This window comes from Pterocles gutturalis, unplaced genomic scaffold (genome assembly GCF_000699245.1).
Source record: "Pterocles gutturalis isolate BGI_N339 unplaced genomic scaffold, ASM69924v1 scaffold4083, whole genome shotgun sequence".
NCBI classification, from domain to species: domain Eukaryota; kingdom Metazoa; phylum Chordata; class Aves; order Pterocliformes; family Pteroclidae; genus Pterocles; species Pterocles gutturalis.
The window spans coordinates 795-72,883 of NW_010117790.1; the positions used below are offsets into that span (position 1 = coordinate 795).

Here is a 72,089-nt window from a genome sequence, read left to right on the forward strand (position 1 = left end):
GATATTTTATTGATTTAAATTGTCCCTGAGAGTGTGCAGTGAATTGGGGTAGCTTTATTTAAAGATGCAACAACATGTCCATGTACAGTGCTTCATTTTTTCAGGCATTTATAAAAAACCTCCAATTCATTATTGGGGGGAAAATACAGGCTTCATATTTTGTTGCCCTTATTTAATGTAATGAATACTAAAAATCGACTGGATTCCAGCACACGGTATGTAGATATGTAAAGGGACCTGCAGCATCTCCTGGGCAATCAGTTGAATCTGGAACACTGATTGCACAAATACCAGCTAACTTTGTATTTTATGGTTTATTAGAAAGTGAAAGAAACCTTCTGAGTTATGTTGCTTTTTACTCAAAGGTAAACTGAGAGTAACTCAGTGAAGTCTGGAGAGAGGACAGGAGGCATTTGAAAAGGAGGAGAAGGCTGCTAGTGCAAAAGCATTTCCTAGCAGCAGAGACCGGTTGAGATTTAGGAGATCGTGTGTAGGTTGCCAGCACATAGTTTGATCGTGAATTGTGCCCTTTAGCCCAACAAATATATTGGTGTGCATCTGTAGCAGCAGATCACAGAGTCAGAATCTGATCATTTTACTCCTTCTCTGATGCAAATATTTCAGGGAAGAGGAAAATAGTAAAAGCTGTAGAAGAAAGTTGCTTCCATCACATCAAAGCAAAGCAGCGGCTGTAAGGGGAGCGCTGCTCTCCTCAGTCACACTACCACCCACAGACACCTTCCAAGAGGTTTGGAAGGACTCAGGCTGGTTCAAGTCAAACAAAAAAAAATAACACTTGGTTATCTGGAAATGTTATGGAGGCACCTTGTCGCATTGTCGACAGGGGAAGAAACTGAGTAAAAATTGTCACAGAGCTTGGGGACAGCAGCTTTAAATCATAATTGTTTTTGTTAAAGTTCAAGAACAATGCAAACAAGAATACACCCTTATCGTTAAAAAAAACCCCCACCCTAAGCCTCTGTGTGTAAAAGTAGAAAGAAAACAGCCAAGGCCGTGCTTCCTTATTCTGAATGACATGAGCTAGAGTATTGTGAGGTCATTGCCTGACATCAAATTATTCTGCAAAAGTTTCCAAAATCAGACTTTTTTTTTTTTTTTTTTTTTTTTTTTCCACAGTACCTGTTTTAGCCTAGGGGATGTTGACGATTATTTTCCTTCTAGTTTCAGAGCCCACCATGAAGAGACTCCTGGTGCTTTGTGACTGCCTCTGGGCCTGGAGCCTCCTTCTGAATGCACTGACTGAAAGAAGGTGGGGAGACACTTTTTAATGCACCAACGTATTTTAGGAACCTCTAACATGGTAGCAGAAGACAAATACTGCATGGGCTGCACTACTACTAAGTGTATTGAGGAAAGTTAATCCCTGTTCAAATCCCAGATAAATCTAAGGGAAGACTGAAAGAAAACTACAATTTGTCTGCATAACTTTTTTTTCAATAATGTGAAGAAAAAAAGCAAAAGCTTTCTGAAACAAATTGAGACTAAACTACCTCTTAAACACCTGTGCAATCCTTCCTACTCTTATATAGTGACTGCTCTGAAAGACAAGTTTCTTTGGAGGGAAAAAGAAGTGTAATTAAGTATTTTTAGATCTCATTTAAGTGCTCTTTAGTAACTTTATCATCTCTGCAAGCAGAGGCAAAACTTTCAGTTCTTGGTGGGTCAGGATTGTGTCCTAAGTGTATCACAGACACTTGATCTGCAGCTGTTTTTGCAAATCCGAAGTAGACCTTCCTGGGGAAGGGAGACTGCTTGGGTGAAGAAGTATTTGTAAGCTCAAACCTCATAATAGCTTATGTTTGAAAGGCTATCCTGCACTGAATGATTATGGAATATACGTTGAAATCTAAACATAGCATTAGTATTAAGAACAATTTGTAATCATACGACACCTCATCTAACAACTGCTAGGTTAACTGAAGACAATGAAGCAGTTGGGAGTACACTTGAAGTATTCTCTGCAATTCAAAATTCAGCAAAGGTGTTTAAGAAGACTCACAGATATATTTCTGTATTTTGAAAAATATTAATGTCCTGTCAGTAATGCTACCTAATGACCAAAAAGCAGTAGAAATTTCATATTTTCAGCAGTGATCCCTAGAAGATGTATTTATGCCTTGATGTCCACAGTGTCTCCTGTGCATTTGCAGCTCTAGATAACTTCTGGCTATCTTGAAGATTTTAAATAGAGTGGAGTGGGCAAAGGGGCAAAGGTTCAGCTGCACAAGTGTTTCCTCTAACTAAAAAACATTAAAGAGGGTGATTCACGTTATAATTGGTGTATTGAATAAACATGGCATTTTAGCAGAGATACCTTTATTTTGCTAATATATTAAGAAAGGTGAGATTTAAGTATTCATGAAATAGTTCATCTGGCCTAGCTAGAGCATTTAGTGAAAACATGTTTATTATATAAATATCTGTACATATATGTGTCCTTATATTTATTACATCTATAATGTATGCATGTGCATTCTTAAAGTGGGAATTAAAAGACATTGGACTCGTGTTTAAAAATTATAGGGTATGTCACTATCATAATGACCTGTAGATGGAGTTAGTGCACAGTTTTTATTATACTGTAGTTTAATATGAAAACACAATCGCATACAGTCACTTTTTCCTCAAAATGTACACACCTTACATGAAATATATCTGTTTCTAAAGCCATTTTGTCACAGTAACGTCCCTTACCTTTTCTCCTGGAGTGCTGCTAATCCTGTATGATAAGAAACAATTGATGAATTAGATACAGTGTCTGTGATACAGGAAGACACAGTCTTTCCACATCGTTCTTCTTGTCATAAAAACCAGCATTAGGACTATTATGACATGTGTGTTTTGAATGAAAAATCACGATCCCTCTGGAGTTACAGTGTACTTTATACGTGCGGAAATGCTCACATTCTTCCTGTTGTGAGCGTATGTCAGTTAAAACCAGCCCTAACAGTGCTTTTTACCTCTGATAAAATGGTGGGAAGAACAGGTGAGGGTTCTGACAAATGCGACACCCAGAATGGAAGCGGTGTGTTGTACTGCATCCTTTCTGACTGCGCTGCCACTAGTCCATCTTTCTGACACCCCTTCTGCAAACATGCTCATTTATTTACCACTAACATTTCTGAAGTGTTTTTATCTCCTTCTGCCACCTCAATGCTGATGACCTTCTGCTACCCTTGAGATGTGTATGTACAGCAGCTTGTTTACTGACAATGAGTGTTAATACAAAATTTAATCCAGTGAAAAGTCCTGTGTAGCAATTCTACATGAGGTGTATGAGGAATGATCCTTTGAAAGATAATGTTCACTGGAGACAGCAGGAGAACTTGTTATTTGGTAACATATTGGACACATGAAAGACAAAAATTTTTATGTGTGTGACTTAAATGCAACTGTAGGTATGAAAAACAAATACAAATCAACCTGTTTATTAAGTTAAATTATATGATATGGCTAGAGGAAATTCATAGGTTTTTTTTTAAACTGTCAGAGATTTTGTTTTCTTCATTAGAAACCGGGATTTATATGCATTAAAAACCCCCTGAAAATTGTTCTCTACAAAGTCACGTCCTATTGAAATAAAACAGAAGTTACTAAAATTTCTAGGAGTGCCAGTTCTGAAACTCATTTCAATTTGTAGTGCTACTTATTCAACCCTGTGCTGCAAAATAACTTGGAAGTATTTCCAGAGCACCTATGCTGGGGGTATCTTTCCTCCTTCTCTCGGTATTTGATACAAGTGGAACACATATGTGGGATACGCAATGGATGTTTGACTGATGCCGTTTACAGAAAATAATTTCATAGGTATTTTAATAGAACCAGATCGTTTCATGTAACCGTATATTCGTCATAAGACGGCCTTTGCTGGTTAAAGCAGGAACAACTGGCAGAGCACAGAGACCCGCATATCACTGTAGCCGCAGGGATAACAAGCTGCCCAATGGAAGAACCACTTTTGGGACTAGACCTGATCCTAACAGAAGTCTTTGGCACTGCACTGGGTATCCCGTTCAGTAGCAATGTGTGCGACAAAATGCTATTTTGGAAAGCAGTGTTTTTGCTTTTAGTAATGGTGACTACACATGTTTGTAATGGAAGTCTTCCCAGTAATGAATGAAAAAAATGACTCTGAGTTTGGCTCTAAGACAACTGTAATCTATGATTAAGGGAATCATCTGTCACAGGGTATTTGCTAAAGGTTTCAGATTTGAGAAAAAGGTTGATTCTGATGTCATCTACAGCAGACAGAAACCACTAAGCCCAAGGATTTCATTCTGATTTGTATTGATGGAAGGAAGATTTTGGTCACTGAGTTCAAAGAGCTTAATGTTATCCTTGTTCAAGCAAAATCTGAGGACCTTTGGCTGAATTAGTTATACATTTGGTATCTGTAAACAACGCTTTATAGACATGAGAGATTCCATATCAACAGATGGTTTCTTTACACAACTGTAAGGAAATGTTTGAGGTATTCCCCCAAATCTAATTGCTAAAGGAAAATGGGAAATAAAATAAAGCAAAAATTATATATTGATCTATGAAAATGCACGCTCACTTGATTTACTTCTGTATTCATAAAAAAAACATCTATGTATTTTTTGTTTACTCTTTATTTTAGCATTTATTTTCAGTACTTAAGTGTCAGTTTTCTAAATTATTGTGTCTTTCTTTGTATGCAAACCCTTTAAAACTATTATGAATTAAACACATTATATTTTGCTGACAAATGAACCTTTTACTGAGGAACACGTACTAGAATATTATAACCATTAATGAATAATGAGATAAACATTAAGGAACTGACGTTCTGTTTGCTCACTGTTTATTGGGAGCCACTGGTTTTCTACAATTTTACAAAAAAATGTACAATTTAAGAAGAAAATGTTTAAGTAAAAGAACCCTATAAAGCACTGCAATCTTATTTTACAGAGGAGATTTTCTGACCATAAACCAGTAGAAGGAGGATTAAACAGATTTTGGAATTATTGTTTTGTAAGGTTATTGGTGGATTACTGTTTTTCAGTCTTAACTGTTCTGTTTTTCAGCTATGGACAAGCCTCATCACAAGATGAACTTAAAGACAACACCACAGTATTTACCAGAATATTGGATCGTCTGCTGGATGGTTATGACAACCGTTTGAGACCAGGACTGGGAGGTGTGTTGTAATAATTTTCAAGGTTACATGTTAGATAAAAATCAGTTAAAAGAATGTTATTTTTCCATGCTATGCTTGTTTTAATTATGTTTATATATGCACATAAAATCATGCTGATGTGAAATAACCTTTTTTTCAAAAATGCCATGCCTTCTCTGTCTTTCACATACTTGGTTCTCCCACATTTGTACCCAAAAGAAGAAGAAAATGGTTCACAGTTCAAGAAGACATCTGATTACTTATTAAAACTTTAAATGTATGAAAAATAAAAGATAATAAAATATGACCTGTGACCTGACAAATGGCAAGTTTATGAATCAGGCCTAATTTGCACATCTATCTATGACTATCTTCATAAGAGGATTTGGTTTTAAAAGTGAAAGCATCAATCAACTTTAGTCATAAAAGTCTCAGAGAAGTTCATAACATTTTTTTCTACTTAGGTATGTCCAGATTTGTTTCTGTAATGTTTTGTCTTCACAGCTTGGTAAAAATGTCTTTCTTCTTCTGCTCTTGGTGCTGAATCCAGAAAAAGGTATATAAACGCATAACAATTACAACTTTATAAAAATGTTGTTACAAAGCCTAGTCTATATAAGCATCCCTATGTTTACTCTTTGATTTGTTCCACTGTGACATGACCCCAAAATTGGATCTTAAAAGCTCGTTGCTCACTAATGTGAAAGTTCTAAACACACAAGCACAAATCTGTTCATCCAGTGCATGGAAAGGCTGGGTTTACTGCTTTCAGATGTTTGTTGGTTTTTTGTTGTTTTTTTTTTCCTTTTGGACTGTTCAGGTAAAATAAAACAAAGCAACCTACCCCACAAAGTATAGTTCAACCTGTTTTCATGTAATAGCTCTCAGAAGAACTGCACTATAAGAAGAATAGGGTATTGCATGAAGAATTCCTACACCATCTCCTCCAGGTGAAATGGAAGGCAATTAAGAGTAAGCGTATTCTGTGGTTTGAGGCTATCACCTTGCACCAGTTCTTGAATTAAGAGCCAGCTTCTTCAATGGTTTGACTTCACTGACTTCAGGGGATGGCTAAAGATAAAATTCTGTTTATAAAGTATTAATTAACATGTTTAAAAAAGGCTTGGTCTGTAAGTTTTTGTGTGCAATTTCAGATAATAACAAAGAACAAAAGAAGAATAACTTTTTACTTTTATCTACCAGTAGTTTTGCCTGCCTACTTGTAAACCCTTGGACTAGTGTAGAAATAAATACTCCTTAATCTTTGATTAATTCAACTGTACAGTTCAATCAGCTACTATATCACAGTAAATAAACACATCAGAGAAGGCAATAAATAAATGAAACGCTGTAACCTTGTAGAATCTGGGACATGTCTAGAAGAAAAATCTGAGCATATGATTTCTTATATGAGTATTGTAGCTATTGTGATTTGTTTAACAGTTACTAGAAGAGCAAATAGGAGATGCAGGGAAAGGATTTTCACTCATTCTCTGGATTACAATTTAGAGAATTAAGCACATCAGTATATTATAGTCTTATGTATGTGTTTATATATATATATGTGTTTCTGAAGCCAGACTTCAAGGGCCTGGGAGAGCAGGTCTGCATTCCTCATGAAAGGATCATCCAGTCCGGTTAAAATTTACTCCTGACAGAAAGATTGTTTAGTGTAACTGCTTCTATAAGAGGAAATCAGTATCTTCACAAACTTTAATAGCCATTTGCATCATTATCAGTTAAAAGCAAAAATGAGTGGAGCATGGGCAATATGGGGTGGTGGGAAGGCAGGACTGGAGAGGTTCCTCTAACCAAGGGTTAGAGAAGTTTAAATAATTTTTCCATCCCTCCTTTTTTAAATTGTGTTACATGTTCCTGCCTGTAGCCAAGAACCTAGAATATCACAATTTCCCTGTTGCTCAGTACATTATAGTTTCATGGTGTCAGTTCAGCAGAGTCAATTTAATTTATCTGTTATATTTGTCAGCTTTGAACAGTAGAACTAAGAGTGCCAGGCCTTTTTAAAGAATCCCACATGTAATGAAACTGTGGGCAGTAAAATATTGTTTAAATGCAGTAAGAAGTAGCTTTACCTTTTTGACTGTTGAATAACGCTTTATTCAAAAGACATAATTTATAGATTTTGAAAGCTAGGGACAAACATCTGGGCCAATGTTTTCAGTTCTGGTACCAATTTATAAAAAAGGGCTTGCTCAGGAATTTTGAATTTCACATCTACAAAATCTTCTTGCTGAGGTACCTATGAGCTAAGAACCTGAAGATGACTCAATTTTGAGAGACTTGATTTAGACACCTTGTATAATGGGGAAATGTATTCTGTAGATTCCATACATAAAAATACCCAATGAGAAATCTAAATCAATATATCAAATATAGCACAGTTCTTGGAGTTGGAAGTTCAGTAGCCTTCCATTACAGCATGATCTGTTGCTGGAAATTTTAAAATTCATATGGAAGAGCAGTGGTTTAATTTTTCTTCCCAACATCAGTGATGGGTTCTTATCAAATATTTCAAGCAGAACATGACTTTTAGCTACTCTAAAGAGAAAGTTAAGAAAGCTACCAATGTAACAGCATTTTTAGATATGTAGAATTAGATCTAAAACTCATTCATTCCATACTAGCTGTGATATAGCTATCAGAAAATTTAAGAGACCAGAGACCCTCATTCATGGGTTATGTTGATAAATTTTATGCCGTTAGGCACAATGTAAATCTGTATACCACTGGTTACAATATAGCACACTTCCAACTATCCAAAATTGACCTGTTCTTTCTATGCCTTCTGAGAAAAAATAGATGAAGTAAAACATTGCGCGGTACAGCTACTTTCTTTTACAGAAAGGGGCATATTGCGGAAAACTCTCTGCTTATCCCTGCACAACCTCTCCTTCTATAGAATGGTTTTTCAAATATGTACACCTACAGAAAAGAGAATTCTGTGCATGAACAGAAATAGAAAAGAGAACCAATTTCTCTCTCTCACTTTTGGAAGAAAAGGTAGATGATAGAGTTTCTTCAGTCAGTTTGTTTCTCCTTCCTGTGTTTATGTGTATGTGTGAAGAATTCAGTGACAAAAGGATATGTTTACTGAAAAATTGCAATGAATTGTGAAACGAGCTGGATCTTGATCTTCCCACTTATAGGAATAATTTCCTCCTTTTTGAAATAAACATCATGATATTTCTCCATCCCAAATTTGCAAACTTCCTATTAGTGTGGTGAGCAGTTGCACTGTTTGGTAGAAATATCCTGGTGAGGCAGATGAGGCACCATGAAACCAGGAACAAGCTCCTGGAGAGATCTCATTACAAAGATACACTGTTGGAGCTATATTATATATTTATTGGAAAGCCAGGTTAAAAGGTGGAGCGTTAAGATAATGAAAAATTTAGAGGTGCTGAATTCTGAATCACTCTTTCAGAATGCATGGAATCAGTGCTAGATTAATATTAAGTTTTCCTTTTCCTTTTTTTAGATCTTCTTTTGAGGTATCACTTCAAAAGTAAAAATAATAAACGCATAGGCTCCATAAAGAATATGGGAATTAAAGTTATTATGCACCAGCTAACCCAGTAAGGACATATCTGAAATTAAGCAAGTGGCTCTGAGCATTTTGCTGTTAAACAAAGAAGGAATTATTTCTCATTAACAAGAATATAAAAAAAATTGAGTAGGTGACCCCCCTGGGAAAAATGTTAGTGATTGAATATGCTTGGTAAAAATGGCATTGTGGCTAAAGTTAATCTTATTTTTCTTTAAAAGAAACACACAGCACTAGTTATGCATTGGCACATTTGCACCTCTTATCAATAATTGATATAAATTATGTTATTTAGATATTTGCCTCCTTCATATGTGGGCACAGTCACTTAGTGAGACATTGCTAGGAAATAGCATCTGTTGTACACATCCATAAACATGGACAAATAACTACATTTACAGTTATTTATGCCTGGAAGAGAAAGCTTTCAAAATGAATGTAAAAATGTTCTGAATCATACTAGAGGACACCTATTAACTCTATGAGAGGATAATAATTTACAAAAAGCAAAGAGGAGGGATTGCAGAGAATAACATATTGAAGCTGAAAAAAGAGGAAATTATGTTGGACATTAAGGGTAAAAATAAACAGTGAAGTCATTTAGTTAATAGCATAATTTTCTGTGGGAACTATCTGGATCTTAGAATTACAGGTGATAAAAAATAGGCTAAATAATAAAGATGCTGTTCTCTTTTCAAATACACAACCCTGAACAAAATAAAGGATCAGACACTGGTGGGAAGGAGGCAAATATGTAGGAAAATCCTCCTCAGTGTAAACCACTGTATCTGGAGTGGGACTTTAAAAGAATCTAAAAGCAATGAAAAATTATGGGAAAAAAAAAAACTTCCTTAGATAAATGGATATGCCATTGCCTTTTGTTCGGGGTTGTCTTCATGTGGGGAATAGAGATGAGCCCTGGGATGCCACCAAAGCAGATCTGGAGTGCCACAGTGTAGAGAGAGTGGGCTTGTCCCGGGAAGGTTGGTTGTAGCTGGTGCTGAGATGCATTAACATGAAGTCAGGTGCAGCTACAGATTTTTAAGACTATCAACTTTGCAGTGCACACATCCCATCTCTAAAATGAAAGGACACCATGTGGTCTGTGACCTTTTAACTTGGAAAAATTTTAAGTGTGGTTTATCCCTTTGAGAGGGATTTTGTAGTAGAAAGGTTGTTCAATACAGAACTAAGAAGAACAAGAATGAGTTTGATTAGTCAGATCAGAATCTTCCTAAATGAAATTTGCTTTTATAGTTGGGTCCAATGGCCGTTAGATTGTCCCAAGTAGATTATCAGTATTACTGCAGTATTGAACAGAATTGTACTTGGTTTATGCTATCGGTAAAAGCTATTTTTTGTTCTCTGCTGTGTGATGTTTATCAAAATTGAGTGTGACTGTCCTTAAGTGGAACATTGGTCCATCTCAGGCAATTCATTGCTTCCACAGAGTGCTCAGGAAAATAAACCTGACAGTATAATGTAAATTAGGTTTTAAAATTAAGTTTTATTGAGAACATTATCTATAAATAGATGATAAACTTATCTCTTGGTGATTGAGGTCCCAATGGAAGTTGTTAGATTTAAACTTGTATCTGAGCTAAGTTAAAGTTTAGGGACAATATGGTTTTGGTCTGCATGTGTAATAAAAATTTAGTCAAGTCCGAATGTTTCTACTCTAAATGAAGAGAGTCCTATACAGAATAGCAGTAAGTGAAGAAGGACTCTGTAAAAACTGAAAGGGCTGGTTTTGGTCTGTTTTCCACTCTGTAGGTACCACATTGATGTAAAGGCAACTGTACAAAGCCATAGAAGACCCTAGGGAAATTGGTTTAATACAACAGTAGGGAGGTAGGGAGGATCTGAGCAACTTTGGGCTGTTAATTGGCATGGGGAGAGCTGCCACGATGCTGCACAGCTCTTGGTAAACCCTTCTTAACAGCACAGGCTATAGCTGAGTAATCGCAAGATGGCTCGTTGTTCTCCCTTTTGGTCTCTGCTTTTACTAAAGCAGCAGCACAAAATTCTTATGAGTGTATTTGTTGTGGTTCTTCAATTAAAATACTCACAGGATGCAGCAAGGGTGATTAGTATCCATTAGGTTTTCTAGTAATAATAGCATACACTATACAGGCATCTAAATGCCTTTCATTCAAAACCATAGGAAAGTCTTCTCTATTTTAATATCACGGCACACACTTACACAAGACATGCAGGAGGAACAAGTGCATTACCAGAAAAGATGGAATTAATTTAAACCACCAAACTATGCAATTGAAATAAGCCTTGTGTTCAATTCCCAGCAGGTCAGAAAGGCAGATAGTTAACATATAGTTTCCTATGATAAATAGGCTTATTTCCTGCTGTTTAAATAAATCTGTTTCGTATTTTGTTCTCAGTTTGTAATCCAATCACAATTCTAGCAATAATGAGCTCCCTGGGAGTTTAAATCAAAATATGTATTGTTATTAATTTTGAGAGTTTATGTTAGTCTAGTATCATTAGCAAAACACAGTAGTTGTAAACAGTAAAATTACAGAAGTTCACATTGACTGGTGCTTTCATAGCTCTACGTGGATCACTTCCCCGAGGCTGTGTTCCAGAGTGTCTAGGTGTAGTATCCAGTTGCTATTTTGCTGATCAGTAACTACTTGGACCCCATGGTTGCCTTATAGTAAAACTAGTAAGTCATTAATAATTTCCTTGTTTTTTTTTTTTTTTACTGCAATTACTACATGTTCTACAGATACCCCTCTATTACTTAGCCCTGTTTCATAAGATAGATGTTAGAGCCAAGAGACATAGTTAACATGTCTTTACAACTGATGGATTTATCCTCAGCAGTCCAATCAGCTCCTGACCTGAGCTTGTGTTGTTCAATGACTTCAATTTTCTCCAGTTCTTCGGCATATTGTGAAGGTTTTGAATATAGCTCAGGATTTGAGGTTCCTGAAAAATGCACTCTGAGCACTTGAAGGACAGTTTAAGCCTTCCCATGGTAATCAAGCTGCAAACTGAACATGGTTAACCTTGATTCTAAATATATATCCCAACTGTATGAGTAAACTGTATGTCCTGTGCAGGAGTGACTCACAACTTCTGAAGCTCTTAACAAAGCAGAGTTGAATCATCTAATTAGTAAAACAGTAAACAAAAATTTCAAAACTTCCATATGGCTTTGGAGAAGCTAATCTTTTCCTGCATGTTCATACACAATTTTTCATTGCTCTTGAGAATGAGGTACATATCAAAGAAAAAAAGAAATCTTTTGGTGGTGTGTACAGTGGTTTTATCTGAATTTGAAGAGACCTGGGATTAGATGCTCTGCAAAAGTGTAATTGGCATGAAATAACAGAATCTCTTGGGAGTTCACAAGCTGAATTTTCTATTATTACTTATGACTTATATGCCACTTAAATTGCCTTCAATGTTATGTGGAAATGAATGCCATCACTATTTTCTCTAATTATTTTCACTAATTTTTTCACTCCCTTGGAAAACTTTCATCTTTCTGCCCAAGCCTTTTGTTTCCATTTTGCATCCTCAAAGTGGTTTCCTTAAGCCTCAACCTCTCTACTATGACCATGTCTCCCAGAACTAGAATTCAGGACACCACTACATGGTATGCCACTGATTCAAAGAGCATAGTCAGTGTTTGTGCAAGGTAAATCAGTTAGCTGTATTATATTAAATAGAGGCTCACCCAGCCCTGAGACTCTGAGTTTACACTGCTAAGGGATGAATGCATTGTGCCTGAAGAGGTTCTGGCACTTTTGGTCTCCTAATGACACCAGTGGAAGTGCCTCAGTGGAAAGGAGAGATGGGGAGTTGGGATGAAAGATCTTCAAAAGTCATTGGAGTTTCATTTTTCAAGATGTAAAAGACTAATAAGTTTCATGATGGCATTAGTTTCTCAGTCTTAAGAAAAAGTGATCCAGTAGCTGGAACTTAAAGAATCAATTCAGCAGTGTTTTACTGGATCTTGTGAAATCTCCTCCTTTTTCTGACAGCTCTTTCATACAAGACCACAGCCTCTTGAACTTTAGTGAAAATGATGGGCTGAAGGAGAGAAGACTTTTTTTTCCAAGCCAAGCAATTTCTGGACAACCATATGCTTCTTCCAGTAATAGAAGGTTAAATTCTCACTGTGAACTTCTTTAAGTCCAGAGCCAATTAGATGTCAAGACAGTACTTACATTTCTTTAAGTCAGTAGAAAAGCTTGTAAACGATGATAAGGTCACATTAATTTCAGTGGACAGCCAAGGAGAAAATTTCACCTATCCCGTGCTTTTGTCAATAGTCACTGTAGTTTGAACATACCTCAGTCACAGACACGGAGAACAAAAATATTAGGCAATTCAGCCACATCATAGTATTATACTTTCGGTGATTATGAATAATACACTGGAAATTTCATCCTTTAACTTTTTAAATGAGTCCTGGAGATTACTTTTGCTACCACCTAATTTTTGCATTAACTTGCTAACAGAATACAAATGCCATTCAGTGCATTACTGGAATGACAGATCTAATATTACCTCTTGATTATTGCTGTCTCATAAAAAGGAGATACTTTCCTGTCTCTATATTAAATATTTATATTAAGCTACTTACATTTACATATATTTAGAAGTTGTAGACTTTTTTGAATGAAAGTGAAAAACCCATATGTGCATTGTAGAACACTGATACTCATTAGAACTTTTGCACCAGATACAGAAATGTATATTGTTACTGGCTGCTTAACCTTGATTCCTTATTTTACTTCTCTTCTGCCAAAACTTTCTTGTCAGATGGAACAAATCATATTTAAGCAGTCCAAAGTATTTTGAAATCAGAGGGTTGCCATTAAATTATTATTTTAACCTAATTATTTTACTAAATTTAAATAACTATGCAGTTAGCTACATAGTCTTACAAAAATTTCTGCATTACTTTTGCTTACTATACATGTACAATTTTGCTAGCCTCTTTTCCTTAGTATTACTTTTAATATTGCAGATTTCTGAATTTATTACTTTTTTGAAAGTTATTTGAGAAATGTATCACTCCTTCCACATTTGAAATTTTTACCAAAACCCCACTATAGTGTATAGCACTATAGTAAAGGCATTCAGACTTACGTCACTGTAAATTCTGAAGAACCCCACGCTGGCTTGTATAGCACTATAGTAAAGGTATTCAGACTTACGTCACTGTAAATTCTGAAAGCTGATGGGGTTAGCTCCACTCAACACTGTCTGGATTCATGCCTCCAGGTGGTGTTACTCCCTGCAGCTATATTTAAATCAACAGAGTTATTCTGATATATGCCATCCTGGGTGAAAACTTTGTGATGTGTGGCCTAGAAAACACCAGTACGTTCAGAAGTGACTGGTACTGAGTGTGTGTGTGTAGCGGGGGAGGAGGAGAGGTGGGGGGTTAAGCTTGTGTGGTTCTCAAAGAGACTTTTAACAGTAGATCTGCAGAAGCCAGATGTTTGGCTCTTTCTGGAGATCAGCACCATTTTAGGTGTCTCAGACTCAGCATGTGTGACCGCTAAAATCAGTAGATTCTTCTGAAGTGGCCAAGGGCATTGTGCCGTGGAGCAAATATACATCCTCGAAATCACAGAGAAGGCCAGCTTTATGGAGCAGCATATACATATAATCTGTGTTATGTACATGTTGTAGATTTCTGAATTATTGTTTATACTAATCTATCGTTGACGCTTATAAAACAAATTTGGAAGTTTAAGTGAAACGCTAGTGCCCGTATCAATTTAAAAAGAAATCTAAACCAATTACAAACAATAACATTGACACATAAGCAAAAATTCTAGGAAAGAAGTTTAGCTGGTATTTGTTTGGAGAAGTTTTAACTCTTTTTTGTTTATTGCAGTTAAGGGAAATGCAGCCATTTCTAAAGCATGCCAGTGAAATATCTTTATGTTTTTGTACACCATAGTGTATTCTCTCTCTCTCTGTTTCTTCTCTGTTCCTGTTTCTCAATACAAAATACATAATTCATAATCCCATAATTATTAGAGACCTTTGTTCAGCTTGCCCAGAAACACTGAGTACACAATGAGGCTTTTGAGTACTGTGTAAAATATTCATCACTGTTTATATTGTCAGACGGGAAGATTTATTAGTCAAGGAGTGAAAAGATTTACACAACAGTGGAACTACAGCTGCCCTACTGTGGCATCACAAGTCATGTCTCAAAGTTCTTTGGAAGGACTGCAATAAAAAAATTGTTGCTGACAATATTGACTGTGAAATTACATCTAGAAGCAATAAATTATCAGGACTGTATTGCAGACCAATTTTAGAATGGCTAATCAAAGCCAATAATTTTGCTATTTATTGTGAGAATTGGTAGTGGATAGAACTAATGAAGACTGTTGATAGACACTCACTGTCCTAATTTCCTGCTTCATCAGAGCGTGTAACTGAAGTGAAGACTGACATCTTCGTCACCAGTTTTGGGCCTGTTTCAGACCATGATATGGTAAGTGATGGCCTATATTTCTACAGCATTCATTTTCTCTTGTCTTTTTAATTTGGAAGATGAAAGATCTATGCAATAACTTATTTACTCCTTTTAAGGCTGGGCTTTTTTTTAAACCCTTGATTCCAAAATGCTGTCAGCTTTTATGTGCAGCCACTCCTGGTAGTTGTGACTGCATTTAAGTGCCCTGAAATTAGCAGCCTCAGTGACTTTAATAATGTGTGTTAACAGACCTTACATTTGCTACATAATATATCATGAAATGCATTAGGGTTTGGATCCGTATTCTTCTGAGAATGATTGCTCAGGTCCTTGCTAGCACATCACTGATCCAATTTGCCGAGAAGGATCATCATCTTAAAACGCAATTAACACTTGTGCCTACAGTGTGACATCCCTACAGTCTAACCTGTATTTTTATATTTAAAAGCTACTGATCAATGGGAAGTGACTTTCCTAGATCTTCGCTGCTGAAAGAGAAGAAGATTAATGAGAGAATTAGTGTCACTTCTTTATGGAATGAATATTAAAATCAAATTGCTAGATATCTGCAGGGGGTGGAGAAGTTCAGAAATCTGAATGAAGATGTTGTGAGCCCTGGTCTTAAGAGATATTAAAAATTGTGTAAAAATATGGATAAGGTACTTTAAATTTTGCATATAAATGAGGTTTTCACAAGTAGGGTGCTATTGACAGGGAAAGCCTGGTCTGCAGCTACCAGTACCAGTATCTGATGGATCCTGTGTTAGGATGAACACTGGAAACAGTGAATGTACTTGAGTTGTTCTGTAAGTCAGCTGGCTAAGCTGTTGTTTGCTCTGTTGGTCCAGATTTACCAGAAGACTCCAATAATAAACAAAGGGCCATGGATGCTTTCCTACATGTAGACATAAGTTTAGAATATAACAGTAACTGATAGGCCTGCTGAATTACCTGGGAGTATATAATGTTTGGACTTCAGCATTTACTTATACTTTGTAGTTTCAGGTCGTCTAATTATAAAGTAGAAGGTAAAGCTAATTTGACATTCCTAGGACAAACTGATATTTGTATGGGATTTGGGTTTTAAGGAAGAATAAAATACGTAAGCCAAAAAAATTGATGTTCAGAATTAGGAATAGGTATATTTGAGAAAAAATCATTGACTTCAGCTTTAGTTCAGTATAGCTGAATTACTATAGCATAAACGATCACTACCTACAAAAAACTCCTCAAAAACAATTAAAAACTCGTATCCTGTTGGTGCTTGATTTTCATTTAGCTAAACAGGAGAAAGAATTCATCAGTGTTGTAATAATGTGTGTGACTAAGAAACACACAGGCAGGTAGGTGTTCATATGTTTTGAAAACTAAGGAATTACAGAAAACTATTTAGTATAAAGCTCCTACTTACTTCCCCTAAAAAAGTAATGTGCGTGCAGCCTACTTATACTAACTCTTCTGTTTAAGGAAATAAGTGTGAAATCAGAGAAAGAAAGAGAAAGATCAAATTAAGAGCTTACCAGAATATAAAGTTTATATTAAATTTCCATGTACATTAAGTGCAAAGTCCTCCATGCATACTACAGGTTTGTTGTAGACACCATCATTTGAGGGCTACCCCAGATTTGCTCCAGTGAGCAGATTTACAGTAAGTGTAGACTGGATTGTGGGGTTTGGTCACAGGGAGGCCTCAGGAGCAGCTGTACTGACACACGAGGGAACGACACGCTGCTGTCTGAGCCCAGGACTGATGGCTGGGAACTGGCAAGGAGCTATTCCAGCTGACGCCATGTGTTATGAAACCACAACCACAGTGAGACATCAGCATACCTACACCATCTGTTTGCAGGAATCCGATGAGGCAGTTACATAGATAGTAGGCTGATATATCAGGGAGTACATGGTGTTTCTACCCACTCTCAATACACTCTTTTAGGAGCAGCATAGACATAACCTGTTATTCTATAAAGAGAATGTCTTGGCTGCTTCTTAAACTTGTGAATAAAGTTAAACAGGAGAAAAGCACTTTTTAAAATTAAAAAAAAATCTTTTTTTTGGAAGAACTTTGGAGGTTTTCAGACATGCTCTCTCAGATGGTGGATTAAACTAATCAACAGATAACTGGCTGTTTGCACATGACTCATTTTGGTGAAATTTTTGGTGTATATTATCTGGAATCAGAAACATTTTTAAAATTTACTTTTTTCATAAAGAGAGGTGGTTTCTTTTTCTAGTAAACCTTCATTCCCACTGCTTCTGTACTCTAAGCTCTTCAGGAATAAATTTCTGTCTTACTACCTTTATATACAGCACTCACGTGATACAGACCACAGTGTGGTCTACCCTGTGAGTAAACAGTCTCCAGGGAGAGCTATCAGATGAGTAAATTAGAGAACATTTAAGTCAAAGTGTTATAAATATTGAATACCATACAACTTATTGCCAAAGTGCAGATAGGAATTTTATTTCTTTACCTGCACACTAAGGAATGAAAATTCTCCACTGTGGAGAATTTATTCTGAATTTCATCTTGCTCGTATGTTTGCACATAGACCACTGCTATGGTACATAGTTCAGAGAAAATTGTTCTGTTTTCTTGTTCTGTATGGCATCCTCCTGTCCCTTTCCAGAAGAAAGCCCTAATCAGAGTATCTGATGACTTGATCTTAAAGATCAGTTGCCTGTCAGGATTCATTTGAGGAGAATTATTGTAAAATGTTAAAGTGGGTGGTGACAGCTAAGGAGCTGAGAAATTTCAGCCAAAATTAATTCACCCCGTATGGTGCAATGGCCTGGGATAGCGAAAGATTCAGTCTGTGCCAGGCATGACCTGTCAGCTACTTTTTAATTGAGTTTTATCTTATGCTGTCAGGTCCCTTATCAAATCCCTCAGGCTCTTTGTTCTCTTCCAGAATAAGAACCTTGGGTTCATAGAAAGTGAAGCACCAGACTGTCTTCTCTCAACCTGTACCACCTCCCACTCACCTCCTTTGCAGTTGAAAGAGATAAAAAGGGAATGGCTTGCAAACACACTGAAATGATGTCACCTCTGGGCACGTCTTTTACCTTTCCCATGTGTGTAGAAGGAACTTTTCTTTGAAGCTAGTAAAACATGGAGGAAATTCAATATTATAATGTCATCTCCTGCATTTTAAACCTGCTCCTCTCTTACTCTGCTGTACACCTGGGACAAGATTTCGCACACAGTTCCACCTAAGGCCCCAGCCCAGCAAAATTCTGAAGCAAGTTCCTGTTGCTTTGTTAAAAAGAATTCATTAATTTCATAGTGAGTGTTGGTTATTTTGATTCTCCCCATGTATACTGAATCAGCCACTGCATCTCTTCCCCATTGGCCCAGTCCCTGCATAACCAAACCATAGTTCTTGGTCCAAAGCTGTCCTTGGTTTGTGCTCTCTGTAGTCCAGTGAGCCATTCCACATCTCATAAATCAGACCACATAATTCTAGTGAACTGTGACCTTTTTGCAGGTTGACTGCATGTTTACGCTGATGAGACACTTAGAACAAAAGGCTCTAGTAAGACCCTGCCTCACCAGGATTGTTTTTTTCCAAGAGACATATTCTTCTTGTGCTACACATACTTGCTACCCATCCACAGCTTCTACAGTTTTATGGAAGGTGAAAGAAAAGTGAGAAAGGAGTGAATTATTTTGTTTCCACTATATTATATCCCAAATCCTTGTCTAAGTTTTGGTGTACTGTTCTCCCTAGCATTTATTCTGTTGAATGCAGTGATGATATTGTAACTGTTTAATAACCAGCTTCAGGTACGTTGTAAGTAATATAGAGAATAAATGTTCTGATAATTACTAATTTCATTAATAGTCATCTTGCTTCTAGGGAACGGTAAGAATATACTTTTCAAGTTCTCCTATTGCAACATATGGTGTCATAAGCGTTTCCAATTTTTTCTGAATTGATATAGGAATACACCATAGATGTATTTTTCCGACAAAGCTGGAAAGATGAGAGATTAAAATTCAAAGGACCTATGACTGTTCTCCGGTTAAATAATTTAATGGCCAGTAAAATTTGGACACCTGATACCTTCTTCCACAATGGAAAGAAGTCAGTGGCTCATAACATGACGATGCCAAATAAACTATTACGAATTACAGAGGATGGGACATTGCTATACACAATGAGGTGAGCTCTGAAATATTAGATCCTTCATTTAGTTTGACAATTTAACTGGTTAAAGCATCGTATTTTCCAAACAGGAAATAGGTGCCTTTTTGAGCATTATTTGACTCCTAGTAACTAATTATTTTCACAATAGGCCATGGAATGATGGACTGAGGCATTTGCAGTCTTTACTTCTTTCTCTATGTGCTGTGCTACCTTTACACTCCTTGGATGCGTCTTAATTTTAAAAAGGTTTCTATAGTACTTTAGGGTACCTTCCAGTAGGAAGAATACCTTAATTCAGAGTTGCTTTCAAGGTTACCATTAGCACAGTATAATAGAGCCTGAAAGTTTAATGTAATCTAGACTACTAGATCTTGTCCAAGAGTCTTTAATCTTTGGATCCTATAGAAAGATTGTAAGAACTAGCAGATGCACACTGAATTGATTCATTGCCCATTCTTCATATTTCTTGTGCTTGGGAATACAGAGCATGACAGCCTGGAAATAGACATTTCTTATTCATAACAAGAAAAACAATTCGCTAAACCATTTGGAAAGTCAGGAGAAAATATTTTTGTGCTGGCACAACTTTTACTGAAAATATATTATTTTTCTTCATGGATAACTGAACTTTAGCTATCCAGTTATCAGCAGAGGAGTTAAATAAATCCTTTTGAAATAACAATGATATACAGTCAGGGAACCATTCTGGATTAAAAGACTCCAAATTAAATATTGAATAAAAATGGTATGTTGTCTCTAGAGAGCTACATATCCCCCATTTATGTCTCCCATGGAATCAAACAAGGTATAAAATGATTCTGTTGACTCAAGATGGAGAGCTTAGTATGTAGGTGAACACTGAGGTTGATTTTCACAATTTTAAAGATGTTTTTAAAAGCAGTAGTTGGAGAAAACAAAAGTCTCCAGGCTTTTAGGAGCCTGTCAAATATGTTCAATTTATTCTGCAAAATAGTTCAAGACTGCCTAGGCTAGGGTAGAATCTGCTTGGCTGGTAGTTACACAAGTCCAGGTCAATTTTTTCTTGTCTTCCTAAATGCTTGGCTGTTGGGGATTTAATCCACAAGAACACTATCTTGGCAGCACATTGTTCACATGTCTCTTTTTTTGACTATAACCGTTTCTATTTGCTCACCTTTGCAAGTGCCTTAACACAATCTTCTGCCTAATATTCAAGTATTATTGTTCCTTGCTTGCTGATGTGGGGTATGTGACTGTTTCTAGTTTATTTAATCTCTTTTACTGAGAAACATATTTGTACCCAAGCTGATAGCAATAAAATTATTTCAGCAAATGTCTGAGCACCCAGAGTGGGCCAATTTAATGATGGCAGCAAGGAAGCAATTTCATTTTCTAATAGATTTTAATCCTCACACCAAGTTGGAAGCCTGAGCGTGTCTCTGCTGTACAGTGAAACACCGCAGAGGGGCAGAGCCAGAGGCACTGCTGTGTCTGCACATGCCTGTCAGCACCCCCCGCCAGACAATTCATGTCCTGTTCTACCTGCTAATTAATCACATAACAGATATTGTGCTATACTTATTCTATGTGTCTTAACAGAAGTCCATTTGCTATTTCTATGAAACTAGAATAAATGTGTCCTTTTGCTCATTAATCCATTATAGATTGACTGTGAGAGCAGAATGTCCAATGCATTTAGAAGACTTTCCTATGGATGCACATGCTTGCCCCTTGAAATTTGGAAGCTGTAAGTTTATTTTAAATTGAGGTTTCTCCCTTTTTAGGCCACTTTACAAAAGTCTTTTGGAACTAAGAAAACCTCATGGTTTAATATTGTGTACTGTTCACTATTTTGCAGGGTTGTATTTTTGTTCTTACATTTAACATAATGAATCTTTCCTATGCATCTTAAATATCCTCCAATGTTTATGCCTGGATATTCACAAAAGAGAAAAATGACAATGCTCTAAACATCTGGAAAAGTAGTTTGTCACATACAAAATGTTGTTAATCTTACAGTTCCTTTATTTTGTTAAGACCCAAAATCGACGTTAGAGAAAAGTAATACAGACCATGGATAACTGAATTGGTTTAGGTGGAAACAATTCTACCATAGTCTTGGGACATTTAGAACAAAATTTTACTTAAGATTATAAAATACTCATATTACAATTATGCAACAATTTCTGGAAGTGAAAAATCTCACAAATCTCCAAATAGAGACCTACACTTGTGTCATTTATAAACTTAGAGTAGAGAACATACTGGACAAAACATAATGTAATTGAAATCGGTGTGCTAACTGCCAAAGCTTCCTGCAAGTTGAGAATTTACCCCCAAACTTTAATTTTAATAGTAACCAACCTGACACTGATACTTTCAAACTTAGCTAAACAAAATATTTTTTAAAAATTAAATAAAGCTCCCCTTCAACTCTTTAAGTTAAAAAAAAAAAAAAAAAGTGAAGAGCTATTTTGCTCTGGTTGGTTCAACACAAACAAGGAAGACAAAAATGTGTGGAAGATGTAATAGTGTACAAATTGTTTCCTCAATGGCTATTTTTTTCTAGTAGAAATGGGTCGTTTCACTGATAACAGGTACTTAGTGGCTTGATTTATTTTAGAAGTCAACAAACAGAACACCCAATTCATTCTTCACAGGTTACCAGAAAGGCGGATAATTTACTTTAGGCTGAATAGCTCTATATTTACCATGAGAAATGACCGGTGTTTTGTCTTTAAAGAGCTACTAGCCTCCTAGATAAGATTTAGAGAACAAAAAACTCATACAAACTTGCAGTAAAACTGACAAGAATAGTTTACTTCTTGAATATTAAGTTTTCTTACAGCACTTACAATAAATCTTTCCAAATCTCCTGGGAAACAGAAGGGGGTGGGGGGAGCTTACTCCAGCTAATAACAGGGCAAATAGCTGCAGTGGGTTCTTGATTAATAACAGGAAATCTGTGCACCTGATATCCCAGTTAAATCAGGAGTAGTTGCAAGATTGAATTTCCTTTGAAATGCACATACAAGTGTTTATGAGGGCAGCATGCTGGATCTGGGAGGTGGGAAGTTGGCTAATGGTGCATAAAAGCTGCTAATGCAAAGCTAAACCATGAACAATTTTTGAACAAATGTGAACTACAAGATTGAATTTTAACAGACTTGATAAGACACCTGTCACCACATCTGTGCATCACTGAGCCACAGCCTAAACACCAGACACTCCCCAGTCTGAACAAGTTCCCATTTTTTTCCTACATTGATCTTTCTGGCACACTGTGCCCCAGATTAGTGTACCCTTGGTTCACAAAATGCACGGCCTTCCAGATTACTAAGGATCTTGCCTCCATGAGATAAGATAAGAGATGCAGAAAACATGAATGAAAAATGGTAGATAATATGGATCTGAATAGAACTTCAGAACCACACTGCAAGGTACAAACAAGATAGCAAAAAGACATGCAAGTGTATCTGCATAGCTTTTGACTCTAAATTAGTTTCCTTTTTGTCCTGCAAAAATAATTACCATAATATGCATAATTTTCTTAAATGGAAAAAAAATCAGTTATAGTTCTGATTGAAAGACCATTTCTTACATTAAAGTCAAAGGCAACAACTGTCATTCTAAACTCAGAATGCAGGCATGGTCTGTCATGTTTTACAGCCTGTTTTTCATCATTTTTTTTGTTCTGAACACTGACTGGCTATCATGCCAGGTGTCCTAAACAGGACCTAGAAAAACAAGTCACTCCAAATGCTAGGAAGAGCCATGAGTTTTCAGGGAAACGCTGCATTCCCCTGCTAAATTCAGGTGAGTTTCTGATCTGGGATCCTCATGAGGAGGAGCTCCTTGTGTAACATGGTTTTGCTGCAAACACTGCATGGAGAATTCACTGTCCCAAACAGGTCCTTAAAGCTGGACCTTCTCCCCTCCTTCTCATCAGATTATATTCCATAATTATCAGATTATAGAATATTTGTGTTAACATTTAGTTACTGATATAAATAGAAATATCTCCCATGGGACAAATGGCTGGACCCAAGCAAGATATAAAAATGGGACTGGCCATTGTACATAGAAAAAGGACAGTTCTTTATATTTAATTGCCACTTTTTTTTTTTTAATAGGAATCATATTTAAATATGTTTGGGACATTCTGTCAAACAACTAAAGCAATTCACTATAATCATCTTAATGGACAGATATTTAACTGTCATAAAGCCATTCTTTAAGTGCAGATTACAATTTTACATTTAGTAGGTCCCCAAGGTAGTGTTTGCCCAACTCTGTTTCGAATTAAATTGGATAAGAGTTTTTCCATGTCCTCCACTGTTACTCATTACTTGTTGGAGCTGGATTCAGAAAAGCCTCATATTGAAGAAGCTGCATGTTTCCTACAGACTCTGCCTCTCCTGTAGAGGCTGATAAATGTCTGACCCAGCTCCAAGGCTAAAGTGATTTGCCAAAATAGCAGCTTAAGATAGAGGTTATTCCAATGTAAATTCAATGTAACAAATGCTAAAGAGATTCTGGAACAACAAAAAGCCAAACATTAGCAAAAAAAAATCAGAAAGGCAGATGCTCTCCTCAACTCTTATCACAAAATTCTGATGGTCAGTTTAAAAGTAAGGCCACTCTGGAAAGCAGCAGTGATAGGAGCAAGAGGCTGTGTTGCTCTATCTGATGGAAGCTGAGGATCTAAACAGACCACCTAGTAAAACGCGTGAAAATTAACAGTATTATTTAAATTCTTGTACTTACTGCGGCCATTATTTTTAAGGTCAGAATTATTAACATGTAGATTTGCATTTACCATTGATTCAAAAAAGCTATGGTTATGTTACAGTGCTTGGGGAATATGAAGTCTGTGGCTAAAAGCACTCTTGCTCTCCAATAATGCAGGATCAAATGCCACGCAATTAATTTACCAGCACACTTCATCCAACACCACCTCTTCAATTACTAACTCTTATCTTTTATATTGCCAAGATAAAGTTACTAACTCAGAAACGAGGTCAAATCAATCAGATTCCTCCTTTTCCTTTCCTGCTTGCCAGTCCGCAAAAAAAGGAAAATCTCATCCTGTAGGTAGGAGTCTGGTGTCATCTTTCTTGGTAGCAGTTAAAAGTTGGAAAAAAAGTTGGAGTCCTCACATGCCCATGAAATTGTACATCTCACTCTTGCTTCTGGTTACTCAGATTTTACATAGGTAGGAATGATTTTCATGCCATTGAGGGACAACCTTAATCCAGCCCTAAAGCAGATATTTAGATAATCGTCATATGGATAGACCTATAAAATCAGTTATATTTCCCATAGAACAGAAGTTCCTGTAAGCTAGTTCTGGTTTTCTACAGAAATATTCTAATAAAATATTTTAATATTCAAACTACTGCTCAAAACATTGTTCTGATAAAGCCATATGGCAATAGAAGATGCAAAGCTGAAATGCAATATATTTCTTTTAAATTAGATGCTTATACCAGAGCAGAGGTTGTGTATGAATGGACACGGGAACCAGCAAGGTCAGTGGTTGTGGCTGAAGACGGCTCGCGGTTGAACCAATATGATCTGCTTGGACAAACTGTGGACTCTGGAATTGTTCAGTCCAGTACAGGTCTGTGAAAAAGGGCTTTTGGGAAGGGTCATATTTAACTGCCAAAACATTATACAAAGCAGGAGAAAAAATACAAAGACCAAAGAGTGAGAGAGGTAAATTGAAATATATGAGCTTCAGATTAGGAAAATATGATTCTGAAAAGATAACATATCCTGGGATTACTTTCCTACTTCAACTGGTGGTTAAAATATTTGAACAACTAAAAAGCTTCCTATAGTGACAGATCTAGCCAAAAAAAAAAAGAAAATCCAGTCATCTACATTATAAAGAAGTACTCCTCATATCCGTATCTTATTATCTGCTTACTATATAAGCTTAAAAAAATAGTATATGAATCCTCAAAGATTATATTCCTCAAGTCAGTGAAGTAAGTTGCTGAAAGCAAGCATATAGTTTCTCAAGGAGGTATTTAGAGAGTGAAAAAAATATGTAATCAAATTAAAAACCATCTGGAACATCCAAACAGGATTTACGTGTCTTAATGCTAGCACCAGCTTTAACTCCAAAACTATTAATGAGATACAGAAATACAGCCAACATTTATGGTACTATACACCTGTAACCTTGGAGCTGGATAAAAGCTTTTGTTTTTTCACTTTGCAGGGTTTGTTTCAAGATTATTTTTTTTTTAATAATTTGTAAGGAGCACTAAGACCTAAATACAGTATTAAACTGGGCATTGGGCATAAGCAAGACCAGATTGACTGTTCAATGGACCAAAAGAAGCCCTGCATTAGGAGAAGTGGTTTTATTGCTTTGAATGCACCCAATACTGTGACTGAACTAGACAAGTACACTTATACCTGCATGAATCAAACTTTCTAATGTGTCTTTCATAAAGTCAATGAACATTTAAGGAAAAGTGATATAAATTGAACCCTAATTTGTATCTGAATTTTTTATTTAGCTTACCAAAATATATTCATATGCTTTTTTAAGACAACAAAATGTCTCACAGACAAGTTTCTAGTGGACCAATATTCAGGTTACTGCTTGGAAGCTTCTGTTCAGTTGATGTAATCATAAAAGCAGCAAGTGGGATGGCAGCAATAAGGATTTTGCATAAGAAGAGTAACAAGACAACTGGTCCCATAGATTCACTGGTTCCATTATTGAGCAGAGAGGCATGCATTGGACAAGTGAAAGAAAGGGGAGAACTCTCAGCCTGGCCACAGCTAGAAATGTGTTAGACTTTTGTGGAGCGAGTAATTCACCTCAGCTACCCTTTGCTGAAAAGTCAATAGGATTTGTGAGGAAATGCAAGGAACCTGAGCTCTTTGCTCTTTCTGTTCTGCAGCTACTCACTCAGAGCGACCTCGGCAACCCGTGTGCCTGCCCTTCTGCACACATCGGCAATGCGCTTCTTGCTGGATGCGTTGCAAGGGCAGCAGGATAATCAGTAGAGACTCATAAGCTTGGGAACATATCTAAACCAAATAGATAATATGAGATACAATTCGGGGTAATTAGATAGTAAAGAATGAAGCACCCTATAAATTGCTAAGGCAGGTAATAAATTTTTGAACAGAACTGAAGGTAAATGTAAGTGTAAAAATTCTTCATACATTTCATACAATTCAGGGTAATTAGATAGTAAAGAAAGAAGCACCCTATAAATTGCTAAGAAAGGCAGGTAATAAATTTTTGAACAGAACTGAAGGTAAATGTAAGTGTAAAAATTCTTCATACATTTCCATGAAGAAACAAACAAAAAATTAGTTTTTCGCATGATATTTCCTAGGTTTAAAGTCTTCCTCCTTTTTCTACCTGAAGAAACTCTTTACCATCTATCTATAAAGTTAAATGCAGCATACTTAATGTTTGATGAAATAAAGATGCTATTGTCTAGATGCAGAAAAACATTACAAAGAACTAAATACAATGGTTATCATAACTAAAAATAAGCCTATTAAATAATCTTTTTAGTACCAAATTTACAATCCTCTTTAGTTACTATCTGATAAGAATATACAGTGATGGAAGAATTTGCAAGCAATAAATGTTTCTTTCTCAAGAGAAAATTCTTCCTGATTTGCTTTGGAAAGAAAAACGTTTTACCTTCCCCAAAATAATGGTGGGGATCAGAAGTGGTCAATAATCACTTTTCTCCCCATTCAGGCAGGTGGGCAGCTAGCCTCAACAGAGCCCTCCAGCACATCTTTGTTCTCCAATCGTCTCTGTTTTAAGATATGACATATGTAACGAAAATTATGAAATCCCTCCCTACTTTCAGAGTTGTGGATGATGACTCATTTGACAGAAAGACAAAAGGAATTGAAGACAATCTTCACTTAAGAGTTCTCAGCACCTTTACTAGGCAAGAAAATTAAGCTCTCATGCAGCTGATTCTGGGAATCATAAAAGCATCTTGGGCAATTTTAAGATGATATTTATAGTTGTCTGGAATTCTAAACACACATTTACCAAGAATTTGGGTGTAACTGGGTTACTCTAAACATACTCAAAACTATTAAGTGATTTGGTGAATCTATAAAGTCCCCCTTTTTTTTTTCTTTAATTTCTTCCTTTGCTATTAGGCCATCTATTATCCTTATTTCTGGATCTAGAACAAGTTAAATACAAGATAACTACAACTACTGACTTTTTCATGACAAGAGAATCTTGAAAGACTAAAACATTTTTATAGCATAATTATTCATTTATGCTGGCAATGAAACGTGCAGGTACTACAGACTTAAAAATAGTATTCAGTAAACGAAATAATAATTACTGTTGCTGCCGTTTTGCTTAAGCAGAGAGTCATCCATTTTTAACTTGTGTGTAAAATTCCTGTCACTCTACAACTACTGACTCATATTGTCTCAGAAAGAGTTTAAAATTATATTTTTTTTTTGTAAGCACCTTAACAGATGCTTAAAGGGCTTGTGCAAGTTTCTATTTACATAGAATTATTTTGCCACCTTGAAAACATTGCTTTGCACTGGGAATCATCAGGATTTTACTCACAATGGTATATTTTTTTCTATACATCTGCTGAGAGGACGCTGTTCTTAATAGCTTTTCTATTGGGTCACATTGCATAAGTAGCAAATGAGAAATACTTTTCTTTGAATTAATGGCAAGGAAAGCCTTACTTCCTAACTACGGTAATAGAAAAAGTATTATTTTAGCTAAAACTCAGTCCCCACCTCAACCTTATATCTGATGAGATGCATGTTAATTTTAGGTTCTCACCTGATAAACTGGGTTTATTACAAATAGTTTACAGAACACTGAGTAATAAGTTTAATGTAATTTTACTGAATTATCAACTATCTTCTTCTAAGGACACAGGTTAGTTTACACCACCTGAGCATCTGACTCAATGACTGTGATGTAGCATAGAATTCAGGACTGGTTAAAAACTGCAGCTACAGAAGTGTTGAGCGCAGACACAAACTCTTCCAGAGCACTGAAAGTATTAAAATGTGGACAATTATTTTAAACATTAAGTTAATACAGATGAAGGAATTGTGTGACCACTTTTAAATGCTTCATATTGTCTAACACATAAACTGATTTAAACTTCATGGAACAAATAAAATGAAAACCAAATTTATCAGCTCAACACAGTTATTTGTAGAAGACTTTAGGAACTCAAGAGCTATTTGAAATTGTAGCTTGTAGGGAATTTTATAGCTGAATTATGAACCTTTGAAAATAGAATCACAGAGGAATGGCTGGGAAGTTAGTGGTCAGCAGCTGTCATGAACATGGCTATGCTTTTCAATTCAAGAAAGCCATAAAACACGGCAAGCTAGAGGTTCAGTGAAGAACTGGAGTACTTTCATGTCCTAGTTATTTAAATAAATCTCAAAGATTTTCTGTATCCTAATAAATGACTGCAGTGCATTGGTACTTTGGAGACCTAAAGACATGTTTTTGCCTTCTAACGGAACTGTAGGCATTACTCTAGGCCCATGCTTTGCGTGGTTCGCTTCTCATAGCATTACCTTTAGCTGACTTCTAGCTCAGACCTGCTGAAGTGCTCAAGAGATGAGACTAATTCCTGTCTTTTTAATTGTCTTTATGCTTTGAATCTTGTTCTCATTTTCCAGAGGTTAAAAATACTGTGATAATTTAAGCAGCTAAATAAAGCTTCAGAGTACAGTGGTGTGTTCACTCTGTATTCTTAGCTTGCCATCTACAATCATTGAATTAATTTTGACATACCGTTGTGAGCATTCTATATCTGACAAATTAAAATAGCTTCCCACGTCATATTTTAGTAGATAAAATTAAATTATTGGCTCTTCTAGCCAAGGCTGGCATCCTTCATAAGATCATAATCTCTAGTTCAGAGGAGAAGAAGATTGTTTCAGTGAAAGTTTAAGAAAAGTTGACTGAAATTCAAGTAATAATACCCACTATACTACTTCTCGCAGTCCTATTTTTGAAAGAAAATTTTCATCATATATCCTTTTCTTTACCTCAATTTCTATTAGCTTCTCTTTACCCCCTTTGCTACTGTCTCTTATATTGAAACTTAACCAGGAGTATTGTCACATCTAATCTATAAGCTTTCCTCAGTGTTATACTTTGAGCAAGATTGTTCAAATGAATGTTCTTCTAGACTGAACTAAAGAAAAGGGCACTTGACATACTCAGTGCATAAGCAATGTCTAGACATAGTTTTTCAAACCAATTTAAGCTTTTCCTGTACAAGAGCAATATTCTCTGTCCAACTACCTACATTTTAAAATAGAATATCTGTAATTCCACATGCCACCTCTAATTTAGACAGAAGTTTCCATTCAGTTACATATCCAGCTGTTTCTTTCCTAAGACAATGTTTAATGCATAAGAAGAATCAATCTCCTCAAAAAAAAAAAAAGTCACAACAATAGGTTGTCCAATATTTTGAGAATATACTGTTTTTCAAAAGTCATTTTCAGTGATGTAAATAATGATCTAAAAACAAGGCATTATTTGCTGTGCTCTGGGAGGAAAGGTTTATAGAATTATATAAATACTTAAGATTTTTTTCAATTGCAATGAGAATTCCCAGCTCATGTTTTTGTAGCACTCAGAAAGTCAGTGCTAATGAAAATATTCTGTACTATTCTTGCATTGTCCATTCACTTCAGGAGAGAACAATCATTTAGTAAAGTACTGGATTAGCAGAACAGGGACACAATCTTCAGAGTACATAAAGCGCAAACAGTGGTAACGCAGACACAATCACATCAACAGTTACACCTTAAGCCTGACCCAACTGAAACTTCTGAGTGCCTGTCTTGTTAGTCTTTATACGATGCTTGTGTGTGTGTATATTATGGTGCTTTCCCATCTTCTACCAGAATAAGACCTTTCACAAGAGACCTAAACAGCCACCAGCCACCACGCAGACTTTCATTCACTACTCGACAGACATGGAAAGATGTAAATTTAACTAGCATTTCCTACAACTGTCTATTTTCGTATTATTAGTGGAACTTCAGAATCTGCTTTATTAAATGTTTTATTCAGAGCTGACCCAATTTGATCTGAGAACTTTTTTTTTTTTTACAATAGGGGTGAATGCAATGAAAAAATACTTCCTATAAAGCCCTCTAATTTGTGTATTTGTGAAAGGTTTAATGTTCCTGTTTTTTCTTGGTTTTAGGGGAATATGTTGTTATGACTACACATTTTCATTTGAAAAGAAAGATAGGTTACTTCGTCATCCAGACTTATCTGCCGTGCATCATGACAGTGATACTGTCACAGGTGTCCTTCTGGCTTAATAGAGAATCTGTTCCAGCAAGAACTGTATTTGGTAAGCAAGACCTATAAACCACTTGGCGAAGTTTTGTAGTAAAACTAGTTATGCATAACATATTACTGGAGAACAGCATACATAGTGCAGTACATAACAGTTAACACATTTCATTGAAAAGATGTAGCAGAAGCTGATTTAAGGTCCAAAGCACTTAAACTGATTGTAAAAAGAGACCTGAAAATGTCTTAAGCAATCTATTACAGTTTGACTTCTACAAAACAATAAGTATATGAATAAAACATTTCTGACAACGGCAATGACATGGTGGGGCTTACCAAAAAGGCTTTAATCAATGGGTGTTGGTCATTTGACATCCTTGGGCCCTTCAAAAATTCTTAAGTATCTTGTTCATCAAACCCTTTTGCAGGCTGCTGTTGAAATGAGTGATGATTGTGATTACAGTGGTGAATAGATGTGCTCAATGAATGCAGCAAGAAGGCTATCTAAAGGACTCTAAGTTTATACAGTTGGTCCCTAGTGTTTTAACCACTGCTAGCAAATGCTGATCTTAAAATTAGAAACACACAACTAGCATATTCTTTGGAGATGGAGATATTAATCCAAGTCAAGTACATAATTAAAAAAAAAAAAAAAAGATTATGATGTAACAAATCTTCAGTTAAGGAAAATAGAACCTGAGATTCCTGCTATGTGACCTAGTCTTTTTGGTGATGTTCAGATGGTACACCTGAACACCTTTGGTGGATGGAGGTGGAAGAACACACAGCCGAGCTGGCTTTTACACTGATTTCCCTGCCTCAGGGCACTGCTAGGGCAGGACACCATGGGCCCTCCTGCTTTGCCAAAGAGAATTTGCCCATTTACACTGGACATGGCAAAGCCATGTTGAGGAATGCAGACTCTGTAACTCTTGTTGAGCAAGAGCTATTTTTATTGACCCTTTCTGGTACTCTTGACAGCTGTGCCTTCGTTTCCCAATGCCTCAGGAAATCAATCACTACTTGCATAAGCCTAGGCCTCATGAACCAAATAGAAGCTTTCTGTTGATATACAGATGTGCATTTACAGAATAGTTTGGACTACAGTAAAATTTAATGTGATTTAGATAATATTGTTTAGATTAACATCTAAAATTAGTTCTGAATTTATCAACTTCACTGAAAATTAACCTGGGACTCTTATGGGCCTCTGTATCCAAAGCTACAGAAATTGCAACTACTTTACCTCTTTTTGCACATGCCATTTAAAAAGAAATGTCAGATGATCAGTTTGAAATGCTAGACTTCATTGTCCCTAGATGGGGAACAGAATTTCCTCTGTCACAATGAATAATACATAATACTGCACAATGTTCAAGCTGCTATCTTCACAGGCTCAAGAACTCACAAATTTCTGAAAGCTTTCCTTTTACAAGATAGTTATTCAGTGAATAGTCTTGCTTTTACTCCATCATTATATATCAAGAGAGCTTTTTTATTTTTTAATGGCAGTGAAACATTTCAGAAAATTTTGCATGAATGTGTATACATACAGAAGCACAACTTACACCTTTTAGTCCACTTAGTACCACAAAAACCAAAAATTATAAATCCTGTTTAGCTACTACGTAGGAGAAGCATAAGCTCACTAATAATGAGTCAAAGACAAGATTAGGTCGTCTCTTGGGAAAGAGAAATTCCTTCCTCATTAGGCACTAATAATTCAAGCTCTTTACACCAGCACGTAAATGCAATGTTCGTTATTTGGCCTAGTTTAGACCGCTGCACATTTTCACTAACAGTGCAGGGAAGATGTATTCTCAAGACACATTCAATACATGACATTGCAGTTGTCAAGGTAACTTGTGGACATGTGATTTGATGTAAATGTCGATCCTGCATTTGCAGACTTTTTTTTTTTTTCAAGCGGCAGCAAGCAGAGCGAGTTCAATAGAGTCCTGCTTGCTCTCAATCGCCAGTTAAGGGAAAAGGTTCATCAGCAGTGAGAAGCTCTGATACCAGAAATGCACATTATATTATCATTGTTCTTAGATAAACTCTGCTATTTTCAGGGCATCAGTGAATAAAGGGGCAGAAATCTGTAAAAGCAACAATTCAAATATGCGTAATATCACCTAAAGCTTAGTGCATTTGACTACACATTTGAAGAAGCATATACCAAATTATCTGAATGAAAACAAGTTTTTTAGTTTTCTATCTAAATATCTTGGAACTGTTGCAAGAAAGATCTAAAAATGTTAAATTGTTACATCTGTAGGCCAGTTCACAGAGCATGAATAAGGAACAGCAGCAATGATTCTCTAAATACCAGAAAGCATAAAGTGGTATCCAGTCCACAACTCAAAACATTATTTCCATTCCAACTTTAAAAATATTACTCTACTAAAACAATGCCAAAGAATAAAGCTATAGGAGATGTTTTTAAGATCCTGCAACTTCCACAGAACTTGTAATCTGAAATCCTCTGTTAGCAACTGGATTTAAGTGGGGAAGTTCATAAGAATTAGGGATGAAGACAAGGCTTCCCCATCTACTGTAACAGCTGAGAAATGAAGCACAAAATATAGCCACTGATCTAAAGACACTAAAACTCTTTGCTTTGCAGGAGTGACAACTGTCCTGACAATGACTACTCTGAGCATCAGCGCAAGGAATTCGCTCCCCAAGGTGGCCTATGCCACTGCCATGGATTGGTTTATAGCCGTGTGCTATGCCTTTGTGTTTTCTGCACTCATCGAATTTGCCACAGTGAATTACTTCACAAAGAGAGGCTATGCATGGGATGGCAAAAGCGTCGTTCCTGAGAAGGTAATACCACTTAATATCTATCTCAACATGTCATACTTTATCATGCTTGGTCACTATATGAGGTTTTTTTAGCCCATTAGAATTCTCATTATTTAGAAAAAGTAAGTAATAAGTAATTATTCCAGAAGAGTTTCCTCATGTATCCACACACAGCATTTCTACACATAAACAATAATTACTTAGACATTGAGTACCTAAATACTACTTCTGACAGACTGGATGATATTTAATGCTATTAATAATTAAAAATTTTACTGATATTTTAACTTGTGCGACTGAGCAGAAAAAAAGATAAATGTGTATTTTTGTTAAGGGAAGGCAATTTTCAAGTGTTTGAACAAGAGAATATGTGGATGCCTCAGTATAAATGTAAAAAAAACCAAACTTGTGGCTACTGTATTTGACAGTTTCCAAAGTATATTGCTCCCCAACATGAACTTCAGGAGGATGGCTCTGTGATCGTGACCAAATACATCACCACAGGACTTTTTTCTTTCCTTTCTTTTGCCTATCATTTCTCTCTGCTTTTGAAAAACAGAAATATTTTCTTCTTAGACTAAAGGATAAATTGATTTGTTTGAGGGGAAGCATTGACAGCTGTGTTGGGAGTGGGCAATCCTGATACACACCTCCTTGAATGCAATAGAGAGATACCACACAGACACACTTTGGTCTGGGATCACACTCTGTAAGGCACAGGTGCATCTAGAGATTGTTGAGGACATTTAGGGGATGAAAGAGAAAGTTTCCTATTTCCTATGAGTTACCATGTCAGCTGCTTCTATGAGGAAGCTCATTTAGATGTTTTGTTTGGTTGGGGTGTTTTTTTTTTTTTTTTTTGAGAGAGAGATCTTGAGGGTTTTAACTTGCCTAATTGGTTATTATGAACATTCACAGACTAGAGATTCAGCAGAATAAGTATTTGAAGGAGCAGATGTTACTCATTGGTATGCGAATATATGTGTTTAATTCAGGAGTATATGCCTATATATAATTTTTTTTTTTGCTATTTTAGTTGCATAAGTCAGTGAGGAAACAGCAATAAAATTAGGACATTTACACAATGACGACTAATACAGAAGTATTGTAGAACGAATACTATGAGTATTTGAGTGAAATGAGTGAAGTAACAAAACAAACTTTACAGTAATGAGCTGCATGACTGCTGGTGAACACAGTTTGCAGTTACTGATGATCCGTCCATTGAAAGAAATTTGATTCTTTGTTTTTCTCCTACTTTCATGATATCTATTGTAAAAGATAGGCTGTAGTAATAGAACAAAATCCTTCAGTGTTAAGTAGAGCCTGGCTAATATACCTTGTAACAGAGTTACTATTATCAGCCATTTAATTTGTTTCAAAGAAAATTACATTTTCAGAAAAAAGCACACCAATATAAACACAATATTCAAGCACTGTTTAACACACTGGAAGGTTTATGGCTTTGCATTCCTCAGCAGGTAAGGGTCTTTATGTGTTGCTTGATATAAGTCAGCAAAGACATACTGGTACCTGGTAGAGTGCACTATCTGCAGATGTAAGGACAGGAAAGCAAGGCAAGCCGGGGTGAACAGAGCATCACAGCTTCATAAAATTTAGAGCTCTAACTAGCTGTCATATTACTTTCTCATAAAGTTGAATTTGACATGAAATATAAAGACCCTGGCTGGTGTCAGGACTTTCTGTGGGTCAGACTCCTCATTACATTTAAATCTACAGAAAGGGTCTCCTCTGAGACTTCTGTGGAGCTGTTCTTTGCCTGCTGGATTTATTGCTGCTCAATAGAGTATCTGGTTGAGAAGGAAACAGGACTGCCTCTGTACTCAGCAAGCATGTTAGCGGCCTTTCCGCTCAGGACGAAAAGAGCAGACAGACAACTGAAAAAAAAAAAATCTGACACCACTTTTTATCTTTTCTGAGTATGTTTTTCAACCTGTTTGTTCCTCGTATTCAGCAGAAATATTCTGACAATCTGAAGCTTTTTCTTAGCCTCAAGCTAAGCTGAATATTATTGTTATGAAATAAAGATTATCTACATCATTACGTGAATCTTTTTTCTTACCAAGTTGCACACATTTAACATTTCAGCCTTCACTTATTTCCTGCGTGGGGCTCCAAGCCATGCTTCGACAAGCCTCTCTCCCCTTGCCCTGGTGCTTTTGCAGCTTCCCTTCACATTCCCGTGTCCTGCAGGAGCCTGTCTGCTCCCTGAAACCTTCACCTCTGGAACAAGAGCTTTTTACCAAAGCCCCCCGTGGGTGGCCTATATAGCTATTAATCAATAGTTGATCTGTCATAAAAAGCACTGTGACTACTTTAAAAAATATTGGCTCCCCCATGGGACAGCTGCTTCTTGAAAACAGAGAATTATATTTGCTGTCTTGTGAAATGACATAATAGATCGCATTCTGCTGGTATTTTCTCTTTAGCCATATTTTATTTTTTTCTTCCTTCTAAGAGGATAAAATGGATAACATTTGCCTATTCTTTTTGTGGCAAACACTGTCTAAAGATTTTCTAAGCTCTTCGGATTTTTTGTTAGCTGTTTTTTTCTCATAATCAGAGGAACTTGGAGCAAAGTGATGCTTTTCTTTATGCCTCCTTAACAACCCCCTACATCTCTCCTCTATGTTTATCCTTGTGCAGTGGCTGAGGGAAGGATTTGGACTGCCTTCAACAGGGACAGTTGAATTCCAGTGGGTAACCCCAGATGTCAAAATTCATTTTTTTTTCCTACAAGTAGATCGCAGTAGAATACTAGAAAACATAATGACCCAGTAGAAAAATCTTGATATTCTTTCTGATCAATAAGTTCTTCTCCACTGAAAAATTTTCAATACATTCTTGCTTTAGCAATATAGGTAGGTGGATACAAAAATCATACAGCTATTTAAGTCCCTGTATGTGGAATGACATTTCAGCCATTATGATCCAACTGCAACATTCAAACAAGAACATTAAGGTTCTAGTCCATAATGCACATGCTTTTGGTGTAAACCATTAGCAAACAGAATACTGGCAACTTTGCATTTTATTAAATAATCCACTCTTCTAGTGCATAGTCACATAATATTTGTATTGTATATTTTAATGTATGAACTGCGTTAGAATGCATCATAATGTTATTTGTCTTAATATGGAAAGTTACATTAAGAAATTCATTGTCTTTTAAAGTTTTTGTCCTGGTCAAGAAGCACAATTGATTAAGGGAATATTGCATTGAGTGGTTTGTCACAGCTGATTACCATTAAATGTAATTTTGTCTATCAGGGAGCCTAGCTATCAGTATAAGTCCTCATTATAGTTTATCCACCATCTAATTTGATTTAACTAATACAAGTAACCGAGATGGATGATTTTGTTTTTGTCTTCACCTAAATATTTTGCATGAGTCATGCATCCAGATTCTTTGTTACAGCTTATTACAAGTTGTGGTATAAATTCAACTAACAGCAACATTTTATGGTGCTTTTTCATAAATAAATATAGCGAGAATAAAACATTTTCTTCTTTCTTCAGCCAAAGAAAGTGAAGGATCCTCTCATTAAGAAAAATAACACGTACACAGCTGCAGCTACGAGCTACACCCCTAATATTGCAAGGGACCCTGGGCTGGCAACCATTGCTAAAAGTGCAACGATTGAGCCCAAAGAAGTTAAGCCAGAAACAAAACCTGCAGAACCCAAGAAGACTTTTAACAGCGTCAGTAAAATTGATCGACTATCAAGAATAGCATTCCCATTGCTTTTTGGAATCTTTAACCTAGTCTATTGGGCAACCTATTTAAACCGGGAGCCTCAGTTAAAAGCTCCGACTCCACACCAATAACCTCATTTATTCATATTGTTCTGTTTTGTCTTTTGCTCTGGGAGTTGCTTTCTGTTTTCATATACAGTAATTCCCATTTGCTTCATTGCCTCTGTCTAAAAGACAATAAAGATTTCTTTATTTAACTAAAGGTAAAATAATAACTGTATATTTTAAAAATCTGTGTAAGGGAGAGAAAAATATAAGCTATATACTTTGGAAAAGTGATTCTGACAAATGGGAAAGAAAGAATGGTAGAGTACTGAAAGAAAAAAAAAAAAACCCTATTTGTAGATAGCTTAGTACTGAATGTCCCCAAAAGGTATTGTATATGTATGGGAGAAAGATATTTTTACTCAAAAGATTGTGGGGAGTGGGAAGATACTCTTTATGACGTTCCTGATGCACATACTATACCGAACCATTTATTCAACCACTGTTTATAATCTTTTCAAAGATGTAAAGCTTTCCATTTGCTCAATCCCTGAAGATACGTTATTTTCCTAATCCCTTTTCTCTTCTATATTCCAAACCAGCTAACTTACAATATTAAATGGTCTTTAAAGAAAAAGGAAATCTACTCACTCTAGGTACAGTTTGTCACTGTATAGCACATAAGATCTAATGGTAACAGATGCTTTAATCTGCTGTTTTACTGCAGTCTTGTTCTAAGCATTAAGTTGTCAGTAGAATAGATTTAAAACCAGTTGCACTATCAAGTGCAGCTCCCAAGTTCCCTCTGTCCCCTGCGCAATCCAAACAATTCCAGGATGCTTTTACAGATAGCTTTTACTCATTACTATGTTTTAGAGAGTTTAAAAAAAAACAAACCCAACAATTTTTGCAAGCTCTAGATATGTTGAATGTATTCTTTTATAAAATGATACATTAAAAAAGCTTTAGACTGAGATTTATGGATAGCAGAAAGACAAAATATAGTATTTAAATAATATATGTAAATATGCAGCATGAGATTGTACATTTTTTTACTTTTTTAAAGTTGTGTTATTAAAACATTGTGTAGGACTCACCTCTTAGCTCTTAATATGTTGTTAAATGCTCAATAAAACATATTTAGAGCCTGAAAAAAAAAATAAATCAGTGGTACTGGAAAGCCTAAGAAAATAAATACACAGAAAGTGCTTGGAATTAATTCCATTTGTAAAGTGGTTAAGTGTACAGTAGCTTGCAATTTGACAATGTCATCCAATGTATACTATTAGATTAATGACTGGTCTGCTCAGGTCATGCATAAACACTAAAGTATGGGATTATATTTGGTAGGTAAAAATGGTTAAATATTTGTTAAGACAGAAGTTCATCTGTATATTACTGCTATATTTGCTGATACATAACTGTTACAATAAGTGATGTAATATATGTAGCATTAAATACAAAAAAGTCATACATAAAAGAATGTACAGGAAAATAGATTTTATTGAGTAAACTTACTACATTTCATTTTTACTGTAGCAATATATTTGTAGGAACAATATGTAAGGGCTTTAAATACAAGATGTCCATTTTGCCGGTATTGTGCTCCCTTTAAAAAAAATTCTAGTCAGTATCATTACAGCTGATTCTTAGAAATAAAATTTCAGATAAAGATGTTTTGAAGAGATGGCAAGAATGGTGGATATTTCCAAGCACCAAACAAAAAAATGTAATATATAGATTGAATTAATTTTAAAACAATGCTACACGAGCCTCCAGAGAAACAGCTAATGAGAGTCAAATTTCACAGGCAATGTTTTCTAAACTCTTTCTCAATAAATCAAAAAGTTGACATTCTCTATCTACAAAAGGAAATAGTTAATGTTTATTTAGATAAGATTTATTTTTTTTTAATAATGCTTCATTGTCTAACATTTAGTCCTGTCTAAATTTGATAAGTTATCTGATTGGAGCTTATTAAAAGGGGATGTTTCATCTTCTGGTATCACGTGTAGATATATGTATAGAAAAAATAAAATATGGCTCTTTAACTTCTGTGTACTTGTTTATCTTGTTATTTTTGGCGTTAAACTAGTGTGTTCATTTAGGGCATTTTATCTTTCTAGCAATTCATAGCTACCTTTTGGTCTGCATTTTGCACATTAGATGTGAAGATTACTTAACTAGTCTGCTTTTTGCTATGCAATGATTGCATTATATCACCTCTTAGTTAGTCTATGCCAATAGTATTATACTGTATAAACTTGATTGCACAGTTTATCAAAGACAAGGTATTCTCTATGTAGCTTTTTTACAATGCTTTGCTAAACCATGTAATAATAGTAAGTCTTCCTTGAAAATAATGATACACTCTTATAGAGGACAGTTTCTGTTTACTCCTGGGATAATTTTAAAAAGATGACATTGAATGTTTATTGCACCTCAGTGCAGTGATGTGGCAATAAAACCTAAATCTAATAGAGGTTGTTTATGGCAGAAGCATGTATTGCTTTACAGAGTTTAGCAAAAGCTCTTTATTTTATGTCAGACTGTAATTCTATTATAATAATAAAGCTAAAAATGTTCAATAATGAAAGTGAATGTTTTACTTTGGTTTTCTTTAGTTACTGTCTTTTATGACATGTTGCTTGATAAACTGCTATTCATTCAAAGATTTAGTTCCTGTGGATTTGGTAATGAATGCAGTTTTAATAGATGGAATCTTCTGTCCAGTGTTTTCCAGGGACAAATATAACAACAGGAGTGTTTCCAAAATCTGATTTGACATTCAAAAAAGATTGTTCAGTCTGTGGAATGTATATCCAGTAGAGCAATGAACTGAATCAGAACTATTGTTAAGGTTTAGGACCAGAACAATGATAATGATATAGGGTAGGAACAGAATAAAACACATTGTGTCCCTGATAAAATGGCAGATAAACCAGAGAGTAAAAATGTGAGTACTGATGTTATAGATTTCACTGTTTAAATAAATGCACAAATCTAAGACTGTTAGAAGAGAACCTCAGGCTGTACAAAATAATATTATTTCACTTATTTAATGAATTGTGGGGGTAGCATCCAAGCAGGCACATGTGTAGCTTGAAACTTAATTCTTTCCCACACAGAAAGATACAGAGGGATGAAAAGTCATTCCAGGGCATTCAGCCCTCAAATTTTCTTGGAAAAGTTCCTGGAATGCAAGGCTCATGCTCTCATGTACAGGGAGACAACCAATTGCAAACGTACAGTTTCAGAGGATCCAAAGCAGGCAGGGCTGATATATGTGTACGTATGTATATAACTATATTCATAGTGTTCTTCAGCATGAATCCTACTGAAGGATTCTTCAAAATGGAAGGAAAGATTGTGTGAACATGGACTCTGATCCTACTAACTTATTATGCTTTCCTCTATTTTGATTGCAAAGAACAGTCTGAATCCCTGTTCCTTGCCTCCTACTACTAACTCCCTGGAGATGAATCCCTATGGAAACCCACACAGGATTTTCTGGAGGAGCATGGTAAAGAAAGTGGCGAGTGACACTGTTTGTACACCCACCTCCTATGTTCACATGCCAGATGCAGAGCATACATGGGGATTCTCACATCTCCCTTGTCGCCGCTCAGACATTTTTAGACAGAATTTTACTCAAGTAAAACAAGTGAAAATGTCTAGATGCAACAGGATTTGACTCAGAGAAAAATATATAGCACTATTCAGCTTCACAGAGTGGAAGAACAGCCTCGTCAGATGACAGATTCACAGTCACCAGACAGTGCAGCGTGACACCCTGACATGGCATTGCTGTGTTTGCTCTGATGTTACATCAGTCACGGAAACTCCTTCAGAGTTTTTCTTGGATCACCCAACAAGCTACTGCAGGACTTTCTTAATGACAATTTTTTTTTTTTTTTAACAATACAAATTACTTTCTTAATGATATTTCTTTCTCTTGGACTGACTATGTGAGACCCGAAAAAATTTTTTTCCTTTTCTCTCTCTCCTCTTCTATTTTTCACCAATATAGTCAATGATAAAAGCTTATGAAACACCCTAATGGCTAGAAAATGGCACACACATGCTTCAGGGAGCAAATAATAAGAGAACCTCTTTCAGCCTATGCTTCCTATCTGAATGACTGTCCAAATAAATTAGTGTGACTGGGGAAAGTAAAACTTTTTCTTAAGAGTCTGTAAAAATATCAGTCATACTTTAAAAGATAAAAACTCAAAATCTCCTCAGATTTTCTGCAGCAGATCCAGAGAATAAAAAATCCTCCTGCTATGCATAAACATCACATAGCTTAAATAAAAATGTGTTTGCAGTCTTAGCACATGAATTTTGCAAGTGAAGTGTATTATCTGCTTGTCAAGCTGTTGCTGTCATATTACAACTGATTACAAACTATGTCAAATACGCCAAGAGAGGTAAAAGCCTTGAAACGCAGGAGTTTCCATAGGCTGCTTCACTCTGGCTATAGGCCCATCCGAACAGGCAGGATGACTTCACAGCTGCTGATAAACTTACTTGACTAAACTGCTTTAGGGCATTTGAAGATGCTCGGAGCAGATTTTGCACTTGCAGCACAGCTGTCACGTGGATTTCAGCCAGAGACTAGAGACATTTCCCCTCAAAAACCTGCAGACAGACAGACAGACAAAGGGGACTGCTTTTCTGACTGTGCTGTCAAGGAAGGAAAAATGTGTTTGCTGAACTCTTTCTCCGATCAAGGACATTCGAATATAAACAGAGATGATTAATTTCTTTCCTAATGTCCTCATATGTGAAGTACTTAATTAACCTCAAGTTGTACAAGCCTAAGAATCTGAACAAGACTTAAGATGCTAAATTTGTTTAGAAGAGGTTTGCAAACAGCTGCCCAGAATGCACTGGCTTTGCTACATGATAGTTTTACACATGTGCATCATCTGCTTAACACCAGGTGACTAAAGTGCCTCACAGGAGAAAAAGAATTTAGCTGCTATGGGATTAATGCAACTTACTTAAGAAACCCCCACATACTTAGAGCTCCTATTCCATTACTGCCCATGGCAGCAGAACCACATTTCTAAACAAGTGGTTTGTAAGCTTCCAGGATTGCTCTCCATTGTAGAGATTTTCATTAATGCAACCAATTCACCTCAAGGATATGAAAAATTCCAGAAAAAAGTAAAAAAATATATTTTATAGTCATCTAAAACCAAAGATAAAACCTAGCAAAGCTACAACAGAAAGATCTTTCTCTTAAATTAAATTACCTTTTATGGAATACCTTACAAAAACAGAAAAGTGGATTTCAGACAAGAATCTTTTGAATGAATGCATGTTTTGAATAACAGAAAAAGCCAACAGAGGCCACAGTAAAAATGTCTGCCCATTGTTAGAACCTGCGGTAGGGACACAAATTCAGGAAAGAAAAAAAACATTTTTCAATTAAACATAAACAACTGAATTAAGAGGCCATCTCCTTTTTGGACAAGATTGCTAATTTCAATAGCTCCAGGAGGTGTTTTAGACCAGGGGTTTGCTTTGGTTTTGTTTTTTGACAAAAACCCATTAAACTCAACTTCAGTTTTCACCTTTTGCCTGTCTGAGGGGCTACAGCAGGCACGAAGAGGGGAGGGACAGAGTTCTCAAAGGTAATGGTGCATATGTCAGGAAATAACAGCGTGGGAGTCTTAGATCAAACATTATTTTTAATACGGCCATGTGAGATATTTTTGTAAGTGCACATCGTGCTCACTAAGCCTTCACAGACACAACAGAATAACATGCAGATCAATGTAAAACTTCGGGAGCTTGATAGGATTTTTCTGCTTCATTTATGTGAGACAGATAAATCAAACTTCAAAGAAAAATGCTCCAAACAGCTCTTCAGAAGACAATACCTACTGCCAACCTGCCTCCCGATTTCTGCACATTTCTCTCATGTCCTCCCTAGCTTGCCTCACCAATGCTTGATCTGTAAGGAACTGGGCTCATTTAGACCAAACAAAATGGGGCCTTGGGTCACAGTGGCTTCTTTGTGACCAACCTCTCACCTAAATATCTTCTCTGTGGGAAGGCGAAGAGAACATCAATGAAGTAATTAGAGCAACACATCCCACTTCAACAGCTTAAACAGACACAGCATGTCTTATGAGAGTAATATATGTATTGATATAATGTTTATCTGGCTGCAAAGCCAGACTTTTCACACCTGAGTGCACTTCTCATATCCATATGTAACCTCCTCCCCCAAAAGACAGCCAGATTCCCAGAGAAGGTTCAGCTTTTTTGCAGTTCCACGTGATACTTCCAGAGGATCTCAGGCATTATTTCACTAGCAGCTTTCTAAGAATACACTGGAGTTGTGTTCTGGTCATTGGGTTACTGAATCTCAGTGGTTATGTTCATTTCTAAGTGACTCTAACCCAGGCCGCCTTTTCCTTCCCTGTTTCCAGCAGGGCTGAAAACATCTGCTTCCATTTAATATTTTTTTAAATTGAAACATTTTTTGCTTGCAACTACCACTGAGACAGAAGAGAAACATTATTATGGATGATAGAACTGGTAAACGAGAAAGTCCACTTTCAGATGTTTATCGTAGCTTGAGTCCTGACGATGAACCATTCATCATCCACCCGCTCACACCCAGACCGCATTGGCCATGCATAAAACAAGTTTTTGTTCATCTTATTCTTGCAGACACACGAACGGTGCCATAAAGTATTTAAGGGAGAAACCACACAAACATGGGTTTCATGTCTTTGAAAGAGAAAAAGAATTCCTGGTTATATTCCTGATTTATATTTTTTAAAATTATATAATGGAGCTTGATATTTATATTGAAGTTGTCAGTTAGAGACAAGTTAATTATTATCTTCTTGTATCAGGCCTTAATAATAATAGAAATAACAGGAGTTCGTAGAACAGTAGAAGTTGAAGTAACTCAATTCTGTGAAGTATTTCTATCACATTATTCTAGAAATTACCTAATTTATCTTTCAATACAACCTTTTTCCTAAATATCATCCTTGGTTAATTGCAAAAGCAAAAGATACAAAAAGCAAGAACATTAATTTTGTTACAGCCTTGGGTTCAAAGAGAATAAGCAAGCTTCAAGAAATCAAACCATATCCATAAAGAAAAGCAGCTTTATCTGGTTACTGCAAGAAGTAAATAGAAAGAAGTCTATAAATATACTTGTTTCACATATTTATAAATGTCAAGAGATAAGAAATAATAATATTTCTCTGGTGTAGAACAAGCTGACATGTTTATTACTAAACATAGTGTACTTAACAACAAGAGTTGCAAGACAATAGGCTGTTTTACTACTGCCTCTTAATGGGAATTACATGAATAATGAGTCCCAGGAGGCACTTACCAGTGATAAAGGTAAATATTGGCTCTAAAAAATGTCAGACAAGCTATTACACCTCTGTATTGCAAGCAAGCTATACAGATTATTAGCTATTATTTTGTTTTATTATATTGAGTATTTAATAGCTGGGAATGCACGCTTAAGAGATAAAGAGATTGATGATATCAGAAGGTATGGCTAGTGCAAATGGCAAATAATCATTCATTCCTCTTCGCATGGTAACTGTGGCTGGAGGGCACCCATCACTAAAGAAAACTGGCTTCAAGGTCAGTGCAGAGAAGGATCTTGAACAAAAACCAACACAGCCGAAACTGAATTGTAATGCATCACGTACCCAATCCCAGATCAAAAATATCTTGTTTCAGTTAGTACTAGTTTCTGTTTAGTAACAGAGAAGAACTTGCCTGAAATTTCAGCTCTGCTACTTGAGGCATTAGGCAAAGAGTGCCAGTGCTTTGCAGGGTTAGAACAGACACACTGTTCTCATCAGCATACATGGAGAAAAATGAGGACACAAAGAAACTTTGCCTATGAAACACCAGAAGAAACTGAAGGCAAGAAGGCTGTATAGCAGAGGTGAAGCAGCTTAACACGGGCTAGAGGAGGCAGGCAAGCAGTGAACTTGGGCACCTGTACAAGGGGGGAGGAGGTGATGCCGTAGCTGCTGGGTCCGGCCAGGGCTTTGGCAGGAGCCAGTTCCTGGGTGCTCAAGCAGCCTGGGCAACATTCCTCTGCCCGCTGCACTGCCTGGCTTCCCCTGACCTGTCCTTGCCAATGGCCCCAATAGGGCTCCTTGCAGCAGTGACCTGACGGAGGAGGACAGTGCCGACCACAGATTTCTGGGGAAAATCCTAAACCTTCATGTGAGGCTGTCTCTGTGGCCCCCTCAGAAGGGACACTGTGGCACCATGGAACAATAAGGCTGAAAGAGGCTGCAGAAGGTTGTCTTTGTCCACTCTTTGCTCCACAGGGGGACCAATGGCCCTCACAAAGATCATCATTCCCTATGACTGAAAAATTCTTACTAAACATGCGCTGTATTAATTTGATGATTTCCAGTTTATGTAATGTGCTTCAGAAAGATCAAGAAGCCATTAACATTGGATGTACACTGAGATCACTTCTCTGTCCAAGAAACTAAACAGACTTCCATGGGTGAAAAAAAAAGGGTGGACCAGACCACAACCTGATGGCAATAGCAACTGCTAACTCATGATGTGTGGGATTTAGGAAACTGCTCATCTAAACACAACTTTGGCCACTTCTGTACAAAAGAAAAATATTCCCCATGGCCACATCAGCAGAACTCAGGTGATGTAATCCAATGGCTTAGCCGTGGTTTAACTCTCTAAGGACCAAAACTACTAAGTCTTTTTCTGGGTGCACATGGATAAGTCACTTTTTCTATAATTGCACTGCTTCATTGGTGAAATGGTGATAATGATGATCTGCTTACAAATGCTCTGAATTTATATTTCCCTCTTTAAACAAATGAAGGTTAAGAGGAAGAATTATCTTGCAGTTCACTGCATTTGAAAAAATCAGGCAGGGATCCACTCACTCTGCTCTCCCAGACTTCTTGTATGAACTTTAGATTCTGAGGAGAAAAAAAATGTCACATATCAGCTAGGAATTATTGCTATTAGCTATAACAGCAACCAGAATCTGTGGTGAGTGATTGGGACTTCTCAGCTGTGACTGTTGTACAGAGGTAAGAGGCAGAATATTAGCAAAAAGGAGAAAAAGATGGAACTCTCACCACAGTAATGGTTAGAAATCTCAGCAGAGAAATGGGCTATTGATAGCCAAAAGTCTAGCCCACATTAGACAATAGTGTACAAGAATATTGTGACTACGGAAGTTTTAAAAGACAATTTTAAATACAACAGGAATACATGTTATGAAGGCTTTTTTCATCCCATATGTTTCTAATAAAAAATAAAAAACTTAAGATTTTTGAGATCATTCTCAAACAGTTTATGGAATTCTTAGCAACAGTCTAAAATATGTTGAAAACAACTCTGGTTTGTGTACTTGGAGGGTAGGCACATTCCCTGTCTTTCAGAGGATTTCTTCATAAAGAAGAAAGTTTCCTGAGTTTGAATAGATTCTGCAGTGACTGATTCCCAGCTGTAGTATGTTTCAAAAGAACTGCCTCAACTCCCTCTATTCATGAAGCTGTCACTTCTCATGTCCCAGAAATCACCAATCTAACTCACATTTCTTCTGCCACTCATGCCACTGCTGGCCATTGCAGTGCAATAGGTCAAGGGGCACAGCTGTGAAGATACGCCAAGATGAGGAAAATCAATTTTGGAGCCCAAAAGGCAAAACTACTGATGCAGAAGATTACTAAATACAACCAGTTGCCTTATGGCACTTGGGTCTTCCAAGGAGGATGCTGTGAGGCTGCTGTTCAGTAAATATGAAACAAGGTCTTATGGCAAGTCAGAAAGAATAAGGATTTTTTTTTTTTATTGCTCCTAATTACTATTTGCTTGGGGGGAAAACAGTAGAGTGTATATCTGTATAAAATATATTTAAAATATTTCTATATCTAACATTACAGAAAGAGTGCAAAACCTGATGAGCCTTAGACAAATTTCTATCAGCTCTGGGACTCTGTCAAGGGCAGAATATCCTTGGGGAAAAATAACTGCATCTTAAATATGTATATTTAGAGCTTAAATTGTAGGATAATGAGATGGATCTCTCAACCCTAATGAAAGAGTCCTAAAACTCTAATCAAATTATTAGAATGCTGTTGATATTTTTTTAATGTAGAGATATTTATACACACATACATATTAATTTTCTCCCCAACTTCAAGTGGTTCTTCTTCCTGCCATACAGTTAATTTACACTTAAACTTTGCTGTCTAGTCTTCATTCTTCTTTGCTACACTCATTTGCCATATTTTCTCCCTCCTTTCTCCACAAAGTAACTGTCTTCTTATATGGGCACGCTTGGTTTAGTGGTCTTGGGGTTTTCTACAAACATGTTTTTCAAGCTGTGTTTACCTAGACAGAGTCATCACTTGAACGAGGAAAATCAAGGTGGCCAAATGCGATGACTGGGCACATGATGGCCAGAGAGCTCTTCCTTAACTGTGGTTAACCACCGAAATATGGGTCCCTGAGAGTGTTTGGTCTTGGACCATGCAGGCTGAAAGGCATTTTTGATTTTTGACTCTCAACATATCTTGTTAAATTAAGAAATCATGGAAACACATTTCTGTGTGATACTTACAGAACATTTGAGCTATGATTCCTTGCAGATTCCCTCTGTTTTGCTAAACCTCCAATTACCTGCTTTTGTTTCACTCTTGCTTTTGCCAAGACTTGTTAGGGCTAGAATACAGGGAACAGACTCAGGACAAAAGTGACAGATTGTTTCACACCACAAGGGACGGTGGGACTAAACATGAAGAAAGAGCTTGTGGAAAGATTTAGTGTCTGCAGGCAACCTGTGTCAGGATTAGAGAGCAATAATCCTGGGACAGCAGTGCCCCAGAGCTGCGACTTGTAACAACTGTGGATGGTCTAAATGTCAAAAAAACCCACCCATTTACTCATCTCTGATCTAGTCAAAGGAGACAGTAAAATACAGAAAGGAATAACCAAGGAGCTGCTGCCCTCCTGCCCATTCTGAGCACATTATCCCAAATTAACACTGCCTTTGGATTTGAAAAACAAAACAAACAAAAAAAACCACCCAGGTTTTAGAGCAAAAATGTTTTGTTACTGTAAGATGTTACACACCACCAAACTGGATTATTTGTGGATCTTTGGCATCAGTACCACAAACACTCCCCACCCAACACCCCTGGCTTTTTTTTTTTTTTTTTAATATATTTTTCCTTCATATGATAAATTGTACTTGGACTCAAGAAATGGAACAGAAGGGAGGGGAAGATCATGGCTTTTGCTTTGATGATACTGGGAAATTACCCCAGGTTTAAGAGTTGACAGTCACCCCTGTAAGTATCATTGCTGCTACAAGCATCCAGCAAGGGAAGCAATAATTTGCAAAGATAAGGAGCGAGGAGGGAGATAAGGGTGCTTTCACTTTCACTAAGTGAAATATCTCAGAAAAACAGTGCTTATTCATGTCTCATTTGAGATCCAGCAATGCTAACATCCCTCACTGGAGAGGAAAAAAAAAAAAAAAAAAAAAGGCAGCAATTGAGTAATTGTAAAACCGTACTATTTACGATTGTTGGTGCTGCTGGAGGTCTTGGAATGGCAAGCTATTTAGTATTATAACAAAGGATAAGACAACAGATATTCCTGACAAGATCTTTTAGACTGCTTTTTTCCTAGTGCATGAAATGAGTTTGCCCCTAATGACTGTTGAACAAATACTGAAATTTATTTTTAGTAGCTCATTCTTAATGAACAGGTACTTTGAATATCAAGTAAGCCAAATACAATTGTACCATATGATATGTAAGACTCTGAGCTATCACTGTAAAAAATAGCCTGTTAAATACTGAAATATAAAATTTCACTGGCTGTGCTTATAAGGTTGGGTTTTTTTTCTGCAGATTTTAAAAGATACAGATGTATTTTATTTTGAGCAATATATTCTTGCTCTAAAAGAATTGTGATGAGATATTGTAGGAATTTTATTTCCAAGTGAATAGAGGATATAAGATGTTATGAAAAGAATGTTGAAGTTAAATATGATAACTAAAATGCAAGATTGATAATGCAGTAATATTATTAATGTAGTATCAAGTGATTCACAGGAAATAAATAGCTGTAGCTGCAAATAAATCCTGACATAAGTTAATAAAACTCATTATAATGTTATTGTAATTATAATGTTAGGTATATTCTGTTATATAAAACAAATTCTCACATCTGCAGTCTGTCTTGTGTTTTATACTGTATAGTATAAAAAGTGTACAAAGGACAAAAAGATGAGCAGTGAGGCCTGCCAAGAAAAAAAAAGCAGCACAGTATTGGATTTCAGAAATTTGGCTGGAAAGTACTAAGAAGTGAAAAAAGTCCTGTGTGCAAGAAATGGAAGACTCAGAGGCTGCAGCAGAAGAAAGAAGGAGCAAACTCCCATCCTCCAATGAAGAGATTTGAGGATGTTCATGTGCATTCCAGGACTTTACTATTCAGCCGTGTTTGTATGTCTTCATTCTTGATTCATTTTGAGAAACCAAGTTCTAAGTAGTGATTTCATCTAAGTAGTCAGGTCCCTCTCAGCTACATCACAAAACTTTCATTATTGTAGTAATTAAGCCAAACATACATATAATTCAAATTGGATTTAATTCCTGATTTATTTGGAGGAAAGACATCTGGAAAAAAAGGAAAACAGTCATGCATCTTAATCAAGATAATTGCTGCTATCATCTCCTACCTGGCCAAAAGATCTGATGAGAAACTGCAGCCCTAATTAGGAAAATCACTTTGAACCATCCAACTTGAGACCTGCATTCAGACTTGGAAATTATACAGGTTATATCTGTTGGCTTTCTGCATCTCAGCGTTGAACAGATATTTGAATGATTTGATGCAGTTTGCGAGTACAGTGCTGAGTCATGTGTGAAAAAAGCGCATCCTGGAATCAGGCTGGCATACAAGTGAAAGGTTTTAGTGAAGCAACATTTTCAACTGTAGAGAAACAGATGATTTCAGGGAGATTCAGTGGCCCTATTCATAGCTTGGGTGGCAGTTTTTAGGCAAAAATCTATCTTCATAATCTTATGAGGAGATTAAAGACAAAGCCTCAATTAACGAGGATTGTTATAATATGATTTGAAGTGGATTATATAATATAATTTTGCTTCCCAGGTTCAGACAATGGCAATAGCAGATGAGCGTAGATACAAGCAGGATCCTTTTATTCATCAATAAATGGAAAACTGTAAGACAAAACTGGGAAGGTAAAACAGAAAAGCAAGCTAGAAAATTACTGACATGAGGTCTAGGCTCATGCTGCTGCATACTGACCAGGGAAGGGATTTGGGAGCTACTGCTGAAAATTTACAAACTTCACTCCAATGCACTGCTGTCACAAAGGAGGAAAATGAAAATCAGAATCAAAGCTCCAAAGAGACAGAAGTAGAACATAAATAAGAAAAAAAAAATGGTGGTTTTGTATATTGTATTCTCACCTATGGCACTAGGATGTAAATACAGAAATCCTGTTCATCTCTGAATGAGAAAACTGAGACAAGGGACGAGAAGCAGTTCCCCAGCAGTGACCGAGTAGAGTAACTGAACACATCACATCACTTAATATTAACCAGAATTAATTTTTAAAATATAGTAAGTTAAAAAATGAAAAAGTCTCTCTGATAGAAAAGGAAAGATTAAAATGTGTGTCAAGAACAAGGAAATCTGTGCAGTAGTTCAGACAACTAAACATAAAATTATGTTACCTGTTTCATTATGAAGCAATAATCAAGCAAGTTAACTAGACCAATGAATATTATGCAGCAAATTCAAGCTAATTGGCCTACTGGGATATTTTCTGTAAAGGTAGAATTATTGTAAAGGTAGAATTATTGTTCATCAGAAAAGCCACATTCCTAATCCAAAGTGAAGGAAATTAATCTGCTTCCTCACCTAATCCTGCCAACATGCCAAGTGTAAACCTCTAAGGGCTAATTCTTGTCATTTTACAGACTGCTGAGAAGCATGCAAGCAACCCAGCCTGGGGGTCCTCATTGTACATTCACCTTAATGAACAGTTAATTCCAGTTAAAAGATAGATTTGTAAATGCTTATTTGGATAGAAATGGTTATTTGGTTCACCTTTGGTAAAACATGAATTTCAGTCGCCACAACAGATAGTCCAGAGCCCCAGACCATACTGTGGCCTAGTTGAAACAAGCACTATACAAACGAAAGGTCTTCAGGAAACTACCATTAGCAAAGCAAGAGAAAGAAAAGTTGAAAAGAGAATCAGACACACAGATAAGATGAGAACAGATCAATATCAGAAAGAGAAGCAGATCATCTGAGTCTTGCCCAGTGTCTCCTCTATATGATGCTGTATCACAATGATACTCAGAATATAAAATTTATACCTTAGGCTCTCTTTTTTTTTTTTTTAATTTTCTCATTGTCACAATCTTTTTTTTTTTTCCTTGTCCTTTCAGACACTGGAAGATGCCTGACAACATGCTGTGGGCTCATTTTCCAGTTTTGCTGGAACAATCATCCACATATTTGAAAGGGATTGCATATAACCTCTCTATAAAATTAATTTCCCTCCCCCCAACAGACCCTTGCCACTCTGAAATACAAAATAAGTCTCTCCTGAATCCCCATAATAATGAAAATGCTATAGTCCTTGCTATAAATAGATTTATGTGATCTCAGCTCACTTGTTGCATCACTCTACCACATAATCTTGCTATCACGAAGGGATTATCATAAATGGCCTGGAAAATTACGTTAACCTACAATGGCTCCAGCACAGTTAGAGAGCAAGACACCTTAAAGTACTTATTTCTATTCCTAGCACTTATTCATAAAAGGAAAATCTGTACTTGGGTGAGTTCCTTTCTCTACTTTTCTTTCTCCAGATCTTATTTATCTTACAGAACACTGACATTCCTAGGAAACAACAGATACTATCTTAAAAGGATTTTTCTAACTACCTAAACTTCTCTCCTAATTTTTGACTTTAAGATACCAGAAGTCAAGGTTAGTTCTAAGGCATTTTCTTCAGCACATAACAGAATCCAAGTTCTTTGCACAGTCACACTCCAATTAGCTTGTGATTGACAGCTGTCAGGCTGGTTCATAATCAGGATACTGTATAACAGATATGCAAAGAGACTAAAGAAGAAAAAGGCTGTGGAAAACTGAATCTTGGTAAGTAACCAGGCTGCTGCTAGTTCACTCAGACTTTTGTTTTTGCATATGCATCTTTATTGATTTCAAAGACAGGCATGCAAAGATGTAGTCAGCTTTTCCATATCAGAGACATCTAGTGAAGTTTATCTATAAACGACATTATCCAGGAATGAAAAATGAAATGAGTTCACCCAACAGAATTTCATACTTCAGAAGCAATCTGTCAAATAGCTTAAAATATTGAACAAAGCATATGCAAAGAAAGCAAATATACACAAATACAAAAAAGACGCGTGTTGTATAATTTTACAAACAATAGAAAGGGATCTTAATACCGGAAATGAACGTTTCTAAAATTAAAGAGTGCCTTGTTCTGCCAGACTTCTGACAATGTAATATTCTATTTGTTTATTCAAACAAAGAGGAGTTAGCAAGGACTGCCACCTGTTCCTCCTGAATGCCTCACAATTAATCCCTGAGATTATTCATTCTTCCTCCCTTTATTATTATTGATGTTATAACTAGAACCACACTACATTGTGGCAGGTACTGTACAAACACAGGCTGAAGAAATGAGTGTGGTCTTACTGAGTTTTCAAACCAAAGTTCAAAACTCATGGCAGCTGTTTTGACACAAGAAAAGCACTATACATTGAATGATCAGGGTAGCTGGAAATCATGCATTTTCATACTTTTCCCACTTCCCTGCCTGAAACAACTGGCTCTGAATTTGGCCACCAATGACTAGTCTACAAGACCCAGCTTAGTCCTCACAGGAAACAGAAAAGTTGTCATGGAGTAACAATTACAGTAAAGATCACCTCATTCTGGACTCAGAACAATGGCCCCAACTATCACTTTCTTTGCTTAAAAATTGCCTCTGTGTTAGTCTTCCCCTTCCATGTGTTCTCATGTGGTGAGAAAGAAAAAAACTAAGTATTCTGGAAGGTGGCAACTAGACACAGTTTGGGAATGGCCTCATTTAACCGGGCTGATTTCACTGTCTCCTAATTGTAGCATCCATAGTGATAATTAAAGTGTCAACAAGAAATTAAAAGTGTTCCTCCTCAGTAACACAAATAAAGCTCCATTTATTCAACCAGAAGAAGGATTTTTGACAAAAAATACCCTTCTCACACATATTTAATGAGCTCATTTTCTAGCAAGGATTAACCGATGGGATGTTTGGGTGGAACTTAATTATTCTTAGTGAGATAAAGTAACAAATTAGAGTAGACTGTGTGGATTAGTAAATAAGTAATTTATTCTTCTATAATTAAGACTTAACTTAGAGCACCAAGTAAGATGGGTTGTATTATCAAGAGACTGTAAACTATGTTTTTCCCCAGCATTCTTGAGTTCCAGCATGTGCGTTTATAGTCCAGAATTTAAGGGCATATAAGAAGAGAAGATACAGTTAGAAAACGAGTGGGTAAAAAATGCCGTAAGTTTTCATTATAAATATTTATGTATGAAGCAGGTTTTCTATTCAGCTTTCAGAAGCGTTTGAGACAAAGTGCCCTATTTTCAGAATCAGGAGAAGGCAAAACTGTAGTCTTCTACATCTGTTCCATTGTTGTGTTAGTTTTTTTTAAAGATAAAGAGGTAAGTATAAAGGAGCTGTATCTACATGATCATAGAAAGATAGTTAATATAGGTTCCATAATTTTTCAAAGACACTAGTAGTACTCCAGTATCATTATGCATGATCATTTAGTATGCCATCACAAAGCTAGAAACCACAGGCACAGATTCAGAGATTTTCTGTAGTTTTGTCGCTGAGATTTTTAAGTGTGAAATTTCATAAAATGTTTCAGGTCAATGAAAGCTCTTGTTTCATCTAGATCACCCACATTCAGCTTGTTTTTAAGCTGCATATCTATGGTTGGAATACATAAACCCTAGCACCACAGGACAAACACCAAACAATATTAATGAAAATTGGGAATTTTTCAGTTCAGTTTCACTTGAACTGAAACAGGCCCGTAGTTTAAGGCCTACTCCATAACATCATTAGCAGTTACACACTTGGAGCTATTGAGCAATGCTCCAGCCATACCTTGGTTCATTTGGGATTTAAGGCAAACAGGAAAGGCATCAGCTACCATTTTGCTCCTGTCAGGGATCCAGAGGGACAGTACAGAGCAGGCACGCCTATAGCCAGTCAACAACACAAGTTCATACCCTCCTAAAACTCACTTTGTGCCAGTGCATTAACATTTAGATTTGTAATCAAGCTGTTAGCTGTCATTTCTGAAAACAAGTACATAAATAATGATTGATCATGTAAATTAGAACAGCTCCTAATTGCATACACTCTCTAAAAATATCATAGGTTTCAGTCTACCCATGGGAAAACGGCAAGGTCACACTGTTCCCAGCACCTTGTACCATTAGAATTTGAGGAGCTGCAATACTACCTCCCACCCCTTTAATACCCAACAATGACCACTGCAGAAAGGACGTACCTACTGTCTTTTGACATTCAGGAAGACTGCAATTTTAATTCAAGTTTTTCTTCTTTAATTCTCAGGTTTTTTAACTTCAAATTCTTTCCCTCCTGGTATTTTTCTCAACAAACTTTACATTGCTGACAACTAATTAACCAGCTGGGTGCAATGATTAACCTACTGTGACACACAAATGGTCAAAGAACCTTATCCATAAATGGTACAAAGACAGAAGATGTATTTGACTTTCACCTTTTCCACTGAAGCCTCAGTGCGTCAATGACCACAGTACCTAGATGATTCTTCTCTCCAGTATTTTCATACCTTGTCTCTAATGCTTCTCTGGGTTTAATCATCCTTGTCTGTTTTGGTCCCTACAAGTGGATGGAATGTCCTGAAAACAATTACTCAAGTTGCTGGTCTGTTTGATTCTTTCAGGACATGGCACAAAACCGGACGTTAGACATGTCTGTATTGGACAAACTACCAGGCAACAAGTCACCAGCACAGTGGCAAAGAGGGAGGCAAATGATTGACTCCAGCCTCATTTCACATTGCTGCCTTCCTTTCCACAGGCAAACATAAATCAACCTTAACATCATCAGTTATTTAGCTTAAATCAATTATCAGATTCTACTCATATTTGGCTTTATCCAACAGCAACAATACTTTTTTCTATATATTTATTATTCCTTTTCTGCAAGACAAAACCATTTATCTTATGGTGATCTATGGCTCCCCTACCACTAAATTTCATTTCAACAACCATTATTTTAGAGTTGTCTGCTGCTTCTTTGCCCTAAAGCTTCAATACTCTTTTCTCGGAGTTAACTGCGGCCACTCAGGAAAGCCTGATGTTTCTACCAATACACTGTGTTGTTACTAAGGCTTCATGCTTGCCAACGTCAATGAGAAAGACATAGAGCACAATCTAGTCACCACAGGGAAGACATATTATGGGACCATATTGGTTTTTGGCTACCACGTTACCCTATTCAGTTCAGAATCTACCATAACCCTTACGCCACCACTTCTCAGAGACAGTACCCATTCTTCTAGAATGTGGCATGTTGTATCACTAGATATTTAAACTAACCATAATAAACTGCTTATTGCTCTTTTGCAACCTCCATCTGAAGAATTCAGATAATTAGTGAACTTTCTCTCCTTTCTTTACTGCCTGTCTCATGTGCAAATCCTGCTAGGTGGTTATTTTATGTTCTCTTCTCAGATCACAGTAAGGCACAGATCTGTAAAGAATTGCTGGGGAAACCCATTAGGAACACATCTGTTCCATGATCTATATTTTATTTCTTACTTTTGCTTTGGAATCATTAGTTTGTAATTTTTTTAAATAACTTTCAAGTGTCCCAATCTTGATTTTCTATTGTAACAACTTGCAAATAAAAATACAGTATGCTACCTAGCTAAATACCTTATACAAACCAAGTGTGACATGGGAGTTCTGTGCAAATTTATTTTCAGTTTCTGTAGCTCTTTAGAAAAAGATATTAAATTCTTTATCTAGTTGGAAGTCTTGTTCTTGTTCTAAGGAAAATCTTCTTAAACTGGAATATATTCCGAAAATTCTTTCCTTTGAAGTGTGCTCTGTGGTTTTGACAGGTATATCTTTCTGGACATTGTAGACTATTTTTCTCTTTTGGTGGGGGAAAACAAAAACAATCCAACTGATTTTAATTAGGAACTCCCCCAGACAGTTACAATATGCTACCTCATTTCAGAGGGAATCTTTGCCTGCAAGACCTGGACTGCAGCTCTAGGTTTTTCCCATGCTACAGTTTATCTTGTATATACCGTGTATGCTTAATCTTTCATTAAAATGAATAACTTTCTCACAAAAAGCAAAGCTGCACATTATTAGGTGCATAATGATGTCCTGTTTCCACTATAGAATTACTTAACAGGTAACTCTATAATGTCTCACTCTGCAGAGAAGTGAACCAGCAGAGGTAAGTTGCAATGCAGTGATTTGGATTGTACATGCCTATGAACACCCGCCTGATGGTTTATATTAGCTCCTTACTATCGGTACAAAATACCACCTTGAGCATAGAAAAGCAAAATAACCAAACATCAAAGACAGGAGGAGTAATGACAGTTGATGAACTGTGGTTCTTTTGTTAACACAAAATACTGTGAATATTGGGCAGAGTTACAGAATCAAACAGATGTGTCATTATACAGTCAGTGACCTAAAACTGATTAATCCCATTTCTCTGGCATTTTCAGTGTATATATGGGGGTATCTATTGACTTAGTAGAGAAATCGTAATTTAGCAATTATTCCTTAGGCTGATTATGTGTTCAAACCTCTTTTGAAATTCATGACCAGGCTTGCTGCAAAATACACTAAATTCATAAGTTGCATTTTCCCTCTCTAGAATATAATGACAACCTTTGTGTCTTACTGGAACTAGGCAATGAAGGTTCTAGGGCAAGATAAAATACACTAGCCCTATGATATCATAAAAAAAGAGTTTGTTTATCTGACAGCTTTGAAAACATATCAACTAATTTACAATTTCCTTGGATGGTTGATTGCAAACTGTCATTCAGCATTCCATTTGACTTGTCTTTTTTGCCCTCACTATTATAGCGTACAAAAAAATTAATATCCAACAAATTAAACAAAAGTAGTTTATATTCTCCTCATACAAAACGTCTTTTCAACTGTTTTCGTTCCTGCCTGCCTTTTCCATATTAACCTGGGTACCATCCTTTTGAAAAAAATCACTGCTTTAATTTATAAGAAAATACAATATGCAGAAGTTTTGGCCAAAATAATTTACTTCAAATTATTTAAATAGGATTTGGGGAAAAAAAACCAACAAAACAAACCTGCTCAGACTACTGCAGACGAGTTGGTGAGGAAAAGGCTTCCAGCCTGTTGAACAGACGGATGAGAGGAAGTTCAAGAGATCACCATTCCAGCCTGGCAATCCTAAGAAACTCAGCACCTTATAAAAATCACCATCAAAATGCCTTTTCAGTTTTAGTCATTTTGAAGAAATGTATCTAGTTCATCATTTTACAACTTGACATTATGAAAAGACCAAAGCAACCAAGAGCCCAGACCATGTTGGCTTTGTTCCTAATATTTAAATTCTGCTTAAATTATTCATCTACTTTAGGAAAAAATATTACTTAATACTTTTACTTGCTCACACCAAACTGAGGTGGACTTTCCCTTGCTCTTACCACTTCAGATTTTATCAACTAGAAAATAAAAAACATGGAGAAAATTGTGATTCTACTGAAGTCAGCTACAAATTATCATTGATTTTGAGGGGATTTCTTGCTTCAAAGACAATTACAGGCATATATGTGTAGCATTGTTCCTGAATTTCCTGTACCTCTGTAGGAATAGGAAGGAAGTATAACCAGGTAGACTGATTTTCACATTTCTCAGATGGTCCTTCTTCAAAGGTTCTTATGTCTTTGAGTTGACTTTGAAGTGCTTAGATTCAAGGGAGCAAATATGATTATTCTCTGGGTGACTTTAACCGTCTTAAGATTTTTTTTTCTTAAGTGTTCTACTTATAGCAGTAAACTAATTATATGCAATTAGAACACAGCAGAAGACTCAGAAAAAAGGAAGATGACAGAAAGCTACAAAATCATCATAGAAATAAAGCATAACTACTTTAAAATCCTTCAGTCTTGATTTTTCAAATCCTGCATTGTATAAAACAATTAGATAATTTAACACTGCCAAATGAATATAAATAAATATACATGTGTATTTTAAATGAATTAACTCAAAACTTTGTTTGCTTTTCATGAATATTCTAGCAAACAGGCTAATGGGGGGAAATTGCAGAAGCTGCAATGCCAATACGAACAGATATTACAGAATATTAATAACAATGTGGTCATGAAAGCAAAGTCATATATATGAACACCTACAAAAAAAAACCCAAAAACTTCGTCTTTTCCCTAGAAAGAGAAGCACATCTCTAAGTATTTGGGGTTAGATCGGTTAGATTAGAAGGTAAGTAGAACTCAAGTGACTTCAGTGTGTTTATGTCATTTTTTAGAAATCCACTATTCCTTTTTTTTTAATTTTAAAATAAATTCTACGACTATTTTATCTGAGCCCAACTGAGATACGGGCTGCTCACTGTGAGAGACCCAAATGACCTAGTTAAATGTCCAATAGTGAGATCCTGAAAATCACGTTTAAGTGTATTGATCCACAATCCGAACTCCAGCCATTCACTTCAGCCCCAAAGCCTCATAATGTTTGCTGTGCAAACGCACATATTGTCTGCCTCCCTCAAAAAAATTCTAACATATGTTAACAACATTCACATAAGAGAAAAAAATTCCCATTTGGGTAGTTTCACTGATTTCAAAAAAGCTAAACTTATATTTACCCACTCAAGTCTCTACTCTACCACTGCACATCAAATAATGCCAGGACTGGTACAAGGAAGGAAAAAATGGCTTTGTAACATTCATTAGTGTGGCTGAACATGGGTGTTTTCAACATTGCACTTACAGCTAATACTGTCCTTTAAAGTTTCTACAACATATATAATTATAGAAACACAATTTTTCTGTTGCTGTTAAGGAAGAACCTTGGGAAACAAAACAAAGAATCTGCTGTTGGCAGAGAATGTCTCTGCTGCTCTTCAATCCTTGATGCAAAGGCTGGTATTGAAAAATGAAAACAGTAGCCTGGAGGCTGGGAACGTCATCTGTCTTCATTAACCACCATCTCCAGTGCTATGGACTCAGAGATAGCCTGAGGGGAAAAAAAAAGTGCCACAGAAAAATCTCTTCCAAATAAATCACATTTTTAAAGAAACAAAGTCAAGCACTCAAACAAATGGCAGCCAGCTGCTAGTGTTAAAAAAAGAAACCCAGACTTTACTTTATATGTGTATTTTTCAAAGCTTTTCAGCTTGTAATGGGAAATTATTGCCATTTGGAAGGAAAAAGCAACCAGCAATAACAACCCTATTTGGCATCATCATACATTATGTGACAAGTCAGAGTTTCTGGGGACAGGTATGTAGTTTATTATTCTCATCCTCAACCAGTCAAAAAATTCTAGACGTAATTGTAGGTGTGTGTGATAAAAAGATTTTAGTACTGCACAGTTTGGTGGCTGCTTTCTGTTGATCTATGTTCCTAGTGAATTTAAATAACGATATTTGGTTAGCAAATTATTCCTCTTAAAAATCCTTCATATTTTAATTGCAGGAAAGCTAAATGAATGAATGCTGCTGGTTGATTTCAGAGTGCAACGGGGCCACCACAACCTTCAAGTCTGATTTTATGTAAAATATAAGTGAGAGTGCCTTACCAAGGTATATTTGCCTCAAGTACACAGTTTAGAAACACTGATTTTTTTTCTTCAGAATCTTCAAGTATTCATTCCTGATTACAAAAAAGCTCAGAAATTGTAAGATACAGAGAATCACTGTGTCTTCCCAAGTTACGTTCTCTAAGGGTTAACTATCTGCCTTATTAAAATGTTAGCCCTGATTTGCATCCCAGGTTTATGCAGTTACATTTTCCACATACTATAATTCTGGTAGATTAGCCCCCTCGTATTCAGGTTTTTACACATATGCTTAATGTTTCTACCATGAATATTTCCATCTACCTTTTATTTTCAGAAGTGACTCATAGCTTTCCTAAATCCATTTAATTCTCACATGAAAAAAATTAAATCAACTGAGTTTTTTAGTGCGTAAAAAGAACCCTCAAGAGTTCTATAAAAAGTGTGTTGAACACAATTTAACAAAAGAATAAATACTGAAAAAATGTTTCAGGAAGCACTTTGTTGTGCACTTGTTTCTATGAAAAATAAATAACACCGTTGTTTCTCTTAGATTTTTCTTTTTTTTTTCCATTCTGTTTGGTAAAAAACCCTATCTTCTAGCTAAGATAAAGCTTGGTACAGTGACTGTATTTTTGCCAGCTCAGTATTAGCTGTCTAACCCCATTTATCTACCAAATCAAATGCCAAACACTTCTGCCTACTCCTGACAGTGAGTATATCTTTAAGATTCCTTTAGATCAGTTCACTGGTCTTTCAGCTTCCAGCTTCAAGCGTCAGTGCTGTTTCCTCACTTTGAGGAAGTCACAGTGAAGACCACAAAGGTATGATGAAAAATCATTATTCTTAGAACATGTTCCTCTGCCATCCACCAGAAACACAATTTGTCTCTAATGACAAACAGCTGTCATCTCAGACTGAGAAAAAGAAAAAAAAAAAAAAAAAAAGAGATGACTAATCCGTATTTAGTGGGTTTTAGCTGATGTGACAGTCACCTCCGTATGACTGTGCTTCAGCGCACTGCACAGACACACCACCTGCTCCCACGCCCCGTGTGTATCTGTGGAGACAGCTGCCTACTACCTTAAACACTGCTTGTTGTAGATTTGTCCCTTAACATTTCCTAGTCTTCCAAAAAACTCCACTGTACTGCAGTTGGGTTAGTAACTATCACCATCTTCAGACATTCAGTAAAGACACACCACCCTCGCTGTACTCCTCATCTGTGAGCTCCAAGTACTTGAGACACCAAAAAGCAGCAGTGTGTTTTTGCTGAATACAGGCTTGAACTTAATTTTTAAAATAAAACTGGTTAACATCCCTTAGCTTAATGAAATGGAAGCAGGATCTAAGAAAAATACAGAATTTGGCAGGAAGAGGAAGTTTTTACTTTGTAAAAAAACCTATTTTCTGATGTGATGAGAAACTGCCAAAGAACATACGAGCTTCTAAAATACCAGTCTTTCTGGATCATATTCCCCCAAACCCCCAGATTAAATCAGGAATCTTACAGTGTGGCATTCCAGAAGTAGCTATTGCTATAGGTTGCCAAAGACTTTTCCGAGACATACTTTTCCATATGTATGCCTGGTTCTTTTCTAAGCCTGCTGTTTCTAAAACTAAGGAAGCTGGTCTGAGAAGGGGAAAATTAATATAATTTGACCACAGATGCATTTATTTTATAAACAGAAGTATCTGCTAAATCATGTGTGAGCTGCTAACTGGAATCAGCATCAGAAACAGGTTTTCCCTGGCCAGTGGCACTGCACAGAGCTGTTGGGAATGCCCAAGAATGAGGACAAGACACAAATGAGTATGACTGATTTCAAAATTATTTTAATCTAAGGTTCAGTCATACTTAATGTAAAATCTTGCTTTGCAATTTATAGTGTTTCTTCCTACTTAGATATTTAAAAAATAATTTTTTCCAACATCTAAGCAAACAATAAAACAGAATTTTGTCTGAACTAGCCCCAAGCTTTTTGCATGGCACTGAGGAACCCACATCTTGTGTTACTTTGGCTATACCTGTTCTTCAAATCACAAATTCCTGCTGCATCTATGGAAAACTGACAGCATCGTGATCTCTGTTCCCAGTCCAGTTGCAGGATAGGTGTGGGACTGGCTTTATGTCAACTAGCTCCCTGATATTTGTTTGAGCTCTCAAGACGTTGAAAAAAGGCTCAGCAACCAAAAAAAGCCCATTGTGCCACAAAAAGAGTGGAACAGACATGCAGCCTGTTTTCAGAGAGTTATAATTTCTCTGGGGACCCAAGAAGAGACTGACAGAACTTGCTTTAACCAAGAACGCCACCAACTTAACAGTTCAAGTGTGACTCTGGAAAAGACGTACTTAAAAGATAGAATGGATGGCTGTATGCAAAAAGATATGCCTTAATATATATTATGTCTCACTCCAAGTTTTCTGTTTCCAAAAGTTTCACTCAGTATTCTGGTAAAACTCAGTTTTGAAGCCTACACACCTTTTTGGTCATTCTGAGTTTCCCACTGCAAAAGATAAAGTCTAGGGACTCCCACTCAGAGCTCTGCCCAAACTGAGTCTTAGCACAGACACTTTATCACCAACACATGGCAATCTTGTAAAATTTGGCATTGATAAGACCTTGTGCTGTGGAATAACTGAGATATATGTCTGGAAATGTGAAGACAAGGCATGCTCATGAAATCACAAACATTTAGAGAATAAATCAACTCCTAAGAACTAATGCAAACTAGAATGATGACGTGCTGCTTGCTAGACCAACACACAGTTAAAGAGTTCCAGCTTTAGACTGTCTAAATAAGTGGAAGCAGAAGGTAGTGTGTGAATAGATGAACAGGAAACAGTGATCTGGACAAGTCTCAGCAGATCAAGGGAAAAGTGAGAATTCAGTACATGGTGCCTTTATCCTCATTCACTGTTCTTTAAACTAGGTTGCCTTTTACACTATGGACAAAAACCAACAAGAAAGCCATGAAGTCCGACAGGCTGACTCAAGCAACAAGTTCAGTAGCTTTCCAGTGTGCTTTCACTTCTCCATTTCTGGCACTACCAAAAATATTAATCTGACCATTATGTCAAAAATTTTTGTCCTGTACATCTACTTTTAGACACTTTGGATGAAACAGGACTCCTCTAAAGGAGAGTGGGGTGCGAGCAGGAGTCATCTGCAAAAGTGACAAACAAAAATGACATGAAATAAAAGTGCAAATCTGATCACAACAGGGGTACACTGTAAACTGCAGCCTTATGAAGAGAGTTGCTGATGCTGATTTGGAGGCTTTAAAAGGTGCACTACTTTTGTCAAGTTAATAGCACAGTTATTTTAAGTAAAAGCGCTTCTATAGATATTGAACTTGCAATTTCTTTAATCAGCTTATGCTTTTTGGAGAATCAATCCAATAATTTGATCTTTGTTCATATGTCTAAAACATAGTGTATTCCACTGCCCTTTATGAGCCAAGCCCAATTAATCTTATTCTTGCAGACATTTCTACTAAATTAAGTGAGGAAGAAGAGAAGTTCGGTAGAAATGACACTGCACAAAACACTATTGGCAAAAGGTTTTGACTGAAATACTCAAAGTTTGTAGCTTTATTTCTACCACATTGAAAACTGAAACCCCAGCTAGTCTGATTCAGGCCACTATTTATAAAATGATACATCAGTGACATTTAGACCTTAAATGTTGTTTATTGTCATGCAGGAAGTGATTATACAGCAAATACCTTGTCTTGACACTGCTTGTGGAAATTGGAAGATTTTTCTTGCCTCAGCTCCTTTCGAACTGGTTTCTGATCTTTACAGAACAGAAAAGCCTAGAGCCAGTCTCTCTACAGTCAGGATACTAGTTGAGGAAAGATACCAATTACCTACAGGGTACGCTGGAAAAGCTAGTATTTTATTTACAGAATGTTAACTGTTGTTGGAAAGGTCATCAACAGCCATGTTTTCTCATGATTGTGCAGTGCTAATGCAAAGTCTGGAATGACATTCATGGAAAATAAAATAGTTTTTCCCCAAACTACACTGCAAGGTTCTAAGAATCAGTTGTACAGTGCTTTGAAAATGGGGGAGAAATAATTGATGCTTGGTGAAGAGGAAGGTGACAAAGGGAGAACAAAGACAGACTATCAAGCCAAAAGGGCAGACTAGGAAAAGGTCCTCTGCCAAGATGGAGAACGGAAGAGCACAAAGGAAACAGTCCTAGTAAGAAATTACAGAAAAACACCACTTACTTTTCATGCTGCTCAGTAGAAGATACAAAGATTGTCGTAGGATGAACTGGCAATTGAGAAGTACATGGTAATTAAGTATTGATGGAAGTTTGTAATTAGTAGGTCCCACACTTTATGGTTAGTTTAGAAATGCAAGTAAGTCATCTACTGTTTTGCTCTAGAATTGGTTGAAGTGACCCATTTCAGTACTAGAACTGGACAAGTTAATTGTAGCAAATATTAGTTTAATTCATTCTTTTAAATTAATGTAATAGATTAACTAATTGAACTTACATCTAAGCTATACAAATTTGCTCATATTAAATTACTTAGTGAATGGTTTCTGTACCATAATCACATTGGATAAAAGATAAATGTTTAGGTTAATCATGTAGACACCTTGGACATATTGACTCAAATAGGATGACAGAAATGTACCCCAACTCTGTTGGAAGTGGCCTTCTCCTAAAATTACTAGAGAGGAAGCTTATCTGTCTCTCAAATTAACATGATTAATATTAAACAAATGAATTCTACTGGAAGTCACTCCCTCCATGAAGAGACATTGAAGAACAGAGAGCCTTTCTCTTGGGGAGATCTAGCAAGTTGTAAGGCCTAAAACTTGGTATCAATAAACACTAAGGAAACGCATATTAGTTATACTACACCCTTGTTCAGTGTTAGAAAAATTATTCTTCATGACTATTCTTTACTGCATTTCTGACGCATATCATGAAGAATGTATTATCATTACTTCTCAAAGCCCCAGAGCCGTGGTTGGTGAAAAGCCATGTGCTGATGGAATGGTGTGATGTGCCTGGCATGGATTTAGTACTTCCTTCACCTTGTCTGCTGATTTTTTTATTTAAATATTAGACCGTTAGAGAGCCAACCAGACCCTCATACACTGCTGTACCTCAGTCAGTTCTCTGGATTTCAAAGAAAAGTGAAAATAGAATTGGGCCTACTCTGTGTTAGCTGAAAATTACCAGCTGTCTTCAAACTCTGACGTTAGCAACATATGCCATTTTTATTTATCATGGCCACCCTTCTGGAATATGCAAGAACCAAACGTATGTACACATTTTGGCCGGGGAGTTAAAAACACCCATGGAAAAAGTTAGTGAACAGATTTGGCTGATGTTAAATCTGCTTTTTACCTCGCACAGCTCTCACCATGCAAATTAGCTAGCGATTATCTAAATAACGATATACATCACAGGATTCCAAAAGGGGTGGAGAATCTCAGTATAAAGCCATACACACTTCTTTTGACAGCCTTCAGCACAGAGACATCAGGTACGAGCAGCTTCGTGACGGTGTCCATCTGTTAAAGGAGCCCCTCAGAGATTATCACAGCTGGATGGGAAACAGCAGTCCCCAGGGAGCTCGTATTTACACCTGTGATTGAAGTGCCCAGCAGGAACATTGTGACAGAAAACTGCTTTTGCCATAACTGCCATCTGTTTCTTTGCCAAGTGAAGGGGCCGTTTGAATCAGTGGCACTAAAACTTTCCATACTTCCTTTGTACAAAATATGAAAGTCTTTAGTCACAGCCTGTAGAAATCACTTAATGATAATTCATTAGATTACAATAACTATTTATATTAACGAGCTGTGATTATTTCAATTTTGTTTCAAGGTGACTTTGCTCCATACTAAAAAGAAAGAAAACAAAGAAAAAGAATAAAAGCTTAACAGTCTCCCTATCACCCTGCTACAGGCTGCTATACCCAGCTAGCCCGTTCTTTTACTGGTGACAGCTCAAATTAAAACATGTTCATCTGTTTGTTGAGAACATTTTGTCAGCTTAGATTAAGATTCTGTTTTGTCATCCTTAACCAGACCAGTGAGGAGAGGCATGCATTCAGCTGAAGAGGTGAAATAGGACTGGGATCTATAGGACTGGAATCTGTAAGTCTTTATTATAAGCCAAATATTGAATTTAGCCCAGCCAGCTTTTCACTGTTTAACTCCTCACTGCATACAGATTTGACTTCACAAAAAAAATTAGTTTTGCACTTAAGTTCCTGCATGCTAACAGAGTCACAAAGAGAATGCATTTGTGATCAGCTTTGTCACTCAGTCTTTCCACCAAGACACCGACACAAAGTGAAATTTCACCAGCTTTTGCACATACCTGAAGACCATTGGAATGCTTTTCCAGGTATCCAAGTATGGATTTCCCTCTGTAAAATCGTTTGCAGGAAACATGAGTACTTTTCTCTGAAACATTCCAAACAAGGTTCTTTCAGATAAATATGTACCAAAGGCTTTTAGTAACATGGTGAGACCATTCAAATTAGGAAACACAGAGTAACAAATGTGGGGAAATTTCCCTGTATCCCTTTTTTTGTTGGGTTTTTTTTTGTTTGTTTTTTTTTTTTTTTTTTTTTCTTTCCTCTGTTTCTGTTAGCTCCATTAGGAGGAGCTCTTGCAGTATTTGGCCTAGGTGGGACTCCAGTTTATCTAGTAACATTCAGACTAATCATTACCCAGTAGAAAGGAACATACTCAGCTTCAAAGATCAGAGTGAATATATTTCAAGAAGTGTAACTGTAACCATGCAGCTTTCACTAATATTACCCATAGACAATAGTTTGACCAGTAAAAAGCAAAAACACACTATAACAAATAGTACTGCTAATGTTTTTGTGTTTCAGGGCATGTGCACACCTTCAGACATTTCCGCAACATACCAGCCTTAAAGAAGCGTCAGATATATATATTCTGGGAACACAGAAAAATGCTAAGTTGTGAAATACAGGCAGTCACTCCTAAGCCTAACACTTGGTGTGACCACAACGAAAATTTATCTTCACAAAAAAAGTAATAACACATCCTGATGTTGCAGCAAATACTATAGTATTTCATGGTCCAACTTCTGGTATGTTTGCCAGCTTCATCGTATTCCTTGATGGCACTGAACTGGCAAAGTTAAATGGACAACAATGTAAAGGTGGTTCTGAGAGATGAAATGGAATTCATCCAGCTCTTACCAAAGCACAGGAACTATGTGCAAAGACTAATTCCTGCACACACTAACCAGAGCACACGGGATCACTACACACAGGACGTGGTGATGAGACAGCATTCAGTACCAGAACAGATGATTTCAGGACTACTGACTCCAGTAGACTTGTTAAGTAATGGGTACCCAGCATATAATCTTTTACTTATCTGACTGACACAATCTGACACTTTATGAAGGAAAACTCCCCAAAATATTAAGCTTCTGAGCACCTGTTGCAAGTTGCTTCAGTTACATAACTGAGTGTAAATCAAAGGACAAAAGCTGGAAGCCTAACTTCCTCTAACAGTCAACTGAGAGATATGTAAATGTCAAAGCATATACGTTAGTGCTCTAAAATGCCTTAAATTACCCAAGGAACTGGGAACCTCCTCTTGAGTCCAAACTACAAAATTTCTACATGCAGCAGAATTTATCATGGATAAATCTGATTTAATGTTTTTAAAATAATTCTTATAAATATTTCAGCTTTGGCAATGGTTATGTTCAATGACATACTTATCTCCATTTGACAGTCATGCATCATTAGTTTTTTCAGTAAGATAACATTTACTGCGCTGTTTGGAGAAAAATAGGATACAGCATATCATAAACCTGTCCAGTCTGATGAAAATGTCTAATAAGGTGACATTTCAGCTAGTGCTTGAGTTTTCAAAGTTTCTCATTTGAAGAAGCCTTCTCATTTTAAGTTTTTCAGAATAAGGATCAATAGTAAGAAAGAATAGTGTGAAAAAACATTTTTCACTGGAAGCTGTTATATAAATTTAACTTCCTGAGGTTGGTGGGGTTTTTTCTGTCTTTTTATTTTTTTAAAGCTGATTCTATACCCAAGTCTGTAAAAAATTTTCAAGGCAATAGTTTAATTTCAGTTTCAGCATCAAGGTTCTCTTTTCACATCATAAATACCGAAACATAGACCTGAGCTAGATTAGCAGAATGCTGAATAAGTAGGGAAAATTGGAGGTAAAATTTGATTTAGCAGTTCAGTAGCCTTAATGTGTGTGCTTTCCATAAGTAATGTCACATTCATTCGCACAACCTAACTTTATTTCTGGTAATTCTAGAGGAAACAATTCTAAATCTCCTCACTGCAAAGGTCTAATTTGATAAAGAAAGAACTGACAACTTATGAACAGACAAACACCTAGCAGCTACATTTCTAGACATTTTCTTCTTAGAAATTATTGGCTTATGCATTGTGCGGTACCACCTTGGGACACAGAAATCTTTCTGTGTGCAATGCCGCAAGGTCTACTGTCTATTATTCTTGCCAAGAGCCCTTCCACACCACCTCAAACGATGCCTCACACTGTTCCTGGGAAATATCTACAGGCTAAAGTGGAGAAGGAAAAATTAAATCAAATATCTGTACACACTTTTCACCTTCTTCAGCTCTGCTCCTGCATCTGCTGTATTTTACTAAACCTCCACAGAGTTCACAAATTTCAGTGTTTTGATCCAAAAAGGAATGTGATGGAGGGCAAAATTTGTGTCAACAGCTTGTCCCAATCTCTGATTATGTTGTTCTTTTTTCTAATAGATGTATGGGCATATGGTAAACAAGTTGTGGGATTTTTTTTAAATATACATATGCTTATAAAAAAGACATTTTAAACATATTTCTTCATCTTCTTCAAACTAAAGAGGAAGTGGCATTTACAGCAAGGAAACTCTATAAACAAAGCCTGCAATAGGGTGGTGGCACACTGGAACAGGTTGCCCAGGGAGGTCGTGGATGCCCCATCCCTGGAGGCATTCAAGGCCAGGCTGGATGTGGCTCTGAGCAACCTGGTTTAGTGATTGGCGGCCCTGCATATGGCGGGGGGGTTGAAACTAGATGTTCACTATGGTCCTTTTCAACCCAGGCCATTCTATGATTCTATGAATACTGAAGGTCTAATTTCAAAAGCAAGAATGTTCATACTGTATTTGAAATATCCATAAACAATACTGCAGAATATATATGAAAAGTTCTAAAAACAATAAAGCTAAAACCTGTTTAAAGGGCTTCAGTTATCAGGCTAGCAAGGACAAATAAAGAATGACTTAAATTCTGGCCCTTATACTGAATTCATTTATTGTTGTTGGTTCACAGCAAATTTTTAATGAAATTTTAACATAAGTTTTTGTTGTCTACTATATATAAATAACAACAGTGTTAATTACTTTCAGATGCCCCATTCATTTTATAAACTCCAAATACACTGGCTAGACATAAATTATTCATGTAATTGAATAATCTGAACATCGTTTCTTGCATGCCAAGTTATGAAGAATGAGTATTACCTAGGTGCTATTTTTCTCCTTGACTCAGTACTATTCCTTCGAAAACCCAGGGTAATTTTATGCTTGATAATACTTTTCAGAGCCACCATTTTCATTAATTAAATAAATGTTTCACAAAGACAAGTCTAATGAGAGATCATATCTTGTGAGACAAGTTAAAAGAACAGCCTAGTCATTTCTGCAACCAAGGCTCTTCTCTAATTAGATTTATATATAGTATACGTAGTGCCATTGTCAAACATCAGCTACTCTGGAAGTAAAAGGTCCAGTCCTAGAACATTAGAGGAACTATAATGTTTTGATTTATTAAAAACCCTCCAAAATGAAGACAACAGTGATATACCACTTCTTGACAATTAAAAGCCTTTGACAGAGGATGATATAGCATCCCAAGAACCTCCACAGAGGCTTAGAATAAAACCATTTAGCAACTTAATGGAAATATAAGGACAATTCAATGACTGTCTCAAAAAGCAAAGGTGAAGACACTTACAGATGATAATTTAAAACTTAATCCAAAATAAATTTACATAACGATCCTTCATATTTCATAGGTTCTGAGTCTGAAATGCTTGAAGACAAACTAACAGACAATATGACTCTTCAAATTCATCTGGAGACAGAGCATTTTACGAAACCATCCTTATACTCTTTTTAACCATCTTATGAAGTCAAGTAAGGATATTTAGCCATGATATTTTTCTCTACAATAGTTTTCATACCTCAGAGATGATGAGATAAAAATTTAAAAAGGAACATGTGACAGATAAATCTGTCTCCAAGCATGAAAGAATTTGAAAAATCATGCAAATAGGAAAATATGAGTTTAGACAGAGGCATGAGATCCCCAAAGTATTCTGCTTGAGGAAATAAATGTGCAAATAAGATTACACTCAACACAACACCAGGAAAGTGACAGTAGAAAGAAAGGAGGTGATGTTTTGTATTCAGATCATGATATTTATTGCTGAAAGATTCCCCCCAAAGACAATGCTAGCCAAACATTTGTTTGCTCGAACATGTACATTAGAGACTGACATCACAGTGCAGGATGTGATGACTGATCTGGTTCTGACTGAGAGATTACAGAAAAGGTGACTGTAAAGCAGTACAGTCAAGAGTAGCTTGTATTTGGTGAAACAGGGAAGAAAAAGCAGATCAAGAGAGGTACAAGATAATGAAAGAAATAACTTTTTACAGTGGTGTTCTGGATAACTCAACTAAGTGTTTTAGGCCAGAGAAAAAGGACATCTTAGCAACCAGATGCCAGAAGAGAGTGGAGAAGAGCCTTAGTGACTGCACGGCTTTGTTCACAATAATAATTTTGATAAACTAGGTATGAAGGCCTACATAAAAGTCTGAGAAAAAAAAGTGATGTACAGGAGACCGATGAAAGAGCTGTAGTCTTTGAGAAAGGAGATAGCAAAAGGGAAGAGAAGTATGGTTTTGCTTAAAGAGGAGATGGATTCATCTGTGAGGACAAGTCAGAAAAACGTCTCATGATTTTACATTGAGCAGGTGGAATCATGTCATACTGTCATTCTAGAGGTGGGTTGTAATGTTAGTTTGCAAACAAGAACCTCCAGAAATACTGCATGAAAAATAAAAAAAGCAAAAGTTTGGGGAAATATTAAAACAATGCTAAGGAAATGAGTGACAGCAGATTAAAAGTCAAGAGAAGATGACAGTGGCAAATCACATGATAAATTTTTATTACAAGGAAACATAGAAGTAAATAAAATAAATGTTTCGCTATGTCACATTCCTATACTAATCTACTGAGACGCTTACTTAATGCTGACTGCAAGAGAAGATGCTTCCTACCAACTGGCTTAAATTTTTCCACACTTTTTAATTATTACTCAATGACACTAATTCCCAGACAGATAATCTAATTTCTGCAAAAAAATTAATCAGAGGCTTTGACCTGAAGTTCTTTTGTGATATCAAACATTTTTATAGTAAATAGAAATGTAAATTTATCATCAGTCCCTGTCTGTACATTTGCAGTATCAGAATTTATTCTGGCAGACATACATTTGAACCACTTACATCTATACAAGACGAGAAGACCTGCTCATGATAAATACAGATAAGCCCTCCCTTAAACTGAATATTTTGAAACATTTTGTTAATCCTAAGCATTTATAAGAAATAACTGTTTTATTATTCCATTGAGTGTTTGCGAGTGCAAGAGAAGGGACTTTGCCCAAGGCATATTCATTACAAATGAAATGGTAAGGGCTTCCAGTGGGAGGCCAGGCTTGCAAAAAAAAAAAAAAAAAAAAAAAAAAGTTCACCCAAATGGGTACAATACAGAGGGTATTAACATATACTTGCATTTTGTGATTTCACATTCCTGAAAAAAAT

At 36.4% G+C, this 72,089-nt stretch overlaps 1 protein-coding gene across 1 annotated transcript; it reads left to right on the forward strand.

Annotated features, from left to right (window-relative positions):
- Positions 1-1,157: 1,157 nt before the first annotated feature.
- Positions 1,158-37,576, forward strand: GABRA1 (gamma-aminobutyric acid (GABA) A receptor, alpha 1). Its single transcript, XM_010075911.1, has 9 exons — positions 1,158-1,270; positions 5,070-5,182; positions 15,152-15,219; positions 19,147-19,367; positions 20,996-21,078; positions 24,811-24,954; positions 30,563-30,715; positions 33,284-33,486; positions 37,006-37,576. Exons 1-9 carry the CDS (start codon positions 1,158-1,160, stop codon positions 37,312-37,314), a joined length of 1,407 nt encoding a protein of 468 aa, XP_010074213.1. The 3' UTR covers positions 37,315-37,576.
- Positions 37,577-72,089: the final 34,513 nt, after the last annotated feature.

Bases quoted from the DNA above. Each gene is read 5' to 3' on its own strand.
- GABRA1 (XM_010075911.1), top strand. From the start codon at position 1,158: ATGTTGACGATTATTTTCCTTCTAGTTTCAGAGCCCACCATGAAGAGA. The intron at 19,368-20,995 runs GTGAGCTCTGAA...AATCCATTATAG, and splicing joins ACATTGCTATACACAATGAG to ATTGACTGTGAGAGCAGAAT. The intron at 24,955-30,562 runs GTCTGTGAAAAA...TCTTGGTTTTAG, and splicing joins AATTGTTCAGTCCAGTACAG to GGGAATATGTTGTTATGACT.